This window comes from Physcomitrium patens, chromosome 14 (assembly GCF_059467195.1).
Source record: "Physcomitrium patens ecotype Gransden chromosome 14, ASM5946719v1, whole genome shotgun sequence".
NCBI classification, from domain to species: Eukaryota; Viridiplantae; Streptophyta; class Bryopsida; order Funariales; family Funariaceae; genus Physcomitrium; species Physcomitrium patens.
The window spans coordinates 11165103-11236210 of record NC_143423.1 but is presented as its reverse complement, the minus strand read 5'-3'; the positions used below and the strand labels follow the sequence as shown (position 1 = coordinate 11236210).

The following is a 71108-nucleotide window of genomic DNA, read 5'->3' as shown; positions in this document are numbered from 1 at the left end:
ACAGATGCATTGGACTTTGCTCTGAGTGCGGTTTTATCACAAATGGGAACAGATGACAAACTTCATCCAGTAGCCTTTCATTCAAGAAAATTCTCAACAGCAGAAATCAATTATGAGATCCACGACAAAGAACTTCTTGTAATTGTGGATTCTTTTCAAGAATGGCATCATTATCTAGAAGGCGCTTCTAGTCTAGTCACCGTATATATGGATCACAAGAACCTCGAATATTTTATGTCAGCACGCGTATTAAATCGTCGTCAAACTCGTTGGAACATGTCTTTATCAAGATTCGAGTTCATCATCACTTATTGGCCAGGAAAACAACAAGGTTTGTCTCATGCCTTGTCTAGACGTTCTTATCTTGTACTAAAAGAAGGAGATACAGCTTTTGAGCAACAAAGGATAGTTCTCTTGAAGCCGGAGTAATTTCATCTTCGAGCAATAAAATCAACATTGACTGTTGATTTAACTTTTCTTAAGTAAGTCTAGTTAAGTATGTCTTTAGACCTTCTTGTTCATGATATCAAGAATAATTTTTTTAAATCTCATGATCCCTCTAAATTTGAATTCAAGAAAAATCTACTCTATTTCGAAAGACGCTTATATGTTCGAGAAGGAGAAGCACGTTTACGTGTTCTTCAAGCTTGTCACGACTTCCTAGCAGCAGGACATTTTGGATATAATAAGACTTTGGAGCTGATATCTAGGGATTTTTAGTGGCCTCAAATGTGGAAGGCAGTTAAAGACTTTGTACAATCAGGTGATGTTTGCTCAAGATCGAAAACTCCTCGTCATCGACCTTTTGGACTTCTTCAGCCATTACCTATTCCAGAACAACCATGGTCTTCTGTTTCTATGGACTTCATCACGGATCTTCCAATCTCAGGTTCTTATGACTCTATATTCGTGATAGTAGATCGTTTTACCAAGATGGCTCATTTTGTACTATGTACAAAATCTATCACAGGTGAAGAAACAACTAAACTCTTTCTTGACAATATCTATCGCTATCATGGATTACCCAAGGATATTATATCAGATAGGGGGACTCAATTTATATCAAGATTTTGGCGGACTCTTTTCAAGATTCTCAAAGAGGATATAAAACTATTTTCGGCATTCCATCCTCAAACTGATGGATAAACGGAGCGTGTTAATCAAGTTTTGGAGTAATATTTAAGATGTACCATTAATTACTAACAAGGTGATTGGACAACTCTTTTGCCATTGGCAGAGTTTGCTTAGAATAATACGGAACATTCTTCTACAAAACAAACACCTTTCTTTGCTAAATATGGTATCAAGGACAAGAACTCGATGAAAAACAATTCAGACAAGTGAGCCTTCACTCAAAGAGAGGTAACGAAATATATATAAACAAGTATATATATTGAAAGAAGAACTGGAATTGCTATTGCCAAAAGACAAGAAAACTAGAGACCCTTGAAACTAGACTAGAAGCAAGAAAGGAGTTGACAATAGTGAAGAAGCCTTCACTCTTGTTTCTATATATACTATCTAACTAAGAGCTACGTGGCGATATTCTATAGGACCTCCAATATGTGTTGACTTTGTAGGGCACATACTTTGACTTACAAGGCAAGTTTTTCTACGTGTGGGCCACATAGTTAACTTGATCTTTAAGCTAACAACATGTGTGGCACATGGCCAACTTGTTGACCACGTTTCTAATCCAAAAAGTCAATTAAAGACACCTATGAAGTCAAAGCAGCGTCTAGGAAGTTTTTAGGAAGCTTTCATATTAAATATTATAGAATTAACTTACTTTTACCTACTTTTATTTACTTCTACCTATTTCTATATGTAATTATTAGCTTACATGATTATGGCCGTGACATTACCCCCCTTCTAGAGACGAGTTCCACGAGGAGCGGTCATCATATGTTGAGGAAATCTATGATGCGACGAATTGTATTCGCCACATACTCTGATCTCTGTTCTCTTCGAAGATGATTGATAGGGCCTCTCAACCATCGGTAGTGTGCCATACCAGGGCGGGAAGACCACCCAGTTATTTGATCATTGTTGAGGCCTTCGTAACTTCCTTCAAATAGAATATTTGGAACACCATCAAGAGTTGTTGTCAAGGACAAAGACTCGATGAGGAAAAATATACACCAAAAGGCTATCTCGATATAATAAGTCAAAATATAAACAAGTAGGTATATTAAAAGGAAACTGGAATGGCTATTGCCACAAGACAAGAAACTAAAGACTCTTGAACCTGATCTAGAAGCAAGAAAGGAGTTGACAATAGTGAAGAATCCTTCACTCTTGTCTCTATATATACTATCTAACTAGGGGCTACGTGGCGACGTTCTATAGGACCTCCAATATGTGTTGACTTTGTAGGACACATGCCTTGACTTACAAGGCAAGTTTTTCTACGTGTGGGCCACATAGTTAGCTTGATCTTCAAGCTAACAACATGTGTGGCACATGGCCAACTTGTTGACCACGTTTCTAATCCAAAAAGTCAATTAAAGACACCTATGAAGTCAAAGCAGCATCTAGGAAGTTTTTAGGAAGCTTTTATATTAAATATTATAGAATTAACTTACTTTTATCTACTTTTACTTACTTCTACCTATTTCTATATGTAATTATTAGCTTACATGATTATGGCCGTGACATTACCCTCCCTTCTAGAGACGAGTTCTACGAGGAGCGGTCATCATATGTTGAGGAAATCTATGATGCGACGAATTGTATTCACCACATACTCTGATCTCTGTTCTCTTCGAAGATGATTGATAGGGCCTCTCAACCATCGGTAGTGTCCCATACGAGGGCGGGAAGACCACCCAGTTATTTGATCATTGTTGAGGCCTTCGTAACTTCCTTCGAATAGAATATTCGGAACACCATCAAGAGTTGTTCCTACCTCTAGCAAAATCACCAAACATCGAGAGTCCCTTCCCAAATCGTGATACCAAACGCGTTGTATCTCACCATCTGTTCGAGGAAGAACATGTCGTTCTTGAAGATCTTCATCTCGATTGCGTCATCTTGAAGGTTGTGACAATCATAATGTCTCGTCCGGCAGGTCAGCAAACGAAGGTTCTTGAGTTGAATCCGCTGGTTGTTGGCTCTCTATCTAATTAGCGTTACAAATGCAAAGAAGTTACAAACAAGGATAGGAAATTGAATGTTATCTTGCCTCAATCTTGTCTCTTTTATAAGAGAGATTTTCATCTTGGTTTTGATGGATGTCGTTGATGAAAAACTTTGACTTTAGCTGATGCATTTGCTAGATTCCTGGATGGCTCCCATGTGCGTTCACTAATATCATATCCACGCCAATGAACAAGATATTCCAGCTTACTTTGGCGCCACCTTGAGTCTAATATCTCTTCCACCTCAAATTCTTCATTATTATCTACTTCTATAGGAGGCGGTGGCATTTGTCTTCTTCCTTGTATATCCACAGTCTTATATGGTTCAAGAAGAGACACGTGGAATACTGGATGGATCTTCATTGACTCCGGTAGATGTAACCGATATGCAACTGGGTTGATCTGTTCAGAAACAGAAAAGGGGCCAAGCCTACGATAGTCCAACTTGTCACAAGGTCGAGTAGTTTTGATATTGCGACGAAGTAGCCATACCTTATTACCCACGTTGATTTGTGGTTGCTCCATACGATATAGATCTGCATTTATCTTTTGTCATTCTTGAGCTTCTTTCAATTGCGTCTTCATTATTGCATATAACTCTGACAACCGATTTGCCATATCTTCTGCTGCAGGATTATCAACTTTTAAAAAATCAAAAGTATCAAGTTGTGGATGATAGCCATAATTGGCAAAGAAAGGTGTTTGTTGCATGGAAGAATGTATCGTATTATTATAAGCAAACTCTGCCAATGGCAGAAGGGTTGTCCAATCATCTTGTTGGTAGTTGATAGTACACCTTAAATATTGCTCCAAGACTTGGTTTACGCGCTCTGTTTGTCCATCAGTTTGAGGATGGAAAGCCGAAGATAGCTTTATGTCCACTTTTAAAATCTTGAAAAGGGTCCTCCAGAATCTTGACACAAATTGAGTTCCCCTATCTGATATGATATCTTTAGGTAATCCATGATAGCGATAGATATTATCAATGAAAAGCTTAGATGTTTCTTCACCTGTGATAGATTTTATACATGGCACAAAATGTGCCATCTTGGTGAAACGATCTACTATCACAAATATAGAATCATAAGATCTTGAGCTTGGAAGATCTGTGATGAAATCCATAGAAACAGAAGACCATGGTTGTTCTGGTATAGGTAATGGCTGAAGAAGTCCGTAAGGTCGATGACGAGGAATTTTTGATCTTGAACAAATATCACATGATTGTACAAAGTCTTTGACTGACTTCCACATTTGTGGCCACCAAAAATCTCTTGATATGAGTTCCAAAGTCTTATTATATCCAAAGTGCCCTGCTGCTGGAAAGTCATGACGTGCTTGAAGAACACGTAAACGTGCTTCTCCTTCTGGAACATATAGGCGTCCTTCAAAATATAATAGATTATTCTTGAACTCGAACTTAGAAGGATCATGAGACTTGGAAGAATTATTCTCGATATCATAAACAAGAGGGTCTGAGGACATACTGGACTGGATTTGCTTGAGAAAAGTTGAATCAACAGTCAATGTTGATTTCATTGCTCGGAGATGAAATTGCTCCGGTTTCAAGAAGACCGTTCTTTGTTGCTCAAAAGCTGCATCTCCTTCTTTTGGTGCAAAATAAGAACGTCTAGATAGGGCATCAGACAAACCTTGTTGTTTTCCTGGCCGATAAGTGATAATGAACTCGAATCTTGACAAAGACATATTCCAACGAGCTTGACGATGATTCAACACGCGTACTGACATGAAATACTCGAGGTTCTTGTGATCTGTATACACAGTGACTGGACTAGAAGCGCCTTCTAGATAATGATGCCATTCTTGAAAGGAATCCACGATCGCAAGAAGTTCTTTATCGTGGATCTCATAATTGATCTCGGCTGCTGAGAATTTTCTTGAATGAAAAGCTATCGGATGAAGTTTGTCATCTGTTTCCATTTGTGATAGAACTGCACCCATGGCAAAATCTGATGCATTTGTTTCCATAAAAAATGCCTTGGAAAAATCAACACGATATAAGACTGGTGCAGAGACAAACGATGTCTTCAAGGCTTCAAATGCTGCTTCCGCTTCTTGATTCCATTGGAATTTATCTTTACTAGTCAAGCGTGTAAGTGGAGCTGCAACTCGTGAGAAATCTTTGATGAAGATCCGATAGTAATTGGCAAATCCCAAGAAACATTGGACATCTCTTACTGTCCTTGGAATCTTCCAATCCATGATTGTTTGGACTTTCTTAGAATCCATCATGAGACCACCATTTGAAATGATGTATCTTAAAAAGTCAACTTGAGTAGTGTGAAATACACACTTTTCCATCTTGGCGTACAATCCCGCATCTCTAAGTTTTTGTAATACTTGACGAACATGTATTTCATGCTCTTCGACGTTCTTAGAATAGATTAGGATATCGTCTAGGTAATAGACGATAAAATTGTCTAAGAATTCACGAAATACATCATTCATGAGATGTTGAAAAGCAGCTGGTGCATTCGTGAGTCCAAAAGGCATGACATTATATTCAAAATGTCCGTACCTGGTTCAAAACGTAGTCTTCCATTCATCTCCTTCTTTGATTCGTACTAGATTATATGCTCCTCTTAGATCTATTTTTGTATAAATCTTAGCTTGATTCAACTGGTCAAGGAGTCCTCATATCAAAGGTAATGGATATTTGTTCTTGATTGTGATCTTGTTGAGTCCTCGATAGTCAACACACATTCGCAAAGATCCATCTTTTTTCTTTGCGAATAGAATTGGAGCTCCTGCTGGAGATTTTGAATGGCGTATGAAATTCTTTGCTAAATTCTCGTCAATATATGTCTTGAGTTCAGCCATCTCATCTTGCGATAAACTGTAAATTGGTCCAAATGGTGGCTGAGTTCCTTCCTTGAGGTCGATTGAACAATCATATGGGCGATGCTCAAGAAGAATATCTGCATTTTTTTTCTCAAAAACGTCTTGACAATCCTGATATTGACTTGGAATGCCACTTGAAGTTTTTACGTTTTCAGAAATAGGTGCAGCATAAATAGCAAAAGTTGATCCTTCTTTTGCTGCATATATAAATGCTTTTGCACCTATAAGTACGAGTTTTACTATACTAGATTTATAACTTTTTACTTGGTTGGTAGAACTATTAATAATGCTTTGGAAAAAGTCAAGTTTACGAGAATTCCAATCTATTCGAGGGTTATATTTTTCTAGCCAGGATAAACCTAAAATAACTGGATTGGACGGGGATTTAATTATGTTAAAAGCTATGTAGCTAACATGACCGTTTATTGTTACTTTTATAGGGCGAGTTTCATGAGTGACATCTCCAGAAGACAAAGGACGGCCATCAATGACTTCTACATGTACAGGTTTAGTTTTCTGTACAAAAGGTATTTTATGACTTTTAACAAATTGTTCATCTAAAAAATATGCTGAGGCTCCCGAATCTAATAAAGCAAAGGCTTTGTAATTCTTAGCTCCTAAATATAATTCTATTATAAAACAAGAAGAGGGTTCTGAGGAGAGGATAGGACCTTCATTAGGAATTGTATAAGGTTCTAGCTGCACAGTCCCTATTGTAGCTGGACGAATCTGTTTTCCGACATGTTGTCTTCTTTGTCCGCCGTACCCCTCATTTTATAGTTACATTGTTTCTTTGGACAATGTTGAGTAGTGTGCTTAGATTCTCTACACTATAAATATAATCCTTCTTGACGACGACGAATCTTTTCTTGCTCAATTAGGGGTTTAAAATGTACCGCGTCAATTTGCATGTCTTCTACTTCCAAATGTACGTTTGGCGAAGATGCTGATGTTGCCATTGAGTAATAATGTTGAGGTTCCCGTGTACGACTCTCGAATGGAAATTCAAAAAGTCGATTGTCACATTTTACCGCAAAATCGATTGCTTGACTCAAAATTTGAGGATCAGGTAAGTTGAGCATCAATTTCTTTACTTCGTATTGCAATCCATAAAGAAATTGACCGATGAGTGCAGCATCATCCCACTTGATGTCAATTGCAAGTTGTCGAAATTGTGAAGCATACATTGTTACTGAGCGATTTCTTTGTCGCAGAATTCGGATCTTGTTTGTTGCGACACGAGTTGCATCGTGTTCACCATACATAGATCAAAACTCTGCCAAAAAAGCTTCCAAATTATCCAATATTGGATTTCGTTGTTCAAGAAAAGATGAAAACCACGATAATGCAGAACCAGAAAGTAAAGTGCCAATAAACCTGACTTGTGATCCTGGAGTTGGATAGCTTTACGATTGAAGTTCAATTGCCAATTGTACTTGATTGATGAACCCTCGAAACTTTGATCTTGTACCATCAAATTTCTCGGGTAAAGAAATTCTTGGTTCTCTAGTGCTTACAGGGCATTGTACAATTGGAGAAGGAATGTGATTTGGTGCAGATGTTGAAGCAGCTCCGATCATCTCTATATCTCCACTTTCTGCTATTCTTGTTCTTTCTTGTGTTGGTGAATTGAGTTGATGCATCGCAAGCATTAACTCCCTCAATTGTTCTTACATTTGTGCCATTGCACTCTTCATTTCAACAAGCTCTACCATAATGATACTAAGAAGAAAAATTTGTCTGATATTGCTTAAGACAAAAGAAAAAGAAAAGACTTGATAACAAAGAAGATACTAAGAACAATATCAGTTTAGAAGTGGGTAATCTGTAAACTTCTAATATGCTTATGTCTTGTCAAGAGAAAGGGGTAATCCACTCTTACTCAAGAAAAACAAAGCTCTGATATTGTAAGTGCACTCTTGTCAATCTGTCAAGGACAAGAACTCGATGAAAAACAATTCAGACAAGTGAGCCTTCACTCAAAGAGAGGTAACAAAATATATATAAACAAGTATATATATTGAAAGAAGAACTGGAATGGCTATTGCCAAAAGACAAGAAAACTAGAGACCCTTGAAACTAGACTAGAAGCAAGAAAGGAGTTGACAATAGTGAAGAAGCCTTCACTCTTGTCTCTATATATACTATCTAACTAAGAGCTACGTGGCGATATTCTATAGGACCTCTAATATGTGTTGACTTTGTAGGGCACATGCTTTGACTTACAAGGCAAGTTTTTCTACGTGTGGGCCACATAGTTAGCTTGATCTTTAAGCTAACAACATGTGTGGCACATGGCCAACTTGTTGACCACGTTTCTAATCCAAAAAGTCAATTAAAGACACCTATGAAGTCAAAGCAGCATCTAAGAAGTTTTTAGGAAGCTTCCATATTAAATATTATAGAATTAACTTACTTTTACCTACTTTTATTTACTTCTACCTATTTCTATATGTAATTATTAGCTTACATGATTATGGCCGTGACATATGGTTATCATCCACGACTTGATACTTTTGACTTTTCAAAAGTTGATAATCCTATTGCAAAAGATTTAGCAATTCATTTATCAGAGCTACATGCAACGATGAAGGCGCAGTTAAAAGAGGCTCAAGAACAACAAAAGGTCAATGTGGATGTCTATCGAAAGGAACAGCCATCATTCGTCTTAGGTGATAAGGTATGGCTACTTCGTCACAATATCAAGACCACTCGTTCTTGTGACAAGTTGGACTATCGAAGGCTAGGACCATTTTCTATTTCTGCACAAATCAATCCAGTTGCATATCGTTTACATCTACCAGAGTCAATATAAATCCATCCAGTATTCCACGTGTCTTTTCTTGAACCATACAAGACAGTGGACATACCAAGAAGACGATAAGCTCCACCTCGTCCTATAGAAGTGGACAATAATGAAGAGTTTGAAGTAGAAGAAGTCTTAGATTCAAGGCGGCGCCAAAATAAATTAGAATATCTTGTCCATTGGCGTGGATATGGTATTAGTGAACGCACATGGGAGCCAATAAAGAATCTTGCAAATGCAACAAAGACGGTGGAGGCTTTTCATCGACGACATCCATCAAAATCAAGATGAAAACCTTCTTTATAAAAGAAATAATATCTAAGCAAGATAACATTCTACTTTCAATTCTTGTTCGTAGCTTCTTTGTAGTAGTGACACTCAGGAGATGGAGAATCAACAACCGACGGATTCGACTCAAGAGCCTTCATTTGTTGACGTGTCGGATGAGACATTACGATTGTCACAACCTTCAAGTCGATGCAATCGAGATGAAGATCTTCAAGAATGACATGTTCTTCCTCGAATAGATGGCGAGATACAACGCGTTTGGTATCACGATTTGGTAAGGGACTCCCGATATTTGGTGATTGTACTAGAGGTAGGAACAACTCCTGATGGTGTTTCAAATATTCTATTCGAAGGAAGTTACGAAGGCCTCAACAATGATCAAATAACTGGGTGGTCGTCCCGCCCTGGTATGGGACACTACCGATAGTTGAGAGGCCCTATCAATCATCTTCAAAGAGAACAAAGATCAAAGTATGTGGCGAATACAATTCGTCGCATCATAGATTTCTTCAACATATGATGACCGCTCCTCGTGAAATTCGTTTCTAGAAAAGGGGATAATGTCACGGACATAATCATGTAAGCTAGTAATTACATATACAAATAGGTAGAAGTAAATAAAAGTAGGTAAAAATAAGTTAATTCTATAGTATTTAATATGGAAGCTTTTTAGAAGCTTCATAGACATTGCTTTGACTTCATAGGTGTCTTTAATTGACTTTTTGGATTAGAAACGTGGTCAACAAGTTGGCCATGTGCCACACATATTGTTAGCTTGAAGATCAAGCTAACTATGTGGCCCACACGTAGAAAAACTTGCCTTGTAAGTCAAGGCATGTATTCTACAAAGTCAACACATATTGGAGGTCCTATAGAACGTCACCATGTAGCCCTTAGTTAGATAGTATATATAGAGACAAGAGTAAAGGCTTCTTCACTCTTGTCAACTCCTTTTTTGCTTCCAGTCTAGTTTCAAGGGTCTCTAGTTTCTTTGTCTTTTGGCAATAGCCACTCCAGTTTCTCTTTCAATATACATACTTGTTTATTTATATTTTGTTACCTTTCTTTGAGTGAAGGCTCACTTGTCTGAATTTTTTTTTCATCGAGTTCTTGTCCTTGACACATAGATGTACACTACTACTTCATTTAAAGAAATAATAAGAATAAAGTCGCATATATAAGATATTATGCAACAAAAATTATTGTAGATGATATATTTAAAAAAATAGATTTAAAAATAATGACATTAAGTGCTAAAGATGACATTAAAATTTAAAAATTATGATTAAGTTGTGAAGTATAAGTATTGATGATTTAAAAAGAGAAAAACTTAAAACCTTTTCAATGTTAGGTTGTTTATAATGAAAGAATTTAAAAATGTGAGTTTATTTGGTTTCAAATAAACTATGGCTTTTTTTTTCTGATTTAAGTTAATAGAAATTAATATATTAAAATTTAATTTATTTTACTCATGAATCTTTAGCTGCCAATAAATTTGTAATAACTAATACATATATTTTTTAAAAATGAATTCTTCATACAAAATTTAATTTAATTAATTATTATTATTATTATTATTATTTATGTAAGGTATTTGAAAGGTCTTTATACCTACAAGCCTATTTTAAGAGGCTATGGTCTCATGCCCTTCATTAGCATAAAAAATTGTTTTTTTAGATTTGGCATTTGAACATAGTGTAAAGTATAAAGGATTTTCGAAATGGGTCAAGTAAGCTTTTTATTATAATTATAAGTAAAAAAAATAAAATAAAATAAATATTAAATAATAATGATTTTAATTTAAACAAGAAAATTAATTGAATAATTTTTGTTAATTTGCAAATTTTTACCCAACTTAACAGATTTTTGTGAAATCACCTTGTAAAGAATTAACACAAATGCTTGAAGGTGGTGATATTTATCAAAAGTTCATGCACCCATTTGTCTTGATGTCATACCCTCTATTGAAAAGTATAGAAGTCATTTTTGTTGCATGTGAAGGATTGTGACCACCATGATATACATTTGTCACAAATATAATTTTTATTCATTGTACACAATGCAGTATTTAAAAAAATCATGTTTTCATAAAATCCAACATACTGCAGAGGACTGCTTGTAACCTACATGTCACATCAAGAGAGCTTGGAAGACTAGGTGACAAGCTAACTATTTGTAAATACTCAATTTGTTTCAAAAAGAGAATGAAATTCCTTCACAATTGGTTTGATGTGTTCCGAAATCAACTATTCTAGAACACAGCGTGATGCGAGTGCATTATTAAAATCAACGTTTCAAGCATTATCCATGATCTCATAACCTCAGAATAAATATTTGCAATGATAAGAGAAAAGGTACCAAAGAAAGCAACCCTCCATATAGATTGACCTAAATATAACGTTACATTTACATTCGAGAAATCTTTACCTACTTTCGGGGTGTAATGAACCAGATATGGTAGTGATGGTCTCAGCTGCTGAGACTCAAAAGAAAAGAATAACCATAATTTAGGAACTCTTACTAGGATTCAGATTGAGCTCTTTTTCAATTGCACTCATTGTGAATACAGCCCTGAGAATTTCATAGGTATTATTTGCATGGTGCATCATCATGTTACGATCGTAATATAACGGTGCTCCGGACATCAAGAACCAAATCATGAAGCTCCGGGAACGTTGCGAGCAATGCCGTTTCCAAAAGGTTGTAAGCCAGTTGCTTCATGCACACACTAGCCTGCAAAAGCCACGGCCTTCAGTAATACAATAAATGAGGCGAAGAGCGAACCTTTCCTCCATAATCAACTTTATATAAAAAATCAAGCCAGCATAGCCTATATTAGATGATCAGGGCTTCCAACTACTTCCTCCACATTCAAAGTCAGGAATAAGAACATCTGAAGTTCAACAATTCTTTTTTTTACTTGAAATTAAACTTAACCTCTTAACTGATTGAGACTTGGACTCGATCAGGTCTCACCTGAGAGAAGTAATATATGTCATTCGCACAGCTTGTATACTGTTTCTTGCCGATAATACTGACTAATGTAGCAGGTGCTTTGTCTAAAGCAAGAAATGCAGTGTGAGAATATTAAACGAATTATTACATCACTCGTTGATGGTTATTCAGAGTAATACACATACAATCTACATGAGTAAAAGAGACTCACAATATCAAAATTACCAGAAAGGACAAAGGAAAGGAAATAGGAAAAGGAACATCTTGTCCATGAAGGAGCTCAGTAGAAAGGTGAACTCTCACGCCCTCTGAAGAACTAGACTTCACACACGATATAATACATACCAAGGATGATCTCTCGCACAACTTCAGCTCGTCGCGCAGCCTCCTGCCTTTGCTCAAATGAATTAAGTGGCGGATGCTGCTGCCCTTCTCTACTATCATCAGAAAATCCTCTTGCGGAATCCTCAACGATCGTTGAATTTTTGGGATGTTTGGTAATAAATATACCATCTGGCCAGAGCACCTGCCACACAACCGAGGTTTATCATTTCTCTTCACATGGAGTTGCACTTATTCATCATTTGCAGCGGGTTGCTGTACGCGAACTTGCACCATTTGAGAAGTACAAATGACTCACCCCCTTCAACCAGTGTATGCCCGATGCTACGACTTCTTCTTTTCTTAGCCATTGCAATCTCGCAATTAACCAGTCGTCAAAAGCATCACCCATACCAATCTGAAGAATTTGTTTCGCTATCCAGAGAACTTGACGTCTGTAAAACATTCAAACCCAACTTATTCATGCATATGAACATACTGCTTAGAGAACCGGTAGATACTGATAGAAGTACTACAGCTTAAAAAGCTACGTCTGATAGAGGACTAAACCCATATATGCCTTTCGTGACAAACAAGGGTGATTCTAATCATATGATACTGGCGAGCAGATTGACAGAAAACTCAATGTAACTGAAAATGTTAATTTCAGCCAACATACCTGATCCAGCCACGACCTTGAAGTTGAAAAATCTGGTCAACCAAATTAAGAATCGGCACAGTAACTTTTGGCGGCGACCACTGCATCAAGCCAAACATAATCAGCAATGACCCTGTTCACATTTAAGTGCACTCCATTAACAAGACCATCGGTTATGGTAACTACCAGACAGCACAAAAGATTTTAAATTGTGTACCTCGTTGGGAATCTCAAATTCATCTCCAATCACATCAGAAGCAATTGAATCGACTGGTGAATGTCCATCCGAAGGAGCACTTTCTAATCGCCTTCCGATCCACCGATTATACCTCAAATCCAATTGGCTACCAAATGCATGGGCTGCAGTCTTAGAAATATTGGCCTCGAAAAAATCTCCAGAAACCTCACTTTCTGAGTGCCATTCAACTGATGCCACTCCCTCCGCAGAATTCTTTGGATTTGTCCCATAATTTCGTTCATACTCCTCGCCTAAGGCTGAATTACTAAGCATTTTACCACCAAAGTCTATGCCGGGGACGAAAAGAGTTTCCATCGACTCAGAGGACAAGGTTGTCTTGAGGTGTGTGCTATTTGTAGTTACGTTTTGACAAAGATCTCCGCTGCCCAACGGTAACCTTTGCCGGATTCCACTTGTTGCTAGTTTCAGCGCTTCAGAGATATCATCTGAAATACCTCGAATCTGGCGAAACAAGTCGTCCTTGACACCATCTATATTCACTGGTACACATGGATGTATGAGCAGGAGCAACGTACAGGCAGAATAATATCCATATAATCTTCATCTGCATAATTCTAAAGAACACTCCAGTCAACATTTATTGGCTGACCAAGCAGACGAGATTACCAAAAGACAGCATACCCGCCAATGTCTTCATCATAGATGGTGAAACGCCAGGCGCGTAGTGCTGTACGTAAGAATCCCACAATTTAGAAATTGATTGAAGACAAAATAAATAAACAAATAAATAAATAAAAGCACAGTTCTTTTTAATTTCTGAAAGTGGTCCAAACAAAATATTTACTCATTACGACTAACACTTCTGCAGTGCATACAAACCAAAAATTATGATCTATCTAGTGGCCAGATAGAACACATCAACTACTTGTAATTAACTGTACAATATACTCGAACTCCAAACATCTCAAGTAAATTGAATAACACATAAAGCTCATCCGTGAGAATAATCAATCAAATTCTCTCGAACCCATTAGCCAAAATCCATTCCCATCATCGTAAGAGGTTAGCAGAATGAATCACCTGAGAGTTGATGCTAAAGAAATCCCACACATCACGCAGTCCTGCTACGCTGGGCATCGCTAGCAAATCCTGTCAACCCGAGAAAAAGTAACTGAGAATCAAATACGTACAAAGATTTTATGTCCACGTTTTGTCATGTATGACTATATGGGTAAGTTTCCCGTTCGTGGAGAAAATGAGTGTAAATTTGTTGACGAGCTGTGACGGCCTAAATGCATGTTAAAACATGAACCAAAACGATGGAAATCAAATTGTAAGTTCAGTTGCTTCAAAACTAATCCATCATCTCAAATGATCCCCACAATAAGGTTCATAAACGGATAAAAAGGCACGTCACATTCATAATAATGAGAAATCAATCGACTAGCTGCACTTACTTTCAAGTACTTGTCAAGAAGTAAACAACGCTCCCGTACAAAAATAGTGTCAAGGTTGGACGAGAGAAATCTCTTTGGAGGTAGACGAAGAGAGTACGATGACACATACTTCAAGCGCTTATGAAGCTGTTCAAAGTTGCGATACCTACACCAGAGAAAAAAAAAACAATAATATCAACAACAAAATTCTTTTCAATAATCCAAAAGTACAGATAGGATGCATATCTGAGTGACATGTCCATCAGCCCTAGTCTGACCTTCTTTGAACACGCCAGCTTCGATTGTAAGCATCTGCCACCTCTATAGTGTACACCGCAAATGCCTTAGATCCACTTTTCTGAAAATGTGCTCCCAAGGCCTGGCTCACAGAAAATATAATGTGAACATTTTTCCTTGCGCAGAGAGACGTGAGCAGTGGTTGACCAAGACATGATAACAAAATCGGGGAAGAAACCCCAAATTGAAATCTAGAACCCGTGACTACTGATTCACAGACTTAAGGGTATGTGCCAAACTATTATTGATTTCAACTTACCCGACACTTCAGAAACATCTGAGAAGTAGATTCTGTAGCCAAGGACGGAGTCTGAGGTCTAGGACACTGGTGAAGAAATTCCTCCACGCTGCTCTCCTGTATACGGTCTGTTATGATCGTACCTCTACTTAAGGGTCCTCCTTCAGCGTCCAGCGGAGTTAAAAGTTCATCCTTCGGCCCTCCTTCCGTCTCCTCCCACCCATGTCGTTCACCATCCATGCTTTTGGACTTCCGAAATGACAAATGTCGTGGAGACCACTGTAAATTTAGTGGCCCAGAAGCTGACTTTGCCAGTTTCTTGCGAGCATTGGGTTCGTGCCTGTTATTTTCAGACATGGGTTCATCGTTTCGACTGAAAAGCAGTGAGCCCTCATCACTGCAACACTTCGCGAAATCTAGACCTTTCCTACTGACTCTCAACTTGGCAGCACTAGAGCCATCTGGTACTTCTGAACTGCGACATGCTGTTTTAGCCGGCGAGAATCCTATACCAGGTATACCCTTGTCCCCATCCTTTGAATCTCCAAATAATAGCTCCCTGTACTGCTCGATTGCGCTGCTGCGTTCTTTCTTACTTGGCAGCGATTTACTGAGGAGAGAGAAGGAAGTCGCCACCATATCTTCACGGCCTGAATTTTCAGGGCTACCTTTACAAGCAGTTGATGGTGTTGGCACTTTGGTGCTTGGGGCAGTTAGTGTACATATTCCAGCATTGTCTTTCTTGTTTTGGGTGGTGCTAGCAAGAGCTGCAACCTTTTCACTTTCTCGCTGCTTGTAATTTCTCCCCTTAGTCCATAAATTATCCAAATGCTCTGGAGTAAGTGCTTGTGCTCGGCGTTGAGTTACAGCATCCAGAACTTGAGCCCAATCTCTACGAGGAATGGGACCCCACTCTCCTACATCATCAGGTAGAGTCTCTTCGAATGATTCTGACTCCACTGATTGTTGCGCCGTGAAAGACGTCCCAATGCTATCAACGGAAACTGGAAAACTCTCATTACTCTTCTGATACGGGACGATTTCTAATCCTCTTCCTGTGGACTCAGACTTTCCTAAGGAAGTCATCTCTAGACCCGAAACAGAAGGCTTCCTCTGCAATATCCGATCCGGAAGTCGCTGCTTGGCTGCTTCGGCTGCCTCTTCAGCAGCCCGGCGTGCCCTCTCCGTCGAAGCTAATGCCTGATTTTCAATAATTTCATTGATGAACTCAGGACTCGCCAAGTTGAGAATAGGACGCAGCACTACACAAACCAGCAATTCCCTTGCCATAATTCTAAGCAGCCGGCACTGTGCATCTTGTCGTTTGAGCACTAAAGCGACTATACCTCCCGTTAGCCTCTTCAAAACTTTGTACTCAGCTTCTGTGGAAACAAGTGCTGGATGCAGCTCACGGGAGGACAGCATCGCATGTTTCAACTTCTCGTCTCGCTCTTCTGTAGAAAGTGAGCAAATTATGTCGGGTCCAATCTTCGCCTTCATCCGCCGATAGAGCTCTAACTGAGACCCCACAAGATCCACCAAGTTCTGTGAGAGAAGAGTGATCAGATTCACACGCTTCACACGCTGGGCTACCTCGCCTATCATGCCATTCATGAAAATGCGGAGTTCCTCCGGCGCCTCTTCGTCGGGGGTGACGGAAGAATACCAAAGGTTAGTCACCCATTCATCAACTAAGCTCCTTGTGAGCTCATTCACAGCAGCCTCCACACTGGCAGAATCAAATTTGTTAACAGTCGCATGGAATGCTTCGGAGAGAAGAGGATTATGGCAGCTCAGCTGGCGTCGATGCAGCTGCGGTGGTGCTACAGAAAACTGCGTTGGGGGAGGCTTCCAACGAATCTCAATATCAAACGAAATGTGATGCAAAGCAGCTAAGAAAAGGGTCGTCATGGGTAAATTGATCCATACTGAGTTGCTCGTCAAGGACATCATGTAGACAAGGCTGATGGCTACAACTGCAACCACAATTATCCGACGTCTGGCTTCCACCATTAAAGCCGTCCAAATCTCCATAGCTGCTCCGATGCACCTGGCGCGCCGACAACTTAAGAATGTACACAACTAAATTCAACTGACGAGTACATTTCGCTGCATTTGTATAACCAATCGGGAGGTCGTGCCTTCGCATGGAACACGGTGAAATGCATCACGGCACTGGTTGGTGTGGCTTGCAAAAATGCAGAGCTGCGACCAAAACATTTCAAAAATGTCACTGATCCCGCTATCACTACTTCCTGTTATCCGATGTACACTTACGGTATGGCTAATCACGCGTAGATTATTTGCACTATTCACCAGTCTACCCTTCAAATACTCTTTTCTAACGAGTCTGATTCCTTGCTTCACAACGTCCTCCTCATTTTATTATTTTTTTTATTTTTTATTTTTTTTCTAGAACTTGCATTTCTTGTCATTCAACCCCCGGTGGCACGCTCCGAGGACACACGCCTACTTCAAAATATGAAGCCCAGAAGACTCCCGACCATTTTCCAAGATCATGGTGTTTTCTGCCTGGACGAAAATGCAGCACCCACCCCGACGAACTAGAGACGCATCTGTCAAGAACGTGAACCGTCAGTCTCAACATCCTACACAAAACAAAGTCCACAACAAAACTTAATTATTTTCCTCGAACCCCTTAACCCTGCAATACCACTACTTTCGTAAATGCCAAAACTGGTAAGCCTACAACATGGCCGTAGTACCGGACCTCGCTTTACACTCATGTACGGCCAGTTCTCTCCACGCTCATACTGCGTGTTGCCAAAAGGGAAACAACACAACCGAATTCAGGTGAATAATGTCCATTGTTCGATTCCACTAGACTTCTAGAACCAAACCCTAGAAGCACCAGCTGAAGCAGAATACTTCTAGGTGAACCCAACAAAATTCGAAAGTCCATGATATGAGATTTAAGGGAAAAGAAAAAAGAAAAACTCTTTACAAAACATAAAATTTCCAGGCGCAATCAGTGCCTAGTGTGTGTAGTATCCACGGCACTCTTCGCTCAAACCAACATCGAGGAAGAAGCTAGAGGACAGGTACTCCATGGGGACAACACCTATGAAGAGAACCATGAAGCAGAATAAGAGCTCTAGAACTACGAAAAGAGGAGCGTGTGTGTAGACTAGAAGATTCAGAGACAGCTGATGATGAACCTTCTTCACATGAACGCTGCGTAGACTTCGAGGCATATTTACAAGAAGCACGACTCAGACACAAAAAAGAAATTCTCGCACTGAGGAATTTAGGAATCAGTGTAACGTGCAGAGAATTTAGCAAAAAAATCATGTGACATGCTAAAATTGGCGATATCGCTAGAGATTCCGACAAAATTACACTGTACTAGACCCTGCGATTCCCTCATGATCCAAATCCCTGCGCGAGCTATCATCCTGCTTGGTGCACCAGCTGCAATAGTGAGATGCTATTTGCATCTAAATCTTCTCTTTCTTATATAAGGTGGCGGAGACGGCGAACAGTACCTGGCCGTATGCCGATGCAGGAGGCGATCGCAACGTCGAAGCTGGTAGCGCCATCGACTCGTCGCCGACATGCATCTCTCGTCGTGATTAAACGATAAGAACGATGAAGTCTTAAAAGTCGGTGTCCACCCTTCTCGTCGCCTCCAATGACGAAACTCTACAATGTCAAGGTTTCGGAGAGAGTGTCAGCCATGACGCGCGCCAATTAAGGTGGCGCAATTTACCACAATTAACGTCGACATTCGAGGGTCACACACACATTTCACGAACCATTATCCACTAACCACACAGATGGATTCGTCCCCGCTTCGCAGGCACTCCCCTCAGGCTGTGCTGTTCTTAAATGCCGACTTTTCAGTCTTCCAAGGTGGAGCTAGACCGTCGACTCAAAAAGACGGGATGAGCGTTCAAAAGGATGGCCATCAAGCAAGCTCAAGAAAGGATGCCAACTGTCTACGACTTCGAAATTTGAATGCAGTGCCAGAATGTCCAAGCATCGTCGTCGCCATCGTACCTGACAAAAAAGGCCCGCCCAGCATGTCCTTCATCATGAAGAAGAAGGGTGTCTGTCTGTCTGTCTGTCTATCGGGGGAGCCTACGACGGAACAACCAATGCCAGGTTCGAATTCCAAATTTGAATTCAAACAGAACCTTGGTTCCTCCGTCACGGCTTGAGGGCGGGGAACATCGAGCCCTCCTCACCTTATCTCTTGAACCCACTTCTGCGAACGGGGGAGCTCTATTTCACCATTATCTGTCAAAGATTGTCAAATGATGTTGATTATCTTCCACTTTTGTTGCTATTTAGAATTGGGAGCTATTTTTTTTTTAAATTAATATTTTTAGATCAATGTGTTTTAAATGTACTCTTCATTTTTTTGTACTAATCAAATTTTGTATCTAATTTGCTTAAAAAAAAACTTCGACCATTTCTATTTCTAAAGGATGATTTTATTAGACCTCTTTCAATTTTTAATCATTCAAATTTGTGTAGATTGGTTCAATGTCTTCTTATTTAAAAATCAATTTTAAAATTTATGAAAAAAAAATATTTTTTTGTAAATAAATCAACAAATAAATATACAATTTTAAAATTTTCTAAAAATACTCTTATGCATTGTTTGTTTATAGCTACTATTTTAATATAAAACTAACTATATGTAAATGGATTTTTTATGAATATTAATAATGTCTTACAAATTTGTCAAATTTGTCAAATTAACTTATTTAATCAATTATATTTAATATAATTTTAAACAAGTATATGTCTTTGACAGATAATGGTGAAATGGAGCTCCCCCGTAATATATATATATATATATATATTTGACAGATAATGGTGAAATATATAATGTATATATATATATATGTATATTAAGAATATTAAATCAACCAATGGAAATCTTAAATTGACCCACCTTTGCTCTTAGTGCCCTACACTACGTCTTAATCACCTTGCTCATCTATTCCACTCCAACTTTTTATTTTTCTTGATCAAGTTATAAAAAAGAAATAAAAAAAGAAATAAAAAATAAAAAAATCATTTGATTTGTCCACTCATTGTGCACACATCAGATACATACAATACAATTTTGAATGAGAATATATATATATATATATATGTAAATACACAAAATTTAGAGATTGATAAGGGAGGATGACTTTATATAACAATGGGAACAAAAATAGATTGATATATGATTCACTTGGATCAATTTACTATTCTTCAATACATATATATATATATATATATATATATATAGTTGAACTTAGACAACTCACTAAATAATTTATACAATTTTTAAAATTATATATATTTTTATTAAAATATACCTTCAAAAAGACACATATTAAATTTTTTTGTCAATGCCTTTAGTTTTATTTGAATTTTTCTTCATTTATTTATAAAAAATTTAGTTGTTTTTTAGAATACATATTCTAATACTAATACAATATCATTTAAATATTTACTGATGAAGTAGTATATAGGTCTTCAAAAAACTGAAACCATTTTAGTTCTATTTGTATATAAATTCTTTTTAAATAATAATAGACTCTCATGCAACAGAATGGAAAAAAATTTAAAAAATTAAAGACAAAAAAAAATTAAAAAATGCTAGTTTTATTGAAATTCCTAGATGCATGGACATAATCTTTAAAAGTAGTGTGTTTTTAGTCTAATTAGATATTATCTTTATTCCGATCTTGGACTGAAATCTCTACATAATCTTGCTCATCTCGTAGATTTTACAGTTCAACAAAAATACTCCGAATCTAGGAATTGCATCGCATACTAGCAAGTTACTACCACGGTAGGCATTGCGGAGGAGGTGTGCTGCAGGGAAGGGCAAGGGAAAGGTGCGAGATGGCGATGGCACTTGTGCTCTGCAGCAGGGTCATGGCGGTTACCTGTCGCGGAGCTGGGACATAATAAAATTGGATGTATGAATCGCAAAGCGAAGCGAGACCAGCAGCGTTCATCAGCTTGTAGACCATGGCCATGTCGCTGACGCATATCCTCATCGTCGCCTGTAGAGGAGGAGGTTGCTGGAAGACGAGTTGGTTTGCGTGCATCAGGGCTTTTGTTTCATCCACGTCCATCCTGGTGCAAAAAACTTCCTGCCCTGCCTGGGGTGAGGATGATGAGGGCAACCGCACTGGACTGATGCTTTCTGCGGCGCCGTTGGTCTCAATTCCTTGGCTCTTGCGTTTCTAGATTCCGGATTCGCCTCAATCCGCACCTGCTTGGCCCAGGTTAGTCCCCTCAGCTTGTCAGGGATTTGAACTTGTTGTTCTGTGTTCTGTGGACAAGGTGCAGGAGTGAGATTTTTTTCCCTGTTTGCCTATGTTTTGTGTTTGGGCTCCCCTACCTGGAGACAGCTTTGTATTATTCCGTGGGTGGAAGTGATAAGTAAATGTTTTTGGAGGGTTTTCGACTTGGCTTGATACATCCAGTGAGGCAAATCAATAAAGTTCAATGCAGTGTTTGTGATTGTGAGATTGAGTTATTGCTACGTGAAGACCCTCTTCCGTTGCGAGCCCTAATTTGAGAGCCGCTATATTTCTGCGAGATGAGTGATATTTCAGATGTTGCTAAATAGTGTGATTGTTTGTTTTTTGTTTTTTGTTTTTTTTTTTTTTTACTTTTTTGGAAGTAACGTGATGGTAGCAACGCATTTGCATTGCAGGTGCAACGATAATTTGGTGATCGATTTCTGGAACAAGAAACCCAGGAATTTGACTGGGAAGATGATTGCCACAGATTGGGATAAAGCAGAATGAGATCAGGCAGTTTATGGAGACATTTGCAGCAGCTTGGCGGGGCTTTCACGGCGAGTCACTCTGCTCCTGCAAGCAATGAAGCAATCCTGATTAAAACCACTTTTGTTTCAGGAGGCAAGCCCGTTGAACAATTATGGAAACTATGTGAAAGGTTAGCGCAGGGTTTGGGCCTCAAAAAGAAATTTATTGGTGTATACTTACATTTGAACTTCAGAGTAGGCCATCATAGGCATTTTTCTTCCATACCTGATCATGTATTTGAAGGTCAGTCAACTGTCTCCACGTCGAATTCCAATTACCCTGGTCCCGTCGGCCGAAAGCTATGCTCTCTCAGCTCCAACCTAGACTTGAAGCTGAAGTTTAAGCTGACGCCGGGTCGAACACATGTCTCACATGCTATCAGCCGTGAACCTGAGTATTGGGACACCCCTGAACAAACGACTCCATCGCAGCTCAGTCAAGAAGTTCCGTCAGTAGATCAGAACAGGACACTACGAGAAAGGGAATGGGACCATGACGAGGACAAAGTATTCACAAGAGATCGAAAGTTTAAGAAAGGTACTGAGGATTTGAAGATGTCAAGGGATGACGAGGGCATCCAATGGGGCCAACAGCATGTGCGTGTGCGGGATCATGAGACCCGTCAGCGGACGAGCCTTTCCCCTAACCCACCTCCTAAATTTCAGCAGGACGATGTCTATATACCTGTGAAGGCTTGTTACATCTCCCGAAGGTGAGTTTCCTTCGCTTTTCCTTTACATGCTACATTGTTGCGTGGTTTCTGTTGTTGATGATGTTTAGTTGTTGTTTGCGGTCTTGCTTAAGCAGTTAGAGCCTGAATGGTAGCTAATTTAAATCTCCTTCTGTGTTTCTTTGTGATAAACGTCTTCACAATCATGTGAGATATCGTGAAGTGATGACTGCCTTTGCTGATGGTTGGCGTTGGGATGCAGTGTGGATTTGAAGCGGCTGTCAGAGGAACCCTTCTTGGAGATAACCCCTTCGCGCAACAATCTTATCATTCGATTTACCAACCGGCCTGCTAATGCGAAACCTACGTCAAACAGACCTGTACAGTTCTCCATCTTGTATCTCCCCGCATCCCTCTCCTTGTTTTGATAGCGCACCTTGGAGTGAACAGTGTATTGGGTTTTGAGGAGGTATGCTGAGTCGTGTTAACGACCTCCCAATGATTGAAAAGAATTGTTAAATATGCGTACTATTTGATGGCAGGGTTTTGCAGAAATAAGTCGCTCCCAAGATAGATACATGGTCGCCTTTCAGTATGGATCCATTGTGTTTTTCAACTTTTGTGATGACGAAGAGGAAGAAGCTCTGTCTGCCTTGAGCAAATTCTGCACAGACAAGTTCCGGGAGACAAGAAAAGATGGTGATTGCCATCGCTTTTATTTCATTATGTCATGTTCTGTAATGCGGATGGTTATTAAGGATTAACCACCTGTAGTGAGTAAAATGAGGAGAAACGAAGCCTTTGTTGGCTTTTGATGTGAGGCTTTGTTAGCATGAAGGTAACACAATTCCCTAATGTGATGGTACTAGTCGTCAGATTATTTTTGTTTTCTGAGACATGACTCGTGTCAATTCAGAAAGAGATGACGATATTTGGTGAAACGCTGCTTTATCTTCTCAGATTATGGGGTGCTGGTTAGGCCAACCCTACGTCAGTGGAGTGAGGGAGGACAGGACCGAATCATGTTGAGGATGCTTGACACCGACAACATCAGAGTTATTTCTAGCATTCTTGGCCAAAGTATTGCCCTTGATCACTACGCCAAGAAGGTTCTTTGCCACCCTTTACTCTTTTTTTTTCTTACTGTTTTTAAAAAATCTCTGGTTCATTCAGTGGTAGCACTGGTTGTTCAATATTAGTGTGAGCTGTTTCTGGAAAGCAAGTTCAATAAATCAAACCTTGATTCGTACTGGGTCCATTCAGATACCGTAATCATGTTAAGGATTTCATTTGTTGGATAAGTGGATGACATCTATAAATGATGCAGGTGGATGAGATGGTTAATACGTTCAGTGAGCTAAACCGAGGAATGGAGAACACTGGTACTTTCACGATGACTCGGAAGAGCTTGTTTCAGCTGGTAGCGGCTGCCAACACCACTCTTGCAGATGTTATCCTCCGCTTGGGCCTCCTGGAGAGGTCGGCATTCTCTGCCCAGGTTTCTAGTGATACTTTTTACGGAAACAGTATTTTTCTTATCTACTTTGACAGTTTTAGTGGATTCTCTAGGGAGATAAAGATTTTTATACAATTAATTTCTTAACGCTTTAGGATTTTCTGGTGTTTATTGATCATGGTTTGCTTCACAATTTGATTCAACAGGTCCGATGCTGCTTGGAAGGACGCCAATTATGCTCAGATTTGGGAGTACTTGCGCGATGACTTTGAACTTGATGAACGGTTTGAGAGTTTGGACTTTAAGCTTAATATCATACAGGTATTTTGAGTGACTGCGCGCTCTGGATTATCTTGTAATTGTTCCATGTTGTACTGTGGCTTTCTGAGGTTTTGATGGTTTCTTTGGCCTTCCATGGGTGTGACATCCCCATTTTAGTCTACTGTTGTGTAAAGCAAGTCTATTGTGCGGTAGGACAGCCTACTGATTGTAGCATTCGTCTGTGGTTTGCAGCACAATGTGCGATTCTTTCTGGAGATTCTACAAAATAGAAAGTCGGATACACTCGAGTGGATCATTATTCTTCTCATCACAGGAGAGATATGTGTTGGTGTTTACCAGATCCTTTTGGAGACCAACGTCGTTTAGAACTCATACGCGTAGCTTGGCCTATGGGTTTTCTCTTCATAAATGGTCAAGATTTCATAATTTTATAGTTTTTTAGAAGCTTCAGGGAGTCCGTCAGGAGTCTGATTTGGAGCAATTCATTTTTTCACTTTTTAACACCCTTTTTTGCAAGGTTTATCGTCATGTAGACGCTCATTGAAATCCTTCACATTTGAGTCTCATCTCCCTCATTGCTTGCTGGAAGTCTCCTTTCAATGATAAAGTGTTCTGAATCAAGCCGAGATTATTGTGATCTACAACCTAATTTACAGCACAATGCCGGCATAATCCACAGTTGTGTTCAATTTCTATACGGTATAAACCTCCATACGATAAAAAAAAGAAAAATAGAGGAAAAAACGAAATCTCAATTATCATGTTTCTCCTTTACCCTAAATAAACATGACTGATACCTTCTCCCATGTGAAAGATTAAATATAAACCTGCCCTGCCTTCCATGGCATTGAAGACGGAGGGAAATGCCACAATGGAGCCTTTACCAAAGTCCTGAGGATTCTCCAGCTTCAACAGCCCCCCCCCCCCCCCCCCCCCATCCCAATAGCCCTAAACCCAGAATTATGAACTCTGGCTTCTGTGTTCGCTTCCACTGGATCAACCGTAATCAGCCCAAAGACTGCGAAACAGCGATCATCGCAATCGCCACCAAGGAGCAAGATAACGTGATTGCGGAAGTCGGAGCTGCCGCAGTGGCTTTTACAGCTGACGAGGGTGCTCCGTCGTATGAAGTCGAGAGCCTGTGCGAGCATTTTGGGGAGAATGTAGGCTACTGATATTTGAGATTTCTCTGTGTTCGTCTGTCTCGTGTGAGTTATGATTTTCAGGTAAGACATGAATTTGCTTTTGGTGGATGTGTTTGTTGGATTGCTAGCTTAAATCAAGTCGGAACTAATGGTTCCATTTGGAGAGACATTGGAATAATTTCGGACTTCATCCGTAGTATTGTCTTGAGGGGAAATAATTTGGGTCCCTGAAACCTGATTGATGTAGCTGTGTGCATTGACCTCGTTAGAAACTTGGTGGACTGCGAGTAATGTTTCTTCGGCTTGTACATATATTGCGAGGTGGAGTTCTCTATTAACCTTCTGAGCTGTATTTTGGGCGAAGTAAAGATGTTCTAGTAACACGGACAGTGGGTCATTTTGACATGGCATTAGTACTGTATGGGCCTATAGTTGTGAAACATTGTATTTGATGAGTATCTTGTGAAGCTGCACTAATTCGAGCAATCAAACCGTCTGGACCTCATTGTGATTGGCACTCTTGAAAATTTTCAAATCACCTTCTCGTCTTAAATTTGAACCATGTAGGAAACAATTTTTTCGTAAGTTTACCAGGTTTACATTGGTTCCTATCCGACGATTTGGCAGGTCGTCAAACGGTTAATACTTACTCGCACCCTGCATTTCCGAGAGATAAGGTACTCAAACTCAGCACCAGATTTAAGTTGCTTGTAAGTTTGACGTGTAATGTTGTTTCTTGTAAATAGGGATGTTTGTATGGCTCGATTGGGATATGAATAATAATGTTGGTAATGTACGTTTTAGTCCGTAGATAACTGGTTCAAGAAATGGCAAATTGTTTTATACTTCAAGTTGTAGATTTGGGTTTACTTGATGTGCAGCATACCAAGTCTAATAGACTTGGTGAGCACATCAGGCTTCACAATATGACAGCAGATTTGCAGTTTCCTGAACAGTTGCTCATATTTTGCAAGCTCCTTACGTTTTTTTCATGAAGTAGGAACAACGAGGTTCAGTTTACTGGTCAATTACAGCCTCATGGGTGTGTGTTTACCCTGAAGATTCCAGCAGGAGACTCACAAGCAAACATGTCTCTGGTTTAGACACCAGAATTATTTGCAGAGAGCGTCCTATGCGTAACATCGTCAAGATTTGGTGATGCATTTAATCTCAGAACATAAATATCGTATTATGTGGCCTAGTTCGATTTACGTGCGCATGTATTAAAATGTCGTGGATAATGTTGCATTCTTGTGCAGGTCCTGAATAGGCAAGTCGTTAACTCTGATGCTGCTACAATTAAGGTGCACTTTCTTCCTACCTTGAGAGCTAGTTGACGCATGTGGTTCTTGGTTGTGTAAGGCAACTCCAAATGTTATTGTTGTTTGTTTTAATAACCTATTAATACAAAAAGTGGTATGGAAGTATTAATGTGAAGATCGTCATCGTGCGTTTGCTGCTAAATAACCTTCATTTCGACAGTTTTTTTTTTTTTTTTTTTTTTCTTACACGAATTATGTGATTTTTTCCGTAAATGTTTTGGCTCTGTTTTAATCGGTTGAATGAGGATATTTCTGAAAATAATGGGTTTATTTTTTTCTGGTATGCAGGTGTCGGAACTTAAGTTTGAAGTTCCTCCACAATCACAACGTGGGACACTCTACGGTTAGTTATTCTTAGTTCCTCCACCAAGTTTTTATTTTAACTAGTGAACTTTCTTAATTTTCTGAAAACTGCTTCATAAGTTTCATGTGGTTGCGGAGCAAGCAAAATGCAACACGGTCATTGGTTGCCTAATGTGTAAAGTGAGCAAGATTTTAAGAAACAACTTTTATTGCTGATTCACATTCTAGGCATTTGGTATATATCGTATAATCTATGGTGTTGATTAGAACCTTGTGCTTGACGTTTTACTCTCAAGCCTGTGTATGCACTTGTTTGTGCAAATGAGGAAGTTAGTATTGTACGTCATGTTCTGCTCTTTCTCAACCTCTTTGGCCAACCCTCGTTGCAACTTTTGAATTTTTATCCGTATACAGCTTGTAAAATCTAGTTCTCCCGAATAGGTTTTAGACACTGGATTCATATATATATATATATATATATCGTACTCTTGAATGCCTGTTTGAGTCTGTTTGATATAGGACTGTGCGTTTTCATAACTTTGGCTCCAAGTTTCTGCCTCGATGCTATTAGATAATGGTGTTTCCATCTACCTGTGACGCATGTGGAGTTTAAACGGAGACCCACATGTTTGTTACCAGTATCCACACTCCATTCCTGTATTTGGCTTTTGTCTAGAATGTATCTTAGGCCAAATTCTTGCAATGTACCTTTAGGATCATCTTTCGATTTGGAACTTTAGATCCACAATAGATAGCACTTATTTGCTTATGGTTCTGCCTGCATCATTTCTCTGATTTAGCACAGGCTCAACTCCGTTCTAAATGTGTGCTGAAGGTTTTGAACGACTTGCTGTATTGTAGATATGTACTCCTCATTTTGCGAATGAAGTCGGACATGAATGTTAGCCCCGAGTCTAAAGAAGCGGGGTGTTGTAAAGCCACTTCCTCATCACAAGATCTACACTAGGTGGGAACTTTTTCCATCTAGCACTAATTCCATTTGCCTCCAAAATGGTATGGGTGTGTGGCAGAGTATATCAAAATCGAGTTGTTAAGCCTTCATTTTTCCATTTGGTTGCAGTTAGTAGAAGAAAGTGAACATTAGTCTTGGATGATGTTCTTGCAAACTCCTTCATATCACCAGGAACATATGACTTTGAAAATGACAGACAATTAACATGTACGCTCTTCCTTCATCATTACTCTGCCCATGTATTCATTGACATGTGAATTGACACTGGTCTCTTTAAGTGGATGTCTGCAATTATAACCATATTATTATCTGTAGAAACCTCCAAAGGTGTCTTCTTGGTTTTGAACCCAGCTGTCGTGGACTAGTAACAGCTGGTATTTTAAACACTGAAGCTATTCGAAGTTAAGCTGCTACTCGTGAACTCATAAGGAGTACTGATTGATCTATTAACGTGATTTCGCAGAGGAAGAACATGAGCGAACTCTTGAACAGAACTTGGTCCTTGGCCTGAATGACATGAATAACTCTACTGCAGATGCAGCTTATCCCTCAAAGCAGAAATTCTATCCACACATTATACTTAAGAGGTTGATAGAGAACGTATTGAGCTGGAGACTCTTCTCACTATCTCTCTTTTTTTTGTCATTGGACTTTCCTAATATTCTACCCATCTAGCTGGGTTGATTTTTCCGAGCTTTGGTGCCTTAAGTTTGCTAATAGGTGCAGACTTAAGCAGAAACATTGACCTTGGTGGTACATTAAAGATGTAATATTCCGCATTCATAAAATGGAGATTACAGGATGAATAACTTGGCCTATGAGGCCAATTGTCCTAGAGGAGTGTGGAGTTCGCAATTACCCGTTTGTGCTTCAAATTGACCCCTCGTGGATCCTTTTTGTTGCCAAGTATGAGTTGCACGAGCAACATGGTATAAATTGCAAAGCTTATGACTTTGTTTGTAGACGTATGGCAGGAACTTTGAGGAACAGGATTGGTGCCAATAACAACCTCCAGTGTAGGGCCCAATTTGGGGAACACATTTCATAGTAGATTTGATCAGATTTTTTTGTATTAAAAATTATTTAATGACCACTTCTCGATACAACACAGTACACAAGAGTTAACTTCCTTATTTCTCCAAAAATACATTTACTATGATCAGGGGAAAATTGGAGTTATCATGAAACTATGGCCAACGAACCAATAAACAAGCGGATGAAGAGGTGGATGAGAAAAGTGACATGGGGGCTCTAAATAAAAACAAATAAAAACATTCACAGTTCAACTTTTCTTATTTTGATCAGTCAGCATCCTCACAACATCACAACCTGAGAAGTGTTTTTTAAAAGGCAAGCTCCAGTCGATCAAAATGCATTCATGTTGAAACTAGTCCTGGACATCAGCTGAAAGTCACCATAGTAGCATGACGGCTCAGCTGGCAACACTGCAACAATGGGAGCAGGGCAATCCAAGAAGGAGCTACCGAAAGCAGTAATACCTGCAAAGCATAAAGGCTCCCGGCCTGAGACTGAAATGACGACAACAGAGGAGAACACAAACGAAAGCAACAACAGCAGAAGGCATGCAATGGGTTCCTGAATGCATGGGACGGGAGTAAAAAGGCGCTCTGGTAGAAGAACCTGCAGCAGCAGATTAAGAAACTCTCGAGGTCAACGTGACATGAATAAAAGCTTCGGCACAAGAGACCTTGTACAACAATCAAAGGTCTTGTGCTCAGGAAAATCATGGTGGGGCTGGCTGCAAGTGACCCAACAGAGGGAAATGGCGGTTAGTCGGGTTAGAATCAAGCAGGCAGAAAACATGTACTGGGCACCAACATGCAGCAGCAGGACTGTGAGTGAGTGAGAATTAGTTGCCGCGTTAGCGTCACTGTAACGGCAGCACAACACGAAGAAAAAGTTGAAGTAGAAGGACGGAACTGTCACCTGTCTCTTCCGGAAGAGGAAGAAAAACATGATGAGGAGGCCCTCCCTATGACCGCGGATATGGGGACCCAATAGAAGCTCAAGTGAGTCACGGTGGATCACAAAATTATTCTTACAATGGAATGCAAGGAAGGAGTGTGGTTGGAATTATATCCATTACAAAATGGCCCTTCTCTATTGCCTCCTGAAGTGATGCACATGTAATTGGAAGGAATGTTTGGCATGTTTTTTGTATTTCAACAACTTTGTACTAATGTTGCACATGAGTAAAGATGATTTAGTGCAAAGATGACAAGTAAACTTCAATCATCTCTAATCCTTGAAGATTTATGAAAGGTTGGACTATTTCTTGCTCAGGCAAGAAGACACTGTCACCATAGGTGAGATTAGATGAGATTATACTTAGACAACAAGTTCAATTCTTTGCACCTTCTTGACGAAATGAAATAAAAATATATCTTTTTATATTGCCAATTCCTTGAGTTAATTTCAAAAATAATTACATTGCATAGTTATCTTAATAGTATAAAATTAATGAGTAACATACTAATGCTGCAAGAGTACAAGCTTTGCAGTGAAAGAAACCAAAAATCAAGTAAAAAGTTGTAATTAGGTGCATATTGTTCCATATAGGGTACAATAATATGATATGTTAAAACTCTAGATGAAATAGATGCTGGTGATTTTTTTTAAAATTTATTTCTTCTTATATTAAATATGTAGTTGATAATGGGATTTCATTAATAAATTAATTATTTTATTATATTTATACATACATATATATATATATATATATATATATAATTTTTTTATTGATGAAATAAAAGACACAATTATTTAACAATAATTATAAGTGTGGATAACTTTAGATAGACTTTAAAAATAATTTATTTGTATATGTCTCTTAAATCACTAAAAAAAGATAGACAATGTAGATAATATATATATATATATATGTGTGTGTGTGTGTGTGTGTAATCATATAAATTAAGAAAAAAATATAATTGACGTAAAATTATAAAAAAAGGTGATTCTTTTAAGTTTAATAGGATATTTATGTTAAAAAAAATTACACTCACAAATATTTTCTAAAACATATTCTAAATGTCTATTGAATAAGATGCACACCAAGCTATTGGAAGTAGCACTTTTCGCTCTTCTCTACCAATAAAGGATAAAATAATATCCATGCTCTTCTTTGGAACTTCTAAAGGGGGCAATTCTAATTACATGGCCAGTAAATCTACCATATTATGTATATATATATATATATATACATACATACTTAGAAAAAATATAAGACGTTTCTATAAAAATAGGCATATAAATAAAAATAATACATATTAAATTTATTAGAATTAAAAGTTTAGCTTTAAAAATATCCAAGATGTTTATAGGATAATGTAAATGATAATATAAGAGTGTTAACTAGTTTTGGTTGTTTTTAAATAAGTAACAACACTATTGCCAAAAAAATAAATTTCTACGAAAAATTCTAAGTAAAGTATCATAAAATCATATTCTAATTATCTAAAAAATCCCTTGGTGTAGATGAAGTTAAAGTAGAATTATATAAGCTTCTCAAAACATCGTAAAAAAAATTACTTTAGGATACTGAATTAAGTACTAATATAAAGAGTCTTTTTAATAAATACTTTAAGATGCAAAGTTCAACTATTTTACAATTTTTTCACAGTACAAGTTAACTTTTCAAAAATCAGGAAGAATTTTTGATAACATTGTTGAAATGTTTTAGTCTTTAGTCTTTATGAGTTTAGTCTTTTGATTGGAGATACTTTAAAAAAACTTAATAGTGTATTATAAACTTGGAAAAATCCTAAACCACCTTGGGCGGATTAAATTTTTAGATAATTTATTAGAATCTATATCAAAAAATTCATATATATATATATATATATATATATATATATATTATCATTATTGTTGAAAATAAAAAAATAACACTTTAATTTAACTCCAACTTGCAAGATCTTTTATTTAGGATTGATAAAATAAATAAATAAATAATAAGTATGCACTCATTCAACGAGATAAACATTTTCTAGATTAGTTTCTAATCTTCTACTGTAGTTTGGGATTATAAAGCAGCATTTAAATAATAAAAAATAAAAAATAAAAAAGAATATTATACATGCTCCATAAAATTTTAAAATCAATTTTTGGTATAATAATAATCACCACAATCATTAAGAATCTTCATACAAACCTTAAACCTTTCTATGGTTATGCAGCAAATTCCTTCTGTACTGTTTTACATTATTTGTGGAATTTGAAAGCTGAATCTATTAATTTTTTTTTATCAAGATTACAAGATTGATTATTTAAGATACATTTCAATCTTGAAACCTTGCCTTAATCAAGTGGCACAAAACACTAGTCACTAGTTATAAATCTAGGTAATAAGAAATAGTCTTAGATTTTTGTGCGACAAAAAAAATTAAATATATTTGATTAATATGGTACCAAAAAAATAGCCATGAGTACTCAAAGTGTATACATGAATGATAAAAAAAAAAAAAAAAAAAAAAAAAAAAGATTTTTTGTATGCTTCTTTTATACTGCAAAGTATGTGTTTTATAAATTTTAAGAGCATATGCAAGTATATCAAATTTGAAATTAGGTCTCATCTTTTGTCAATAAAATGGTTGCAAGTTTACAATAGGAACTTAGCAGAGTATTCTGTTAACAACAAAGTTTTTTTTTTTTTTTTTTTTTTTTTTTTTTAAATGTGTTATCTAAAAGATTCAAAAAAAAGTAAAGAATAAATTGAACCTTTCTCTAGACAAATGCATGTATATATTATTTTAAAAAAGGAAGAAAGGTACTCATAATAAAAGCAGAACCTCAAAGCAAAACAAAAACAAAAATCTCACTCATCTAGTCAAAAATCACAAACTACGGTCACATTATGTAGGGCGAAATCCAAAAAGCTGTTAGAAAATAAAATAAAAGAAAAATATTTTAATTAGATGATCAAATTCTCTTGGTTCTAAAGAGAAAGAGATATTTTTTTGTTTGGAATACTACAATTTCTCTTAGAAACTTAATTGTGCATGTACTAACTGTGGAATAGAAGCATAAACCCAATGTAAATTACTCAACAATTTGTTACTCCTAAATTTGTCCTCACAGCAAAGTGTTAGGGCCAAGGATACCTAGTATTTGCTCAATGGATCTTTATTTAAATGTACAACAATTATAACAAAACAACAAAAGAAACAAAACAAAAATGTCCTATAAACGTCCATATTATCAAATGTCCACAATGCAAAAAAATAGTGTGGAATGGTTTTCATGTCATATTGAAGTGTGTATCTTCAAACAAGTGATCAGGGACATACAGAGCAGCCATGTAAGAAATCAGATATGTAGAAGCTTCTAGACATGAATGCTGTGTAAGATTCCTATCTGGAGTAAAGCCGATACAATACTTATTCACTTGTCCCAACAGACAATGCTGCTTTCTCTTTCTTGGGATGGAAAGGCCCTGGACAGCCAAGCTCATGCCCTGGTGCTCTTGTTGCTGTTGCTGCAGGTCATTCTGTCCCCTGTAAACTACCTGTTCAATGAATTTATGTAACATACAGAGCTATTACTACTACTATTACTACTATTACTTCTACTACTAGTATTGCCATTCCAATCCCCACCAGGGAGGGCACTCACTCACACTGTTTAACAGCAGTCAGCCATCACTGACATAGCCCCACTGTCATGTTACCTGTGGGACAAAATTTGTGTTGTAAGACAGGTTTAGCTCACACTTGATGATGAGAGGATACTGAATTTCTTGTGGGAACTGGAGCCCTACTTTGCCATGTGGGGATTGTAGAATACACAAGGCTTTTGCTTTGGGAGATTAGTTGGACTGGAGTTGAAGGGGAAATAATGGTTTAGTAGCCAATTCAAAACTCACTTCATGAAGCAGTAGTAACTGGCCATACCAATGTGATTATTGAATGAATGAGTGAATGAATATGAGATGATGGATGCATATTAATGGGAGTCATGGAATTATGGATGATGGAGTGAGTTCATGCAGTGGTCCAGTTCCAAGCCCCAAGTGCTGCTGCTGGGAAGTGCTATTTTGTGAAATTGTTTTTTTTCTCACTCCCCTCCCCCATGTTAACATAAATGGGCATGAATATGAGTTCCTGTCTTCTTTGATTTATGGGGTTCTGACTCTGTCAGATGGTTCTGTGCTCCTTGAAATGGTAACCCTTAAATGTGTGTGTGTGGATAAAAATAATAACACAGATTGCCACTTTTGGACAGCAAACAGTGCAGGCAGCTGGGATTTGATTTCATCTTCAGTGTATTTGCAACTAGTGACAACAACCCACTATGTCACATACTTTGCTGCATGTATGACATAGCTACAATAGCAACACCTGATTTTGAACTTTGAGCAGGTACCTCTTAAAGAGTTGCCTTCTGTTGAAACCAAGGTTTTTAAAGTTTTGTGTCTGTCTATGAATACCTAAAAACAAACATAAACAAACAAACAGTAACCTTGGTGCACATTTCAAAGGACTATACATTCAGGGCATTATCCAAAGTGTAAGGGATTCTTTTTTTTTTTCTCATGCAAGAAGAGAATCAGGTTGAACTGAAGTGTAGGGCCACCAGCTATTGACAATGTGAGTTATCTGAAAACCTCAATGGAAATCTCCATGACAAATGCCTGGTGAAAGGTTTCTTCTTCCTCTTCTTCATAAGAAACCTTCATTTCAATCAATCATTATATATATATATATATATATATAGTATAAAACCAGCAGAGAGAGGCAGAGCTTGTGCTTCTTCCACTACAGCAGGTGACAAGGGTACAGGAGGGGTGAAGGTGAGAGGTAGGTACCAGGACCATGACAGCAACCAATGCTGGTACCCAGGCAAAAGAAATGATGTAAAGCATGAGCCAAGGGTGACAACCACGAAGTCAACCTCACCACCATTAATACCCACCCCCCCTTCACCCAGTTGTCTCTCAATACCTATACCAATGCTCACTAGCTAGCTAGCTAGCTTTCAATAACAACACCAATAACAACTTCAACAATGATCTTCTTCTCCTTCTTTATATTCATCATTGCCATCTTCTTCTCCTCCCTCTCCTTCCTCTCTTGTTGTGCAATCAAACCCTGAAATCAGTACAAAAGGAAATGCAATGGTTGTTGTTTTCAGGTGTAAGTAACTATATGTTGTATTGGCTGTATGGTGGGTTGGGTGGTATTTCATTCTTTTCTTTTTGGTTTGTGCTCTTGGTGTGGTGTCCTTGAGGGTGAGCAACTTTCATGTGGGAGTATTGTCTCAAAGATGCAGCCAGCTTTATTGGGGTGCCTTGACCCTTTCTTGTGTAGTTTGTGGGTCTGTTTCAATAAGTTACCTGGTGGTGGGCAAAGGGGGGGTTGCTGTGCATTGTGGAATGTGACACCAACTTTGTCCTCAGCCATTGATCAATGCATCTCTCTCCCTCCCCTGCCAGCTTCCTTCCAAGGCAGTGTGGCAAAGGTCACCTTCAAAGCCTGATCCCTGTTCCTGCTCCTGAGATTTTGACCCACAATTAAATGAGCAACTGGGGGGGTAAACAATTGGTTTTTGATCCAATTTCCAACACAGTCAATAATTCCCTTAGGAATTATATGTTTTCTTTCAGTTCAAAAAGAGGACTAAGAAGTCATGATACATGTGGACTCACTCTCTCACTCACTCACTGGACTTTAGCCCACCCTGGTTTCATGTGGCTGAACCAAATTTACTGCAGCTCAGGGGCAGGCAACACAGACAAAGAACCAGAATTTAAGGCTCCAGTGTAGAGAGCTATGCAGCCAGTGGGGGGTGGGGGCTTTGGGTTGTATCCATTGGAGGTGGCACAATCACCCACATTATTGTCCAGATTATTTGATTTCAACCCAACAAGGTTACTCAACTCAACTCCACCCCCAACTGCATTCCTCTGTCCTTTAATACCTGTAGCTCTGAGCCTGAGCCCCCCCCATCCCCAATGAAGTTTGATAGCGCCTGGCACGTTCTACTGGGGCAGAGGCACAGGCAGAAGCAGAGGCAGAGAGGGAGAGAAGGAGCACATCACTGGATTGATCCACATTTCTTACAAAGATGGAACGTTGCTGAAGAAGAGCACATGAAAGTAGTCAGACTTAAACACACACTCTCTCTCTCTCTCTCTCTCTCTCTCTCTCTGTTGTCATCCAGGCTACACAGGCAGCCTGGGCTCTGGAACTGAGCTTTTGAAGGTTTTATTTTATTTTATTTTCTTTTATTTTATTCCCCTTTTCACTTTTCCTTTGGGGTTTATGCCAATTGTGGCTCCCCATCTTTTCTGCCCTGGCCTATACTAGTTGGAAAAGGCATGTACAACATTCACACATGAGCATCACAAAACATTTGCCTTTTGCAGCCTCATTTTGGACACTATGGACTTTGCTCTTTGGTTTCTGACTCCCCCCATTTCCATCAGAATGAGTTTATGAGTGATTTCAATGTAGCTAGTCAAGTTAGCAAGTAATCAGTTAAATGTAAACTAAAAAACTTCAAGTCATCATGTGTAGAGTTGAGACAAACTTAATTGAAAGACATTAGATTAGATTCTGATTTGTTTTGATTAGGCACTGACCCTAAAAAGACCGAGTTCATAACTATTCTTGCAGTCAATGATTAGTTGGAGGTTGTTGTTGTTTTTTGGTAGAAGTACACAAATTAGTTCTTCTCATCATTGTTGCTATGTGGGAATCTTACCAGCTAATGTAATTTATGATCATCTGTGTGCAAAGAGAGTACTTGTTTTGATTATTCTTGACATTTGGTTGACAATATGCTCTCTGAAAAGTTCTGTGTAAATTACGAGTTTTAATACAAACAAAAGTGTGGGCCTGTCATGATTCAGGTTTTTACAATTATTTTAATCTGTAAAGAAATCTCCCTATTGAGATACTTTTGCAATCCAAAGCATTCACCCAATCAGAAATTTGAACTAGAACATATCATTTGTGTTGAGAGTAGATTATTTCAATTATCACACATTATCTTTTATTTCTTATTTCTCATTGCTTAATCAAATAAAAAAGTATTGAATTTGAATTGTGAGTTTTCTTCACTTTCAACAAGAAGGTACATGTATGTATGTATGTATGTATGTATGAAGTTGCTAAACAAAAATCCTTGTTGAGGCTTGTCAAAAAAACATTAATTTCATCAAAATTTACCTCTAATTAATGAATTAAATTCAAAATCAATACATGAAAGAATTTAAGTATCATTGTATAAATTTAATAAAATTTCTTTTATACGGTAATACAACATATTGAAAACAAAGAGAAAGATAAAAGGATGGTCATGTCACACAATCATTATTTTTTTGCACATTAAGAAGCAACATGTTCATTGTTGTGCATGGTCTTTAATGCTTACATATTATATTTGAAACGATTTTTCCTGGAATATTAAAATATCCATTAAAATATCCTCCATTGTAGTTACAAAGAGGATTGTACCCAACTATATATATATATATATATCTACACACACACACACACACACACACATATATATATATATATATATCTGTATGTAATAAAAATCCCAATTGCATGTCACAATTAACTTGAAAACCAAGCAATACTATTTTGCAGAAGCAAGGACTCAGCACCAAAATATGGAGGACATGGTGGATGAAATTGTCAGCATTGGCACCTACTATGAAAGAGAGAGGAAGGGCCAACCAAGCAACAGGAATTGGAGATATTTGAAAGGCTCACAAAGCTTGCACCAAACCCTTCAATTGCTCTCCATCAAGCAAAGTTTTGGTGCATGACCCATAAGTCTAATTTTTTCCAGTACTAAATTTTATAATTAGTTACGTTAAGTAAAATATGTGTACTTAATACTCAACCAGTTTGAGTGGATTGGTGAGTTGGATACAATGGGACTTGTACAGGAGACTACAATGAATGATGAGTTTTTCTCAAAACCTTCAAACCATTACTGTCTCTCTATCTCTCTCTCTCTCTCTCAGTCTTTTTTGGCATTTTGCCATAGAAAGCAAAGCCAGTTCACTATTGCATTGGCCAACTTCACAGGTGTACCACATGACCATGACTATTTCAACATTACTCACATTTTCACATTTTTTAGTGGTAAGGTTTTTGTTTTATTTTGTTTTGTTTAATTCCCACAGCTCAATTTTCAATTTGGATGTTGTAGAAGCAATGGACTTTAACCTATTACGCCCACAATAGGGAGACACAGAGTTGAAGATTTGGGTAAAGAGTGAATTCATACTGAATTTATTTAAATAATTGGTAATGAAATGGATTCAAGGTTCAATGAATGCAACTTAAGAATGTGATCAGAGGAAGAATAATTTGATATTTTTCTAGATTTGAGGGATTAAACCCCCTTCTTATCTTCAGTATTCTAAGTGATTGGATGCCTCCTCAAAATCATAATGAAATAATTCTAAAGACAAAAATAAATAAATAAATAGGTGATGGAAGTATGAAATTGTAGAACTTCTCTACTATGCAATGTGGCTTCAAGAGACATTCTCCAACCTAGTTTATTCTATTTTTCTTTGCTATTGCTTTGATGAATATATTCTTATTGATATCTAGTAATATATAGATTTGAGAAAGTAGAAAATGTATTAGAACCAATGTGGATGTAATTTCTACCAATCATGCTACAAAACATAAATAAAGTCTTGTAAATCACACACCAAATAGGAGATGCTCTATTTTGTATATGGTTTGGCCTCAAGTTTACAAAAATAGTTGGGGTATCCTTGCTTAGTTGGTACACAAATGGTGAAGACACCCAAATGCCACAATAAGTTGCAGTGCTTGAAACAAGACTGAATTGAAGTAAGTAAAAGAAGGAAAAAAAAAAAAAAAAAAAAAAAAACAACAACAACAACAATACAGTTGTGGAGGGGGGTGTTGCACAGTGGCACATGTGAACTGGGTGTGTTTGGTTTAGTGGGTGTAATGGCCACCTCAAGAGAATGAATGAATGGCCATGAGAGGGGCTGCTGCTGCTTTACTTTGCTTTGCTTGCTTCACATTATTTGGAGCAATGGAGCCTCTGAGACAATGACGTGTTTCTATCACGCCAACAGAGGCCCTGCTCTGCTGTGTTGTTGCCTCAACCCATATATATATATATATATATATATATACATATATATATCCCTTTCCCAAGCTGCAGGGAGAATTTAATTCTTATTGCCTTTATTACACAATTATTTGTTTATTTGTTTACTTAGATTTTTCAAGTGTGTAATATATTATTCTGTCACAAGCTAAAATGAATCGTGATATGAAAATAATAGTTTAATTACTCAAATTTACAGAAGTTCTTTATATATATATATATATATATTAGGAATTGCAACTAGGGCTTAAAGCACCCACAATGATAGAGTCCTAGCTAACTGGAGGCCACTTTGTGTTGGAACTGTACTAGTGATTTGGAATGTATGGTGAAGCCATTACACAAAGGTTTTAAACCAAATGATTAAAGTTTTCCAGGTATGAACCATTTATGAAAATACCTAATAGAAATGCATCAAAAAAATACCGGAAAATGTATTACTATATTCATATGAATGTAACTTTGCTTAATCTTTCAACTCAGGTTTCAGAATTTAAGTGATTTGTTGATTCTATAAAATTAAATACAAAAACAAACATTTTGTAACTGACCTTAAGTTGTATTGAAGATAGAACCAATTTAATTTCAAAGAAAATTTTCCAAGATTATTAATGATTTATGATATAATATGTTTACAAAAATCACTAGTCTTTAAAATTTATTTTAATATATATTTTTGGTTTCCAACACTCTATTTATAATATTATATCTAATATGAAAAGGTATATTTTATATTTAATATTTAATTCAAAAAATAATTTAATTTGTGCTCTGTATAAACATTAACATAGAAATATCTAAAATTTCAAGCTTTGTCATTGAAAAATATTATTACTGTATAAATTTTTTATGATACAACTTTATAGGCTCATTAAATTTATATAGTATTTAGTTTTCTACTTAATTAGTTAAGATTTCAATAATATTGTTTTAAAAAATATAAGATAAAATTATAAATATATATAAAAAATTAATAGAAATTAATTTTTTCAACAAAATAAAACATTTAAATAATCACAAGCTAAATACTAGAGGTGCTAAAATCCATGAAGTTTTCCTATAGAATATTTTAAATGCCCACCAAATAAGATGTATATTGTGCAAAGAGGATGTTGCTCCTACTCTTCCTTAGAATTCTTATAGGAATGTTTATTAATGGTAGGTAAGTGTTCCATATTCTACATAAAATAAGTTAAAAAAATACAAGGTATTATAGTAAAATTTTATTATTATTTTTAGAATACATACTTTTTTAAAATTTATATTTAATTAGAGTTTTATTATATATACATATATATTTAATATTTAAAAAATTAAAAAAAATAATGTGATTATTTTTTTTCACAAAGATTAAATATTTTGAAACATACAAAATTTTTTGTATCATTCAAGAATCATAATTTAGCTTTACATTAGATTGTAAATGTATATTAGTAGCAATTATAATTTTTTATATAAAAATTTAATTATTTTGATTATTCTTGCCAAATTTGTAAGATTTAATTCTTTGGTAGAAGAACTACCATTTCAAAATCTTAGAGTTGAACACAAATCAAGTGTTAATCTGGACAACCTAAGTTGGGAAGGTCCCAAAATTCCCTCGTTTGAAATCCCTCAACAATACAAGGATGTGGAAGAATCCAACATAGAAGAGTATAAATTATGGGATGATCTTAGCAAGTTAAAGACAGATTTCTACTAAATATTTAATTAAAAAAAACCATATAAATACATATTATAATTAATTGCAACTCTATATCTATTATATTTTTATCCAAATAAATATATCATAAAGTAATGTATAAATATTTTTAAATATTGAGCTTTTATTACAAATAAATGTGATAGTAGAATTAATGGCTTTTTTTTTGCACTTTTATTGTAATAGTTGGCTGCAACGTCCAAAGTAGAACTATTATATGTATGTGTAGGATTAAAGATGGTAGTAAATACTCATCTATTTCCAATTTTTTATAATTTAATATAAAGGTAGTTTGGTTAAAAGTGTTTTTCTTGATAACATATTTTTTTTATAAAATAATTACTAATAGTAATATCAATTTCTTATTCTATATTTAAAAATAAGTAAAATTTAAAATTAAATTAATTAATTTTTTTCTTCTTATTTTTTCCAACTCTCACTATTAGTTACTTATTAGAGATTTTGATAGTGCTTATTTTTATTTGATAAGGGTTCTATTCTATATTTAAAAATGATATTACATAAGAATTGTTAATAGAATATAAAATCAATGAACTTATTTTTTATAATTAGAATACCAATATATAAATTTTTATATGTTATATCTTAAATCTTGCAAAAATAAGAAAGAATTAATTAGAGTTATTTTTTTGTCTATATAGTTGCTAAAAATATTTTAAGTAATTATCTATTTTATGTAGAGATTAAATCATATAATAAATCAATTCTACTAGTGTGACTAATTAAAGCTTGATTTTTTTGAATCATCTTTAATTTTAATTGTTTTACTAGTTAAGCATACCATCTTTGTTTGTTGTGAAATTTCATCATTTTCTTTTTGTTTGAATAAAGTACTAAGTTCTTTTTAAATTGTATGTAGTTGTCATCCCTCACATCGTCTTTAGCTCCCCTACATATTTCCAACATAATTAAGGTTTCCATATATATATATATATATATATACGTACACACACAATTCTTTTTTCACATTTATTTAAATTTATATTTCTTTTCTGTTGTCATATTGTATGTGCCAACAAAGGGAAGGCAACAACTTCAGTGAAGACAACATCAAACAGCATGGCTCATGGTTTTGCACTCGGGGTGTGGACAGTAGCAAGAAACACCATCCTCTGCCCCCTCCCCCACCACCCAAATGTTTTCCATTAGGGCTGTGATATGGCAGTTCTGGTGCTGCAATTCAGAAGTGGAAGAAAAATGGGCAGGGTCAGGGCAACAAATGCTGCAGAATATTGAAGAAGAAGTTAAGTTAGAAGAAGAATGGGGCTAGAAGGTTCTAATCCCCTTGCTGCTACTGCCCGCAGTTCATTATTGTGTTGCTCTTGCACCCACCGACTCCATTTAATGAGGGGCCATACATTGTGGCTCCCACACCCACACTAGTTTCCTGCCCTTGTCTGTGAGGGCCATGGATAAGATGCTGATCCCTGTGTTTCAGGTGTGTCCAGCTCAGCGTTACGAGTGTCCACCTCAGTATCACATTTTTTTTCACCTTCCTTCCTGCAGAGAAATACTTTGTGGGTTGAGTTTGTATTTATCAAAGAGGAACTTGGGATTTTGATAGAGAGGTGGTCTAGTAATTATATTATGCTTCTTTATGCATGATTTGGACCCATTTCTTTGGTTCGGTTTTTTTGTAGAAAAGTATATTCTGAATCGTTTTCCTAGGCATGATCATAAGCTGCCTATTTTCACTCTTTTACGTGTATCATTGTCCTTTTTTAATTTTTTAATTTTTTTTACTTTAAATGAAGATGATGACTAGTTCATTAATCCATTGACAATGACTTAGCAGCAGTTCACAATATGTATTCGTCTTGAGCAGAAGAAAGTAGGCGTTCCAGTTGTCAATCCACAAAGATATTTCATACCGACTAAGTGACTTATATATGTATTAATGTGTGAGTGTGTGTGTGTGGTTTAATTCACAGGTCCATTCACTGGACAATCTAGTCGTAATCAACTACATCATTACACGCATAATGTTTTGCAGCAAGAACTAGACGTCTGATCTACATCAACAGCTTCAAATTTGTTACAGTAGCGAAGATTAAACAACAGAGTCTGATATTGATCAAGGTTGTCTGCTATCCAAAGTTCCTCATGATATTCAAATATAAGACAGGATAGCTTTGCTTTTGAAATCTAGATCAGGAATGAACTCTAGACACCCTGACCCAACACCTGCACGACGCTGGCTGGAGTGGGTCATCAGAGCACAAGATTTGCAGGTGAATTCGCAGGTCAAATTATTAAAGCAACAAAAAAACTCGAAACAGCCAACGAAGACCTGATGTGCGGCCAAGAAGAAATCCATGTGAGATTCAGCTCATACCGCACAAGATAACAACAGTTCATGTAGAGCTCCAAGAGGATGCCGATCGTGTATCCATCAAGATCTGCTACAATGCGCTACCAAAGTGAGGGGAAGAATGTGGTTGACTTGGTGTGTGTCCAGACTGATGACAAAGATCTGAGACTGTTTACGGCTGTGTTAATTCGGCGATGCGTTTCTGGAACATGGGCTACGATTGTCAGAGTGCCGGGCCCGCGATTCTGACACCGGGATCCGGCAGTCCCAGGCACCGCAGCCATTGCTGCACTAAAGCCCTGGACGGGACGGGGGGGGGAGGGGGGTGTGTGAGGGGATGCGTAGGCAATGAAGGAAACGAACTGCAGGTGGCCCCATACCGATGTTGTACTGGGCGGTTGAAGAAGATAGAATCCCGCATTACCTTGAGACCTCTTGGATGTTGCTGTTTTAATAGAGCTCCCACCGGATTTCACTTGAGTGCCGGTGTTGGATTGTGTGATCGGTTTCATGCGAGTTGAGGGACGCTGGTTGCGTGGACGTGGAACAAGTTTGCAGCACCAGACGCAAACTGTGTTTTGGGATGCGATTTTGGCTGGTTTCTGGGGCACTGCTCTGCGGCTTGCTTTCGGGTCTGTGTGGAGAACTAGGGACATTGTAAGTGAGTGACCTGGAGTACTTGAGCCAGAGGTTTCGTTTCCACCCGCCAGTTTCGAAACCCTGCTGGAAAGCGGCCATTTATTGGAGCTAGGGTAGAATCGGCTTCATCCTTCAACTAGTTTCTTATTTTAAGAGTCCCAACGTGATTCAGAGGAAGCTAGTACATGGGCAGAGCGAGATTGGTTGTCTTGGAATGAGCACTTTCAACTCCACTACAAGCGCGGCCGCCACTGAAAGGTCTTAAATACGACGCTACTAGCAAGGTGAATATATTTTTTTGTTCTGAAATCAGCTGGATTCACTAATATCTGGTCATTGTGATCGTTGTATCCACGTTCCTGTGAATCTAGGGCAGTTTTGTGCAGATCAGTTTTTTTGAAGGTTTGTGGAGTGCAACGTAATTCAACCGTATGCTCACTACTCAATCCCACGAATATTGCCAGGGCATGCAGTGTCCATAGTCTGCCACTTGAGTATCGAGCTATCTTAAATTATTGCAGTTTAATGGGCTGCTGATGATTGATAGAGTCCGTGCTGGAACAGCAATGATCATGGCTCAGCCTTTGTTTGCATTTAAATTTATGTAGAGATGCCCGCTCCTCTGAACACGACAACGTGTGAAAGATACAAATGCTTGCAGGTATGCATTGCAGCCTGCATTGAACTCTTCAGAAACTGTGATTGAGCTTGCGCTTCTGCACAGCTAACTGTGCCGACGTTCGGATGACTCGCTTCTTCCTGTTCTTCATGGACCAGTCTCTGGAGTTCTGAGTTGGGTCCAAGGAGTCGCTAGCGACGCTCACGTTTCTTATTCAATGACAGAATGCGAGGATTATCTCAAGTGACCTCCGATTGATTCCCGAAACCATGTACACTAGATTGAGACAAGCTCGTAGTGACTATCAAGATCATAAAGGTGAACTCTACTCTGAGGCTAGCCAATAGTTCCTGAGATCCTTGAAACGTATTATGTAACCATGCTCGGGTCGCCGCGAAGATTTGGTACAATGGCACCAACAAGGTTGATGGTCATCGCAATGTCGCTGTTATCTCTTGCATGTTTTTATTGTAGTGTCTCAGCTCAGTCGAGCAAGACAGACATCGTAGCGTTGCTGAGTTTTAAAGAAAGCATCACCAACCTCGCTCATGAGAAGCTCCCTGACTGGACATACACGGCTTCCTCTCCGTGCTTGTGGACGGGGATCACTTGCAACTATCTCAACCAGGTCACGAATATTTCACTCTATGAATTCGGATTCACGGGCTCCATCTCCCCCGCCCTCGCATCGTTAAAAAGCCTAGAGTATCTAGACCTGAGCTTGAACTCTTTCTCCGGAGCCATTCCAAGCGAGCTTGCCAACCTTCAGAACTTGCGAGTTCTAGACCTCAACTCAAATAACCTTCTCTCGGGGACCATTCCCGAGAATTTCTGGGACGGTCTCGTGAAGCTGGAGTACTTGGACTTGAGCTACAACATGATCTCGGGGAGTATCCCGGCAAAGATTGGCAATTTGAGGATGCTGAGCACTTTAATCCTCGCGGGGAACTCCTTCACCGACGTAATTCCCCAGCAGCTGGATGGGTTGGTGAACCTGGTGCAGTTGGACTTGAGCATGAATTCCTTTGAGGGCGAGCTTCCGTTGCAGCTGTCTCAATTAGTGAACTTGGAGTACATTTCTTTGAGCTCGAACAGGTTGACGGGTGCGCTGCCCACGTTGAACGAAGGCATGTCGAAGCTCCGGCATATCGATTTCAGCGGCAATTTGTTCTCCGGACCGATATCGCCCTTAGTCTCTGCATTGTCGTCGGTTGTACATTTGGATTTAAGCAATAATCTATTAACGGGGACTGTGCCTGCCAAGATCTGGACCATTACAGGACTGGTGGAGCTTGACATCGGGGGAAACACGGCCTTGACGGGAACCATTCCGCCTGCAATCGGCAACTTGGTCAATCTACGGAGTTTGTACATGGGCAACTCCCGTTTCGAAGGGCCCATTCCGGCGGAGCTTTCGAAATGCACCGCATTGGAGAAGTTAGATTTGGGCGGAAACGAATTCTCGGGCAAGATTCCAGAATCGTTGGGTCAGCTTAGAAACCTCGTCACGTTGAACTTGCCAGCGGTCGGGATTAATGGATCCATACCGGCGTCTCTCGCAAACTGCACGAAGCTCAAGGTTTTGGATATCGCCTTCAATGAGCTTAGTGGAACTCTTCCAGACTCGCTCGCGGCGCTTCAGGACATCATATCATTTTCGGTGGAAGGCAACAAGCTAACAGGGCTGATTCCATCATGGCTCTGCAACTGGAGAAATGTTACCACGATCCTCCTCTCCAACAACCTCTTCACCGGGTCGATCCCCCCGGAGCTCGGCACCTGCCCGAATGTCCGCCACATAGCTATCGATGATAACCTCCTCACGGGTAGTATTCCTCCGGAGCTTTGCAACGCGCCCAACCTTGACAAAATCACGCTGAATGACAACCAACTATCGGGAAGCTTGGACAACACTTTCCTCAACTGTACTCAGACAACTGAAATCGACCTCACCGCCAACAAGCTATCTGGTGAAGTGCCGGCCTATCTCGCAACTCTGCCGAAGCTAATGATTCTATCCCTTGGGGAGAACGACCTAACGGGAGTCCTCCCCGACCTGCTGTGGAGCTCGAAATCTTTGATTCAAATTCTCCTATCGGGAAACCGGCTCGGCGGGAGGTTGTCCCCTGCCGTGGGGAAGATGGTCGCTTTAAAGTATCTTGTGCTCGACAACAACAATTTCGAAGGCAACATCCCTGCTGAGATCGGTCAACTCGTGGATCTCACTGTTTTGTCCATGCAGAGCAACAATATATCCGGGTCCATACCTCCGGAACTCTGCAACTGCCTCCACCTCACGACTCTCAACTTAGGCAACAATTCCCTGTCGGGGGGTATTCCTTCTCAAATTGGGAAGCTTGTGAACCTCGACTACTTGGTTTTGTCGCACAACCAGCTCACAGGACCAATTCCTGTCGAGATCGCATCGAACTTTCGCATCCCCACCTTGCCCGAGTCTAGCTTTGTACAGCATCATGGCGTGTTGGACCTCTCCAACAACAACTTGAATGAGAGCATCCCGGCTACTATTGGTGAATGCGTGGTCTTAGTAGAGCTTAAGCTCTGTAAGAATCAGTTGACGGGTTTGATACCTCCCGAGTTGTCGAAGCTCACTAATTTGACAACGCTAGATTTCTCTAGGAATAAGCTCAGCGGCCACATTCCTGCAGCGCTTGGGGAGCTTCGCAAGCTTCAGGGTATCAACTTAGCCTTCAACCAGTTGACAGGGGAGATTCCAGCTGCGATCGGGGATATTGTGAGCTTGGTGATATTGAACTTGACAGGCAACCATCTCACAGGAGAGCTTCCCTCGACGCTGGGAAATATGACGGGGTTGTCCTTCCTGGATGTGAGTGTGAATGAACTAGTTGGGGTGATCCCCGCAACCTTGTCCAACCTCATCTCTGTCGTGGGACTTGAAGTGCAGGAGAACTATTTCTCGGGAACCATTCATGGTCTCTTCTCGGAAAGCTCCGCGTGGCACCAGATGCAGACACTCAACTTGAGCTACAACCTCCTCAGCGGCGAGATTCCGGCCACCATCGGCAACCTATCAGGGTTATCGTTTCTCGATCTGCGAGGAAATCATTTCACGGGGGAGATACCAGACGAAATTTGCAGTCTTGTACAGTTGGATTACTTAGATTTATCTCACAATCACCTCACGGGAGCATTTCCAGCCAGTTTGTGCAATCTCATCGGTCTGGAATTTGTGAATTTCTCGTACAATGTCTTGTCTGGGGAGATACCCAACAGCGGAAAATGTGCTGCATTTACGGCGAGCCAATTTCTCGGGAACAAGGCGCTGTGTGGCGATGTCGTGAACTCTCTTTGCCTAACTGAGAGTGGATCAAGCTTGGAGATGGGCACGGGGGCCATTCTGGGGATCTCTTTCGGAAGCTTAATTGTAATTTTGGTTGTGGTGCTCGGAGCACTCCGTCTGAGGCAGCTGAAGCAAGAGGTAGAAGCCAAAGACCTTGAGAAAGCAAAACTTAACATGAACATGACCTTAGATCCATGCAGCTTGAGTTTGGACAAGATGAAGGAGCCTCTGAGCATCAATGTCGCAATGTTTGAGCAGCCATTGCTTCGTCTCACACTCGCCGACGTTCTCCGTGCTACCAATGGCTTCAGCAAGACAAACATCATCGGCGACGGCGGATTCGGGACGGTGTACAAAGCGCACCTCCCCGACGGACGCATTGTTGCCATCAAGAAACTGGGTCATGGGCTCTCCCAAGGCAACCGGGAATTTCTCGCGGAGATGGAGACTCTCGGTAAGGTGAAACATAGGCACCTGGTGCCATTGCTGGGATACTGCTCCTTTGGTGAGGAGAAGCTTCTGGTTTACGATTACATGAAAAATGGCAGCCTGGATTTGTGGCTGCGAAACCGAGCAGATGCGCTTGAACACCTAGACTGGCCAAAACGGTTCCGCATCGCGCTTGGATCGGCCCGCGGGCTCTGCTTTCTCCACCACGGATTTATTCCGCACATCATTCACCGCGACATTAAGGCAAGCAACATCCTTCTGGACGCTAACTTCGAGCCCCGAGTGGCAGATTTCGGACTGGCAAGGCTCATCAGCGCATATGATTCCCATGTTAGTACCGACATTGCCGGCACTTTTGGTTACATTCCTCCGGAGTATGGCCAGAGCTGGCGATCCACCACACGTGGCGATGTTTATAGCTACGGTGTGATTCTTTTGGAGATGCTGACAGGGAAAGAGCCGACGCGTGATGACTTCAAAGACATCGAAGGGGGAAACCTGGTCGGCTGGGTGCGGCAGGTGATCCGGAAGGGCGATGCGCCTAAAGCGCTTGATTCTGAAGTCTCGAAAGGGCCGTGGAAGAACACGATGCTCAAGGTGCTACACATTGCCAACCTGTGCACAGCGGAGGATCCCATTCGGCGTCCCACTATGCTTCAAGTGGTGAAGTTTCTCAAGGATATCGAGGACCAGGACCACGTATAGCCTTCGTCCGTCATTTCCACCTTGGCAAGCAATTAATCCTCCCACCTCCCATGCTGTTCACGTCGTGCGACTCCTGCGGTGGAGTCACAGACTACTATTTCAACATTCGAAAGTTTCTTTTGGTTTGCAGGACGGAATTCGTAGACCGCAGATTTCATACGTTCACAATCGTTTCGCTGGCTCTAATTCTTCTCTCAAGGCCATTTAATTTTAAGGTAGGTCTCACACGATCCATCACAACATCTACTCTTGCAACATTTGCAAGTGCCATCTTTCCGTTCAGCTCTACATCGAACATGCTTCTGATTCCTGTATTCCAATCACGTCTGTCTGCGCAGCTCCCTCGATGCTTCCACACATGAAGCGTGGCTTTGTGAACCCGCTCTCGTGTCCTCCTCAGGATGTAGGTGCTACACTTTGGTTGTGTTATGAATGGAACATAATTATTACACAGGTTTGTATCATTTATCAGACTCGCTGTACTGTACAGAGCACGGAGATGAAGAGAAATTACTGTAGCTCCTAGTGGCATTCTCGAAACATTGAGCGTTATGCAACGCTCCTGCACTGAGATCTTTATGTATGAGTTAGATCGTAGAAGATTGATTGATATGATATCAGAGTATCCATCGGGGAATTCATTTGTGTAGCAGCTTGCGGTTACCATTAGGCTCAATAAAAAACTACCCTCATGCATATAATTCAAATTACCACATAGCACCGTTCTCTCTGTCGTCGCCACAAGCTGAAAAGTTACTTCTAGAGCAAATTTTCCCAGTGATAGAACCTCATATCAAACACCGATTGATTAAAGATTCCTATCCATCCATCTGAGATACCTACCACATCATACTGAATTGAACGTCCTGAAGTCTCACGCAGCGAGAAACAGGGAAGTCTCGGGATTGGGGCTGGAAACTTTCGATGTCCACCGAGCACATGAATCTGTGTACCAATCTATCAGTCGCCAGAAAAAGTATTTCGGACGTTCCTTACAGCCTTCCAGAATCATCTGACAAGGCCACTGACCGGCTTCGATTCAGGCTCATCAAACCATTAAAAACTGAAACTCCACATGTATGATCTTCACACAACTTCGTGCAGTTTGTGAAACATAGTCTGTGATTGCAAGCATCCACGTGATCTGATACACGAGATCACGTGGAATTGTCTTACACTTTGTCCCTTGGAATGAAGGATGCATCAGATATTTCTAACGCACCACACTCTCAAATAATATAATAAATAAATAAATAAATAAATATATTGGTGGAAACTTGTGCTGTTACAAAAAAAATATTGTAACCTATGTGTTTTAAATTAACCTTTTGTTTGAAGCTTCATACGAAGTGAAACTCCATGTTGTATGCTATTCTACTATATTCCAGGTTGTTGTGTTTCTGAGCTCCACACCTAGTGATCTCATAGTGCTACTCTCATCAATTTGTGGCAACAACACCCAGATTTTGATCTCTAATTGATCAAAAGTTGATCAAAAGTTGAGTTATTGAAAACAATGAGATATGCAACCAATCGAAGATGGTTTTTGTCTGTGATTTATCCCATTCATTCATCCCTGAACTGTTTTATAAGAAATACATAAATGTGTGTGTTAAGAAAGAGAGAAGGGGGCACCTTTTCTTAGACTTCAAAGCCATCTAAAAATGAACACCTTAAAGCAAGATGAGATATAAGAATAACTAAGTCAAATTACATGAAAGGCCATGAACCCGAACATGATTAAAATTGACAAAAAAAATGGATAAAGTTGAGAATGATTTCACTCTTTCTCTATACTAAGAAGTAACATTGAAGTCATTATTGAAACCTTTTGAGAAGAATTTGATCTTGATGGGGACCTTACAGTTGAAGAAAAACTATTTCAATAAGAAATTGCTATTTAAAAACGATTGAAAGAGGTTTTATAAGATGCTGACAATGTTGCGTTCAAAGACACAACCCTAACAGTTGAATACATCTTCGAACTGTTAGAAACTAAAATAAAATATTAATCACATACACTAATATTCAATAATAAATAATTATTGAAATTCATTGTAATTTATTATAACAAATGAAGAAGCTTAGACTAACTAATACAATGGATATTGGGTTCTATAATGTAAATTAAGCTTGTAGAAATGTTTAGAATACAAGCTTATGTAACACTAAGAAAATGGCACACTAAGAAAGTTCATATTTATTAGATTGACTTTGGTTGATGATGTAAGAAAAAGATTCACAAAATTATTACAATCATCTGACTTAATTGCCATCATCAATCACCTAAATCGTGTTTTGCAGTATAAAAATTGACACAACAATTGCATTGAATTTTCATGCTGGTTTGGTTCCATGATGAAATTATTTTTGTAAATCATAATGTTTTCCTTTAAATAAATGTTTTAAAAAATAATATTTTAATTTTATTGCTTATCTATTTTAAAATCATATATAATCTCTATCTTGTATTACATTATAGTACAAGAGATATCAATTTGAATTAAAAATGATTAAATGTAAGTATTACAATTGTTCCATCTAACAAATTATCTCTGTTGAGTTAATCACATTTGATTGCCATTCCGATATGATAAAAACTCAAAAATTTGCATAATTAGGCTTTGGACTATGCTTTTAATTTTAATCTTAGCTTGATTTGTGAATTTTTGATTCCAGCCATGATTGATTGCCATTTTTTTGCTGTTGATTATACAATTTAATTTTAAAAAAACACATGCTGTTAACAAGAAATATTAAATAATTTAGGAAAACAGAAAAAAACTCCATCTATATTGTGAAGTGCTCGTTTTAAATTTCTGCTTTGTCAAAGACAAGTTTACATAGTTAAGGGGATGGAAAAAATAAAATAGAAACTAAAATAAAATGCAAATATTTTGATAAAGTAGCCACAAAGTGAAAACGCACCTTTGATCTTGAGAATTTGGTAAGCCACGACACATTCAACTCCTGCCACGTCACAATGCCCAGTCAGCATAAGTCCACGCGGGAAACGTCACTTCAAAGCACGCTGTCAGGACGGACGTGGTTTCGTTTTCATCTACTTATTTGGATGATCATTCATCACTTTTGCGGGAAACAGGAGGAGGAGGTTCGAAGGCTTCCACCTCTCGGCGTTCCGAGATCCACACGTCCCCTGCCCATCGATCCACCAGAGCCTCAGCTGCACCGACTCTGAGCACTCAATTCGGTCCTGATTCATGGAAACGCGACGCATCCACAGATTACTTCGAAATCAGAGAAGAATCGAACGAGAATTGTTCCGTGAGGAGGTTTTTCCTGAGGAGCGAGTGACCGCGGAACTGGTGAGTGAAGTTTCTTTGAAGAGGAGGATTTTACTGTTTTCTGTGGACGACTAGTTCGCAGCTATGAAGGACTCAGAAATTTTAAAAGATGGAGCCGACTACACGGTGGATATGGACGACATGTTTGCGAATCCCAGCAAGAAACGGAACCCTCTTGTACTTTGTGGTGAGGTTCATCTACTTTTGTACGTGAAGTATTGTGGGATTTTCTTGTTGGAGAATGAAGCATGAGGTGTCTGAAATCAATGTTCAAGCGAGAGTAGTGGGTTTCCAATTTTCTCTTGCATTTCATGTGTTCCTGCTTCATTGATTCTGATGACTTCCTCGCTAATTGTAATTGTGATTGTAATGCTTTGCCAACCTAATTGTCCGGGCTGTGTGTCATCGTGTTGCTCTTTCGAAATGCATTCTGGTGATAAATCGAAGTCGTGGATATTTACATTTGCTGCTCATATTAGTGCACTTTGTCTTTAATTCACTACACTTGGTGTAGTATTTTCCATTCACACGGTTAACTTAACTCCCTGCTTTGGTACATTGTTTTAGTAACCTATTATCGGTCGCTTCTCGTCTTATAAGTACGATAATTGATTGCTGAATAGCTGATATCAATACAAAACGAAATGCTGTGTTCATGTCTTGGTTCAAGTGGTTTCAGAAGAGAAGTTGGATGTTTGTGTAATATGAGCCTCGGCCACATAAACTTTTCTGGATTTTGCACTTGGAGATTTGGCTAAATGGGTGATAAAACACGAGACTGAGGGGATTTTGTATGCTTTGTAGGTGCACTTGCCACTGCTGGTGTGCTAGTGGGAGGATTAGTATCTTTCCGCCAGGGTAACAGAAACATGAGCCAGATGTTGATGCGCGCTCGAGTTGGATTTCAGGCAGCAACAGTGGCTCTCATGGCTGGGACTGTATATGTCCAAGGTAGAGCTCCCTGAAGGTCGCGATAATGTTGAAGTCAGCACCACACAAGATCTTTTGCATTTGACAAATAGAGGCTCCTGCTTCGGCTCTTCCAATGGACACGGGGTTGTTGATTTCAGGTTACTTAATCAGCTCAAGAAGCTAATCAATTTTCATATTCTCAATTAGTAGTGGGCATAGATATATGCGTTTGATCTTACACTTGGGGAAACTGTGGTAGTATTTATTATTTAGGTGCTTAGAAGCATAGATTATAATCTTCATCTTGTTGACATTTATTTTCCCGTCGTCTGTATCACAAGGGTACCACGAAGGTATACATATATGCAATGCGAATTTGAGTTGGTAGTGTCGTGAATTTGAAGTTCTAGATAATTGCAGGAATCAAGTTTTCCAATACCAAGGAACTGAGGTATGAAATTTAGAAGTTTTTTTTTATATTCCTACTCTTTGGAGTTAATTCTGTAAATCTTGACTTCATTTTCTGCAAGGCAATTTAGGGGTCAAGTTTGTGAAAGAGAGAAACTAAAAAACTGGCTGGGAATGCACGTCATACTGTTGAAGTAAATGGTCACGTTAAATTCTGTTACAAAATTGCGAAATTAGTCATAATTTTTCAAGGAAGTAAGACTGCAAATAGATTGCGAGTACAACACTATATAGAAAATAGCACTTCTATACTGACATCCCACGAACCCTTGGTTACCGACACAGGGGCCACCCTGCTCTCTGGACCAGGATTCTACTTCCTGCAAGCAAAGTTGGATAAGCACGACGAATCACACTCGAGACGTCACAAGTTTAGGGCACAATTCCACCTTCCTATCCGAAATTGACACAAGACGGGAGCTAACTTGTATACGCAACTTTGAATGCCGCATGAAGTCTTAATGGCGAGACCAGCTCTGAGCCTCGTCCATGGGTTTGTTTACATTAACCAAGGGATTGGTTAATAACCTCAATCAAAAGCGGATATGATAGAAAATAGATTGCTAATAGCCAATATGGAGTCTAAAGTAGAATTTATTAAGATACATGTCCATATTTGAGATGTTTTTTTGTATCTAACATTAGACGACGACCAATGGTAGTATCCCTTGTCAAAAAATAAAAAACTTTATTTCATTAATAGTTCTTAAAACATATATATGTATATGTTATTAAAATGAAATAATAATAATAAGATCAAAAGAGTAGAAAGAGAAAAAAAGAAGAAGAAAAAGTGTAGTAGGAAGAAGGAGAAGGGGAAAAAAAGAGATTAGAAAAAAGAAGAAGAAAAAGAAAAAGAAAATGAAGAACAGAAAAAAAAAAGAAAAAAAAAAAGAAAAAAAGAAGAGAAGGTGATAAGGAAGCTAAGAGGCTGTCCAAGAATGGCGGCAACCTCTTCGTTGATAGGAATCCGGTTGCCTAGATCCCTGGGTTTTTTGCCTGGATCAGAGTGCTGTTGGACCTCACTCTCTTTTATTTTATTTTATTTTATTTTTTCTGTTCATGTCGTTACAAGCTCCATGCTATATTTCCTTTGCATCATCGGAGCGCTGCGGTGCAATACTTTTTCTTCCATTGTTGTTTTTTGTGTATGTTGGTGTTTCAAAGGGTAGAGCTCTATAAGGCTCTTCTATTGCCCGTTCTTGCTATGAAGCAGCAAAGGTGTCATTCTTCATTTCGTTGCTGCGGTGTAGTAACCGTGTATTGCGATGTTCCTAATTTCTTCCATGTGGCCATTGTGTGGTGGTCAAGGTAAGCAAATAAGCAGCGAGCTCGTCTACGTTCCTTCTCTGCTGTTATCGAGCATCGAGGGGTTAGCTACTACGTGGAATTGAGTTGATCGGAGGCGACCCAATTTGAAAATTGTCTCCAGAGAGAAGCAAGTTGGTATTCAAGCGCAGCAAGGAAGTATCGTCGACTGAAGTGTGTGAAGCTTGAGCATCGTCTAGTGTCAATGACAACATCAATGTGAGCAATTTGGACCTGCTATAGAGGTATTGCTGAAGTGGGTGGCAAGATTTGTTGGTGATGGTTGATGATGTCTAAGCAAAGGATTTCTTGCACGGTGTGCAGAGAATGACCAGGCAGCGGATTCACTAGTGTCTATTGTATGTTCCACTACTAATGTGGCGAGGTGACTATATTCATTGCAACTAGACTTGTTGCACCACTGCACAAAGACTCAATCCTCACAATTCTTCCTTGACAACAATGTTAACATCTTTTGATTTATCTTACAACAACCTCAATGGTACGATCCCTCCAGAACAATCTCTCCAGAATTCATCTCCCTGACTTAGTTTAGTAGATTAAACTTCTCTTTTAATAATCTGAGTGTGAAAAGCTGTCCACAAACCTATGGGATGCTTGAACCTCCCTTCATTTGGAGAAAATTCTCTGTTTTGTGGAAGTCATCGACATTGCAGTGGAAGCCGCCGTGGCCTTTTGTCCTTGTGTTTTTTTAGCACATTAGGTTCTTCCATGAGCACAAATTTGATAGAAAAGCACATATAATCCACGTCACTTAGTTGGTTCTATGACGTTGAATTGAACCCCAACTCATGGGCTGCTCAAGTGCCGCAAGCAGCATCTATTCCAATGATTATGTTCGAGAAGCCCTTACTCAATCTTACAAGCCACGAATAGCTCATTGCAGATTTACAGGCTTAATCGTAGGAGCACCATTGAGATATATTACACGCAAATAATCAAAGTGTAGCACCTACATCTAATCAAAATAAACTTGTCTAGGGAGATTCAAACATGGAAAAAGACTATCTGCATGAATTTTCACGTTAGGATCACACAATTAAGGATCACACAATTAACTGTCTTCTAATCAACTAAAACAACCAAGAAAGGTGCAATGCCTCCTACATTCTATCAAATAAAATATTACAATTTATAATTCTATATTATTCATTCACTATCTCTTCTCCTCTCCTACCTTATGACGACAATAGATAATACTGCACTTTCTTAAAAGACTGTATAAAACATTTCCTACTCAATCATTAGAATTCTCCAAAACTAACCGTCATTCCTAGTAATTTGCTTCACACAATTGCAGATTCTACAATCTTTTTTTTGGCTCACTCTCAACTCTCAAAAATCAATGCATCATAATTCTTCCAGTTATATCCATACTTCATAAATATCTCCCATCATCAACTTTCCAATCTTCTAGTTATAATTCAGCACATAATAAATTTAATTTTTTATTTAATATCATCTAAATCAAATCTTTCTTTCATTTTAAAATTTCACTTCACATTATTCAAATTCTATCCATTACTCTTCTTCTACAAAGAAAACAAAGAAACAAAGAGATAGCACCAAGCTTACCCTTGCTCATGACTATCACAATTTGGCCTCGTCTATTTCTTCTTCAAACTACTTATGCTTTTTTCAAAATGTCAACAACTACACAATCGATGATAATTATTTTTTTTTGATTACATCATCCCTCTCGTCTTCTAAACTATCCATTCATCAGTTTACTAGCTTTTCTTAATCTTACATATTATGTATTGTAAAACATAAAATATCCTACCTATTCTATATAGCCTCACTCCTAACTGTGCAGCATCCTTGCAAGCACGGAATTGATAAAAACAAACTTCTTCAATAGAATCTTCACAAAGTTTCTAACCCTTTAATTCACTAGATTGATCAATCCCAATATTTTCTGTGGGTGGTTCCATTGATTCTAGTTCTAATGATAAGTCTTCATCCTCTTCCAATACTTCCATTGGCTCTTTTATCAATTGGGTTGATAAGTCTTCATTATATGCTCCCAATTCATGAACTTGACCCTCTAACTACAGGATCTTGACATCTTTTACTTCCAAATAGTGATGTTGTTGCCTCATTTCTCTTTTAATTCATCAATTGTTGAAACGGGTGGAATAGACATCAATGACTGACCAATATTCGCTAAATTATCCTCCAATTTTGTCACTATAGCCTTCAAGGTTTCAATTTCTACTCGTAATGTTGTCGTTTCAATTCGATACTAGTCATCCAATGTCTGCTTTTTCTATTCCAGTAATGCTATCTTTTCTTGTTTCATTTCTAATTGACACTTTATCTTTTCTTGTTCTAACATTGGTGTACTACAAATCTAGATTAGGTCTTGCCTTTGGCCTTCTATGATATATTGAATGTGTGTTTTTTTTTTTTTTTTTTTTTTTTTTTTTTTTTTTGTTTCCAAGCTTCTAGTTTCTTCTCAAATTTACACTTTAATAGCAACTTGGATTTTACATTTTCCTAGATAATTTGATTGTATTCCTTACTTTGGTGGCTTTACTCCAATATTTTTTTCTGCTCGCCTCCAATTGCTACCTTAAATTTCCTTCTCGATCTAGTTTACTCACCGTAAGTTGTAATTGAGAAATCTGAGCCAATATGACATCCTTGAGATTCACTCTTTTTAGTATTCTATCATGTGGAAATACTAATTGATTTATGTCTATTAAAATTAGAACTTTGGTTTTGACCTTGATCGCCAAATAAATTAGAATCTGCTCTGATGTAATCTCTGGTATAGCCTCCTATCTCAACGAGTTACTTGATTCTCCAATTTTGTGTACCACGACCCCTAGACTAGCTGTCAATGCCGTTAAACTCGGAATACTTAATTGAGGCACTGGACAAGGCATATTTTTCTCCCTTACTAATAGTGTTTGAGTCAATATATATACAATCATGGAGTATACATAATTAGAACAAAGCAAAGACGCAAATTTTTCTATCTTCCGCTTGACTCCCATCTCCGCATAGATTCTAGTGGCTACAAAAGCTATCCAATTAAACGCCATACTTTCAAGCATTCCTATCGTAGCAAATAGTATCCATTTGGACATATACGTGGTGTATCAATTAAAGCCTAATTGCTTCTAAATAGAACCCATCTACTCCATAAGCTCTGACGTAAGTACTTTCATCATTTGCCAACCTTGACTCTTCTCAAATGACAATATGCCACCTTTGAAATAAACTTCCTAGTCTGAAATCACTGGACACTTCAACACCTACCACAAGCTCACCAATTGAGAGGTGCAATACCTTTTGTAAGGTAGTTTTATTAATTCTAATAATGCTTCCCTTAACAATACTTGAATCATCCTCCGAATTGTAATTTGTTATATACTCTTCTATCAATTCCACATCAATTAGCGATAAGTTATCTAACCCTTATAGAAATTGATAAAACTGTGTATTTCTAAAAGCTCTTTGCCTTTTTGGGAACCAATAGATTTCCAACTTTATTGATTCCATATTGATAAAAACCACTTGGGACGACAGCCTCAAACTGATCTTAGCTCTCACATTATGGCAGCTTTCTTCTCTGTCCATAGCTCTCTTCATGCTTTCTATTGATATTGTGGAATACTTACTTCTCACTCTTTGCTCACACTAATACTACTTTCTTACTTACTGCAGTAAATCCTATACTCCAATAGTTACATGCCAAACAACAATGTTCAAAATGCTGAAGAAAACTTCTATTGTGTGCCCCGCTCTTAACCTTTCAGTGAGGGTATGGATCAAGAATCTCTAATCTTGTTAACCAAAATCTCGCTTCTGATTTTCCTTACTAATTGGTATTAAGACCTACAACCAACTACCAACCATCTTTAATATCCATCATACACCTATGAGTATAAACAATCTATCATTAATAGGTAAATCTTCTTCCTTCCAATTTTTTTGAAATCCATCTCGAATTTATATATAATAAAGTTGTAATCAATTTTTGTTGATACGTGTAGTAAATTGGATACCCATAAAATCATCCAATTGAACTAAATCATTAAAAAAATCTTCCACTACATGATATAGTCCATGCCAACAGACTTGGAATTTTTCCAAAAAAATGTTAAATTGGATATGATAAAGAAGTACTAGATCATTAGGTAAAAAAGATTTGAGGTGTAATTTACTATCATAATAAAATGTGGCTACTATATTGGCATTATTAGTTTTCATTGCCACTGCAACAACCCATTTTGTTATATAATCAGTTGCTATCAAAATATATCTTTTCTATCCATTATACAAGATTGGAGTAATTGGTCCTACAAAATCAATATCCCATTTCTCAAATGGTGCTTGTGCCAAAATTGGTACCAACGATATGGCAAAAATTCTAGTAGGTCAACCAATTTTTTGTGTCATGGACATAATCATGTAAGCTAGTAATTACATATATAAATAGGTAGAAATAAGTAAAAGTAGGTAAAAGTAAGTAAGTTCTACAGTATTTAATATGGAAGCTTCCTAGAAGCTTCATAGATGCTGCTTCGACTTCATAGGTGTCTTTAATTGACTTTTTGGATTAGAAACTTGGTCAACAAGTTGGTCATGTGCCATACATGTTGTTAGCTTGAAGATCAAGCTAACTATGTGGCCCACACGTAGAAGAACTTGCCTTGTAAGCCAAGGCATGTATCCTACAAAGTCAACACATATTGGAGGTCCTATAGAACGTCGCCACGTAGCCCCTAGTTAGATAGTATATATAGAGACAAGAGTGAAGGCTTCTTCACTCTTGTCAACTCCTTTCTTGCTTCTAGTCTAGTTTTAAGGGTCTCTAGTTTTCTTATCTTTTGGCAATAGCCATTCGAGTTTCTCTTTCAATATATATCCTTGTTTATATATATTTTGTTACCTCTCTTTGAGTGAAGGCTCACTTGTCTGAATTATTTTTTCATCGAGTTCTTGTCCTTGACAGATTGACAAGAGTACACCTACAATATCAGAGCTTTGTCTAATCTTGATTAAGAGTGGATTACCCCTTTTTCTTGATAAGATATAAGCATATTAGAAGTTGCGGATTACCCTCTTCTAAACTGATATTATCCTTAGTATTTTCTTTGTTCTCAAGTCCTCTCTTCTATTTGTCTTGAGCGATATTAGACATCTTCTCTCTTCTAAGTGTTATCATGGCAGAACTTGTTGAAATGAAGAGTGCAATGGCACAAATACAAGAGCAATTGAGGGAGTTAATGCTTGCGATGCATCAACTCAATTTACCACCACAACAAGCAACAAGATTGGCAAGAAGTGAAGATATAGAAATGGTTGGAGCTGCTTCAACATCTGCACCAAACCATGTCCTTTCTCCTATAGTAGAACGCCCTTCAAATATTAGAGAACCAAGAATTGCCCTACCCGAGAAGTTTGATGGCACCAGATCCAAGTTTCGAGGATTTATCAATCAAGTGCAACTTGTGATTGAACTTCAATCCCAAAGCTATCTAACTCCAAGATCGCAAGTTAGATTCATTGGTATGTTTCTTTCAGGTTCAGTACTATCGTGGTTTTCATCTTTTCTTAAATGACGAAATTCAATATTGGATAATCTAGAGGCTTTTTTGGTGGAGTTTTGATCCATGTATGGAGAACATGATGCAATTCGTGTTGCAACTAATAAGATCCGTATTTTACGACAAGACAATCGATCAGTAACGTTATACGCTTCACAATTTTGAAAACTTGCAATTTATATCAATGGGATGATGCTGCACTTATTAGTCAATTTCTCTATGGATTACAATATGAGGTAAAAAAATTAATGCTCAACTTACCTGATCCTCAAATATTGAGTCAAGCAATTGACTTTGCTGTGAAGTGCGACAATCGCCTTTTTGAATTCCGATTTGAGAACCGTACAAGTGGACCTCAACGTTACTATAATTCAATGGCAACACCAACACCTCTTCAAGACATACATTCGAAAGTAGATGATATGTAAATTGATGCAGTACGTTTCAAACCTCTTACTGAGCAAGAAAAGACTCGTCATCGTCAAGAAGGATTATGTTTATATTGTGGAGAACCAAAGCACACTGCTCAACATTATCCAAAGAAATGATGCAATCACAAAATGAAGAGTATGGCTATGAAAGAAGATAATATGTCAGAAAATGAGTTTGTCCAGCTACAATAGGGACCATGCGGTTGAGACCTTGCACAACATCTAGTAAAGGCCCTATTCTCTCCTCAGAGCCCTCTCCTTGTTTTACATTAAATGTTATTTTAGGACCTAAACATTACAAAGTCTCTGCCTTGTTAGATTCAGGAGCCTCAGCGTATTTTTTAGATGAAGAATTTACTAAAAGACATAGCATATCTTTAGTAAAGAAAACTAAACATGTTCATGTAGAAGTCATAGATGGTCGTCCATTGTCTTCTGGAGATATTAGTCACGAAACCCTTCCTATAGAAGTAATAATCAATGGTCATAATAATTTTGTAATATTTAATATCATTAGATCTCCCTCTAATCCAGTCATTTTAGGTTTATCGTGGTTAGAAAAATATAATCCTCAAATAGATTGGATTTTCCGAACTCTTACTTTCTCTAAAAGTATAACTAACAGTGTAGTTAATCAAGTAGAAAGTCATAAGTCCAGTTCAATTAAACCCGTATTTATAAGTGCAAAAGCTTTCTTGCATGCTGCTATGAAAGAATCACCATATATTATTTATGCCACACTCGTTTCTACTGGTGAAAAGACTTCAAGTGGCATTCCAAGCCAACATCAAGAATTTCAAGATGTATTTGAAAAAAAAATATGGATACACTCCCGGAACATCGTCCCTATGATTGCTCAATTGACCTTGAAGAAGGAACACAACCGCCATTCGGACCAATCTACAGTTTATCACAAAATGAGTTGGCTGAACTTAAGGAGTATATTGAAGAAAATCTAGCCAAGAATTTCATACGCCATCCTAAATCTTTGGCAGGAGCTCAAATTCTATTTGTGAAGAAAAAAGATGGATCATTGCGGATGTGTGTTGATTATCAAGGACTCAACAAGATTACCATCAAGAACAGATATCCACTACCTTTAATATCTGGACTTCTTGATCAGCTGAATCAAGCTAAGATCTATACAAAAATAGATCTTTGAGGAGCATACAATCTAGTACGCATCAAAGAAGGAGATGAATGGAAGACTACGTTTCGAACTAGGTATGGACATTTTGAATACAACGTCATGGTTTTTGGACTTACAAATGCACCAGCAGCTTTTCAACATCTAATGAATGATGTTTTTCAAGAGTTTTTAGATGATTTTGTGGTCTGTTATCTAGACGACATCTTGATCTAATCTAAGAATCCAGAAGAACATGAACTTCATGTTCGTCATGTGTTTTAAAAATTAAGAGATGCAGGATTCTATGCCAAGATAGAAAAGTGTGTGTTCCACACTACTCAAGTCGATTTCTTAGGTTACATCATTTCAAATGATGCACTTATGATGGATCCTAAGAAAGTTCAAACTATTATAGACTGGAAGATCCCAAAAATGATAAGAGATGTCCAATGTTTTTTGGGATTTGTCAACTACTATCAGATCTTCATCAAAGACTTCTCTCGAGTTGCAGCTCCCCTTACACGTTTGACTTGTAAAGACAAACTCCAATGGAATCAAGAAGCGGAAGTTGCTTTTGAATCTTTGAAGACAGCGTTTGTTTCTGCACTAATCTTGTATCGTGTTGATTTTTTCAAAGCATTCTTTATGGAAACAGATGCATTGGATTTTGCTCTGGGTGTAGTTTTATCACAAATGGGAACAGATGACAAACTTCATCCAGTAGTCTTTCATTCAAGAAAATTCTCAGCAGTAGAAATCAATTATGAGATCCACGACAAAGAACTTCTTGCAATTGTGGATTCTTTACAAGAATGGCATCATTATCTAGAAGGTGCTTCCAGTCTAGTCACAGTGTCTACGGATCACAAGAACCTCGAATATTTTATGTCAGCATGCGTATTAAATCATCGCCAAGCTCGTTGGAGCATATCTTTATCAAGATTCGAGTTCATCATCACTTATCGGCCAGGAAAACAATAAGGTTTGTCCGATGCCTTGTCTAGACGTTCTTATCTTGTACCAAAAGAAGGAGATGCAGCTTTTGAGTAACAAAGAATGGTTCTCTTAAAGCCGGAGCAATTTCATCTTCGAGCAATAAAATCAACATTGACTGTTGATTTAACTTTTCTTAAGCAAGTCTAGTTAAGTATGTCTTTAGACCTTCTTGTTCATGATATCAAGAATAATTCTTCTAAATCTCATGATCCCTCTAAATTTGAATTGAAGAACAACCTACTCTATTTTGAAGGACGCCTATATGTTCCAGAAGGAGAAGCACGTTTACGTGTTCTTCAAGCTCGTCACGACTTCCTAGCAGCAGGACATTTTGGATATAATAAGACTTTGAAGCTGATATCTAGGGATTTTTAGTGGCCTCAAATGTGGAAGGCAGTTAAAGACTTTGTACAATCATGTGATGTTTGCTCAAGATCGAAAACTCCTCGTCATCGACCTTTTGGACTTCTTCAGCCATTACCCATTCCAAAACAACCATGGTCTTTTATTTCTATGGACTTCATAACGGTGTCGTATTATGTGCTTTCTTGCTCGAGAACGTGTCGGGCATCTGGCTGTAGAAGGTAGTATGGAAATTCGCCAATATTCAAGCAGTCTATCAGTTTTTGACTGTTGGAATATAAACGACTGCAAGAATACACCGTAAATCTATACGGATGCCCTCGCTGAAGTCCTTTTTTGTCCTAGCCGGTAGGTCTCTAGATGTTACAGAGAACCCCGAACAACCCAAACTGCTAATCTTCAACACCGCTTTATACTCACGATCTTGTATCCACTGATTGTCTCGTTAGATTAACCCAATAAATTTCATTCACTCCGCATACTCAATCCTATAGACACCCTTTGAACTCTTCATCACAGACGTAACTCGATTTCACAAAACAGTCAAGAGTAATCAAACCCACTTCATTAAAAATCCCGATTCACCATTACAACACTGACTTCAGCAACGATTGCCTCAGTCTTCCCAAAACCCTATGAAGAAAAAAAAAAAACCCAATTCTTTGTCTTTTTTCCCCGCTTGAAGCATGAAGCTAGCTCTCTCCGATCCTTCAAAAATCCCCCATAAAAAAAAAACCTCTCTCCCCTCCCTCCTTTCTTAACCTTAATTCTGAATTTCTTCAATCTTCCGTCTTGGATCCGAAATTGGCTCCAGCCGTCAGAGCTTAGATCCGAAATTAGCTCTCGCCATCAAGGCTTAGATCCGAAATTGGCTCTCGCCGTCAGAGTTTTTTCCTTGTTTTTACCTTTAAGAAATCCATTTACCGAAAATAACATTCCCTGAAACGGCATAGAGAATAGGACAGCCTGAAATAGAATCAAAACCCCGTACTCGGGTCCACATTGAGTGGCCCGACCAATTCAGGTCTCATATTGGGTAAGATGCCCGTAGTAACCTGGATGTTTGCGTAATTGGGTCAAATTGGTCCTCGTGTCAGATTGGCTAAGAGGCCCGTAGTAAGACCTAGATGTTCCCGTAATTGGATCAAATTGGTCCTTCGCGTTGTCGTATTACGTGCTTTCTTGCTCGAGAACGCGTCGGGCGTCTGGCTGTAGAAGGTAGTATGGAGATCCGCCGATAGTCAAGCAGTCTATCAGTTTTTACTGCTGGAATATAAACGACTGCAAGAATACACCGTAAATCTTTACTGATGCCCTTCGACTGCTTGTCGAAGTCCTTTTTTTGCCCCAATCGGTAGGTCTCTAGATGCTACAGAGAACCCCGAACAACCCAAACTGTTAATCTTCAATACCCCTTTATACTTACGATCTTGTATCCACTGATTGTCTCGTTAGATTAACCCAATAAATTTCATTCACTCCGCATACTCAATCCTATAGACACCCTTTGAACTCTTCATCACAGACGTAACTCGATTTCACAAAACAGTCAAGAGTATTCAAACCCACTTCATTTAAAAATCCCGATTCACCATTACAACACTGACTTCAGCAGCGATTGCCTCAGTCGTCCCAAAACTCTACGAAGAAGAAAAATCCAAATTCTATGTCTTTCCTTCCCCGACCCGAAGCATGAAGCTCTTCTCTAATTCCCCTGATCTTCCAAAAACCTCCAATGAAAACCGAACTAGTAATCTTGCAAAAGCTTGAAAACTCGCTCCCCCCGATTCCCCCCCGAAAAAAAAACCTCCCCCCTCAAAACTATATCCCCCCTAACCTTATCCTCTGAATTTCTTCAATCTTCCGTCTTAGATCCGAAATTGGCTCCCACCTCAAGCTTGGATCCGAAATTAGCTCTCGCCGTTAAGCTTTCTCCTCCGTTTTTACCTTTAAGAAATCCATTTATCAAAAACAACGTTCCCTGAAAAGGCACAGAGAACAAGACAGCCTGAAACAGAATCGAACCACGTAATCGGGACTACATTGAGTCGCCCGACCAATTCAGGTCCTATATTGGGAAAGATGCCCGTAGTAACCTGGATGTTCCCGTAATTGGGTCAAATTGGTCCTCGTGTCAGATTGGCTAAGACCCGTAGTAAGACCTGGATTTTCCGTAATTAGACTGCATTGGGTTGACCGGCCAATTCAAGTCTCATATTGGATAAGAGGACCTGGATTGGATTATCGAAATTGGATCCAATTGGCTCCTCGAACCCGTCATGTGAATTGGTCCTTCTCTTCCTGCTGACTCCCGTTATTGGAATCGAATGGAGCATTTCAGTATGCCCCGGCTGACTGTAACGGAGTGACTGAACCTGACCACTCAGTATTTGTACTGGAGTTGGTTGATGCTCCCAATATTTGAGGTAACTGAATATTAATAAAATTCCCCTTTCTTTTTATTTTCACTGTATACTCGTGTTACAACACGACAGCGTCAGACTGGCTGAGGCCCATAGTAAGACCTGGATTTTCCCGTAATTAGACTGCATTGGGTTGCCCGACCAATGCAGGTCTCATATTGGGTAAGAGGACCCGGATTCGATTCTTGAAATTGGATCCAATTGGCTTTTCGAACCAGGCTCACCCGTCGTGCGGATTGGTCCTTTCTCTTCTTGGTGACTATCGTTATTTGAATCGAACGGAGCATTTCAGTATGTCCCGGCTGACTGTAACGGGGTGACTGAACCTGGCCACTCAGTATTTGCATTGGAGTTGGTCGTTGCTCCCAATATTCGAGGTATTTGAACATTAATAAAAGTCCCCTTTCTTTATATTTTCATGGTATACTCATGTTACAACACGACAATGGATCTTCCAATCTCAGGTTCTTATGACTCTATATTCATGATAGTAGATCGTTTTACCAAGATGGCACATTTTGTACCATATACAAAATCTATCACAGGTGAAGAAATAACTAAGCTCTTTCTTGACAATATCTATCGCTATCATGGATTACCCAAGAATATTATATTAGATAGCAGAACTCAATTTGTATCAAGATTTTGGCGGACTCTTTTCAAGATTCTTAAAGTGGATATAAAACTATTTTCGACATTCCATCCTCAAACTGATGGACAAATGGAGCAGGTTAATCAAGTTTTGGAGCAATATTTAAGATGTACCATTAATTACCAACAAGATGATTGGACAACTCTTTTGCCATTGGCAGAGTTTGCTTACAATAATACGGTACATTGTTCTACAAATTAAACACCTTTCTTTGTTAATTATGGTTATCATCGACGATTTGATACTTTTGACTTTTCAAAAGTTGATAATCCTGCTGCAAAAGATTTGGCGATTCATTTATGAGAGCTACATGCAACGATGAAGGTGCAGTTAAAAGAGGCTCAAGAACAACAAAAAGTCAATGTGGATGTCTATCGAAATGAACAACCATCATTCGTCTTGGGTGATAAGGTATGGCTACTTCGTTGCAATATCAAGACCACTCGTCCTTGTGACAAGTTGGACTATCGAAGGTTGGGACCATTTTCTATTTTTGCACAAATCAATCTAATTGTATATTGTTTACATCTACCGGAGTCAATGAAAATCCATCCAGTATTTGATGGGTCTCTTTTTGAACCAAACAAGACAGTGGACATACCAAGAAGAAGACAAGCTCCACCTCCTCCTATAGAAGTGAACAATAATGAAGAGTTTGAAGTAGAAGAAGTCTTAGATTCAAGGCGACGCCGAAATAAATTAGAATATCTTGTCCATTGGCGTGGATATGATATTAGTGAATGCATATGGGAGCCAATAAAGAATCTTGTAAATGCAGCAAAAGCGATGGAGGCTTTTTATCGACGACATCTATCAAAATCAAGATGAAAACCTTCTTTATAAAAGAAACAACATCTAGGCAAGATAACATTCTACTTTCAATTCTTGTTCATAGCTTCTTTGTAGTAGTGACGCTCAGGAGATGGAGAACCAACAACCAGCAGATTCGACTTAAGAGCCTTCATTTGCTGACCTGTTGGACGAGACATTACGATTGTCACAACCTTCAAGAAAACGTAATCGAGATGAAGATCTTCAAGAACGACATGTTCTTCCTCGAATAGATGGCAAGATACAATGCGTTTAGTATCACAATTTGGGAAGAGACTCCCGATGTTTGGTGATTGTTCTAGAGGTAAGAACAACTCCCGATGGTGTTCCAAATATTTTATTCAAAGGAAGTTACGAAGGCCTCAACAATAATCAAATAACTGGGTGGTCTTCCCACCCTGGTATTGGACACTACTGATGGTTGAAAGGCCCTATCAATCATCTTCGAAGAGAACAAAGATCAGAGTATGTGGCGAATACAATTCGTCGCATCATAGATTTCCTGGACATATGATGACCGCTCCTCGTGGAACTCGTCCCTAGAAGGGGGGGTAATGTCACGGACATAATCATGTAAGCTAGTAATTACATATACAAATAGGTAGAAGTAAGTAAAAGTAGGTAAAAGTAAGTAAATTCTATAGTATTTAATATGAAAGCTTCCTAGAAGCTTCATAGATGCTGCTTCGACTTTATAGGTATCTTTAATTGACTTTTTGGATTAGAAATGTGGTCAACAAGTTGGCCATGTGCCACACATGTTGTTAGCTTGGAGATCAAGCTAACTATGTGGCCCACACGTAGAAGAACTTGCCTTGTAAGCCAAGGCATGTATCCTACAAAGTCAATACATATTGGAGGTCCTATAGAACGTTTCCACGTAGCTCCTAGTTAGATAGTATATGTAGAGACAAGAGTGAAGGCTTCTTCACTCTTGTCAACTCTTTTCTTGCTTCTAGTCTAGTTTCAAGGGTCTCTAGTTTTCTTGTCTTTTGGCAATAGCCATTCCAGTTTCTCTTTCAATATATATCCTTGTTTATATATATACTTTGTTATCTCTCTTTGAGTGAAGGCTCACTTGTCTGAATTGTTTTTTCATCGAGTTCTTGTCCTTGACACGTTGACAAGGATCACAACGTCAAACATATTGATGTACATCCAAAAATATTGTTGGCGATTAATATCTAGCCATTAAAGCTTTATGAGTAATACTATCATTGGCAAAATATCCACCACAACTATCCAAATAGTAGCCTTCTAATATGATACGTACTTCACTTTGAAAGATACAACGTTGTTGTATTACGTGCTTTTTTGCTCGAGAACGCGTCGGCAGTCTGGCTGTAGAAGGTAGTATGGAGATTCGCTAATATTCAAGCAGTCTATCAATTTTTGACTATTGAAATACAAACGATTGTAAGAATATATCATAAATCTATATGGATGTCCTTCGACTGCTCGTTGAAATCTTTTTTTGTCCCAGCCGGTACGTCTCTAGACGTTACAGAGAACCCCGAACAACCCAATCTGTTAATCTCCGATACCACTTTATACTCACGACCTTGTATCCACTGACTGTCTTGTTAGATTAACCCAATAATTTTCATTCACTCTGCATACTCAATCCTATATACACCCTTTTAATTCTTCAATCACAGACGTAACTTCGATTTCACAAAATAGTCAAGAGTAATCACACCTACTTCATTAAAACCCTGATTCACCAGTACAACACTGACTTTAGCAACGATTGCCTCAATCTTTCCAAAATCCTATGAAGAAAAAAACCCCAATTCTTTGTCTTTTTTTTCCCTCTTGAAGCATGAAGCTAGCTCTCCGACCCTTCAAAAATCTTATTCTCTCTCCATTTCTTAACCTATCCTCTGAATTTCTTCAATCTTCTATCTTAGATCCAGAATTGGCTCCGCCGTCAGAGCTTTCTCCTTCGTTTTCACCTTTAACAGATCCTTTTATCGAAAGGATGTTTCCGGAAAGCCACAAAGGACAGAATAGCCTAAAACAGAATCGGAGCCCCGTAATCAGGACCACATTGAGTCGCCCGACCAATTCAGGTCTCATATTGGCTAAGAGACCCGTAGTAAGTCCTGGATGTTCCCATAATTGGACCGCATTGGATTGCCCGACCAAGTCAGGTCTCAGATTGGGTACGAGGCCTAAAATAGGATCTGGATTGGATGTCTTGAAATTGGATCCAATTGGCTCTTCGAACCAGGCTCACCCGTCGTTGAATTGGTCCTTTCTTTTTCTGCTGACTCCCGTTATTGGAATCGAATGGAGCATTTCAGTATGCCTCGGCTGACTGTAACGGGGTGACTGAACCTAGCCTCTGAGTATTTGCACTGGAATTGGTCGTTGCTCCCAATATTCGAGGTAACTGAACATTAATAAAAGTCCCCTTTCTTTATATTTTTAGAGTATACTCGTGTTACAACACGACATCAACTCCCTCTGAACCTGTGCATATTCTGGTATGCACCAATTTATCCAATTGCTGTTTGATTTAGAATATATTCTCTACGTCTTTGTCCAATTCGTCTTCGTCACCTTCATTATCCAAATCACTTTCAATCTCTTGCTGCGGAATCTCTATACCTTCATTAAGGTCTTCCATATTCATCTCCATGTGTCTTCGTTAAAATATTTTTACTCGCTTCCCTGCAATTGGTATTTTCAATTTTGTACCGTCTAACTTCCGTAATGAGTAAGTCGCATTATCATGAACAGTTGTTACTACATATGGTCCAAACCAACGCTTTAAAAATTTTCGCAAAGTACTATGTTGATTATCCAGACTATTGTCATAAACAAGTACCCAGTCACCTTCCTCGATTGCTTTAGATCTCAATTGATGTTGCTTATCGAATCGCGCCTTGTTTTGTAACCTTGCTCTTTTTAACCTTTCCAATGCTATTTGCACATCTTTCGATCTTAGCTCCAATTGTCGAATCCTAACAGCCAGAAGTTCTTCTCTTGTCAATCCATCTTCCCATGCTAGCATACTCCAAGTAAGTACCTTTTCTTCAATCGGCATAATTGGTTTTAGACCTGTCATAAGTTCTACTAGCATATATCCTGTCACCAAACTATGTGTTGTTCGATCAGCCCATAATGCAAATGACCAAAGTCGTGGCCACTCTTTAACTTTCCCATTACAAGCTTTAACTAATGCTTTTACAATCTGTGGGTGACCACGTTCGCTTTTTGCATTCCCTTCTGGATTATAAGTAGTAGTCAGTGATAGTTTAACTCCACATCTTTCAAAGAACTTACGAGCTTCTTGTGCATTTAATTCTCCACGATCTGCAGTGATTTTTCCTACGCATCCGTAGCGGCAAATGACATCTTCAAGCAAAAACCTACAAATCTCCTTTGTAGATTTTGTCCTCAATGCTCTTCCTTCTACTTGATTTGATAAATCTTCACAAGCTAAAACCAAATATCTCATCTGCCATAACCCAATTGACATAATAATCAAATCAACAATCCATTTAAAATGAATAGCCAGAGGATACGTAGGATGAAGACCATCTCGATGTCGGATATTAGAATACGATTGACAGATTTCACATGACTCTACAAATGAGAGCACATCTCGATACATATTTTTCCACCAATATCGTTTCTT

At 38.3% G+C, this 71108-nt stretch overlaps 4 protein-coding genes and 2 long non-coding RNA genes across 19 annotated transcripts; 4 read left to right on the top strand and 2 right to left on the bottom strand.

Annotated features, from left to right (window-relative positions):
* Nucleotides 1–11448: 11448 nt before the first annotated feature.
* Nucleotides 11449–19125, bottom strand: LOC112291449 (uncharacterized). 3 transcript variants are annotated; one of them, XM_090255862.1, is made up of 13 exons: nucleotides 18988–19125; nucleotides 18704–18860; nucleotides 15219–17773; nucleotides 14941–15041; nucleotides 14684–14828; nucleotides 14307–14375; nucleotides 13908–13953; nucleotides 13245–13765; nucleotides 13049–13128; nucleotides 12689–12824; nucleotides 12394–12574; nucleotides 12070–12152; nucleotides 11449–11826 (listed from the first exon to the last, which is right to left on the bottom strand). In XM_090255862.1, exons 3-13 carry the CDS (start codon nucleotides 17229–17231, stop codon nucleotides 11707–11709), a joined length of 3495 nt encoding a protein of 1164 aa, XP_090111988.1. In that variant the 5' UTR covers nucleotides 17232–17773; nucleotides 18704–18860; nucleotides 18988–19125; the 3' UTR covers nucleotides 11449–11706. The 3 variants fall into 3 exon arrangements, with proteins under 3 accessions (XP_090111988.1, XP_024394619.1, XP_090111989.1); XM_024538851.3 differs by having other exon boundaries at nucleotides 15219–17402; nucleotides 18704–19005; XM_090255863.1 differs by having other exon boundaries at nucleotides 15219–17806; nucleotides 18704–19003.
* A 2062-nt stretch (nucleotides 19126–21187) lies between these two features.
* LOC112291011 (protein RETARDED ROOT GROWTH, mitochondrial) lies at nucleotides 21188–24985 on the top strand. Of its 3 annotated transcripts, XM_073538425.1 has the most exons (9): nucleotides 21318–21457; nucleotides 21892–22136; nucleotides 22389–22718; nucleotides 22939–23056; nucleotides 23219–23375; nucleotides 23637–23785; nucleotides 24004–24155; nucleotides 24339–24453; nucleotides 24646–24985. In XM_073538425.1, exons 2-9 carry the CDS (start codon nucleotides 21982–21984, stop codon nucleotides 24778–24780), a joined length of 1311 nt encoding a protein of 436 aa, XP_073394526.1. In that variant the 5' UTR covers nucleotides 21318–21457; nucleotides 21892–21981; the 3' UTR covers nucleotides 24781–24985. The 3 variants fall into 3 exon arrangements, 2 of the variants coding, with proteins under 2 accessions (XP_024393700.1, XP_073394526.1); XM_024537932.3 differs by having other exon boundaries at nucleotides 21188–21457; nucleotides 21892–22718; XR_012218842.2 differs by having other exon boundaries at nucleotides 21892–22718; nucleotides 24004–24174; nucleotides 24646–24942.
* Nucleotides 24986–25466: 481 nt separating this feature from the next.
* Nucleotides 25467–30483, top strand: LOC149987851 (uncharacterized). 5 transcript variants are annotated; one of them, XR_016506360.1, is made up of 8 exons: nucleotides 25467–25640; nucleotides 25829–25880; nucleotides 26187–26236; nucleotides 26819–26863; nucleotides 27170–27224; nucleotides 28046–28151; nucleotides 28266–28364; nucleotides 28621–30483. It is a non-coding gene; the product is annotated as an uncharacterized LOC149987851 (long non-coding RNA). The 5 variants fall into 5 exon arrangements; XR_016506362.1 differs by lacking the exon at nucleotides 28266–28364 and having other exon boundaries at nucleotides 25500–25640; nucleotides 28621–28752; XR_016506358.1 differs by lacking the exons at nucleotides 28266–28364; nucleotides 28621–30483 and adding an exon at nucleotides 26560–26714 and having other exon boundaries at nucleotides 25500–25640; nucleotides 28046–28079.
* A 13165-nt stretch (nucleotides 30484–43648) lies between these two features.
* Nucleotides 43649–49772, top strand: LOC112291055 (uncharacterized). 5 transcript variants are annotated; one of them, XR_016506363.1, is made up of 2 exons: nucleotides 43649–49277; nucleotides 49401–49772. XR_016506363.1 is itself a non-coding variant. In XM_090255866.1 (2 exons), the coding sequence occupies exon 2, from the start codon at nucleotides 44965–44967 to the stop codon at nucleotides 49060–49062; it is 4098 nt and encodes a 1365-aa protein (XP_090111992.1). In that variant the 5' UTR covers nucleotides 43649–44250; nucleotides 44628–44964; the 3' UTR covers nucleotides 49063–49772. The 5 variants fall into 5 exon arrangements, 4 of the variants coding, with proteins under 4 accessions (XP_090111992.1, XP_090111991.1, XP_090111990.1 ...); XM_090255866.1 differs by having other exon boundaries at nucleotides 43649–44250; nucleotides 44628–49772; XM_090255865.1 differs by having other exon boundaries at nucleotides 43649–44250; nucleotides 44612–49772.
* A 1770-nt stretch (nucleotides 49773–51542) lies between these two features.
* Nucleotides 51543–52060, bottom strand: LOC149987850 (uncharacterized). Its single transcript, XR_016506364.1, has 2 exons — nucleotides 51991–52060; nucleotides 51543–51765 (listed from the first exon to the last, which is right to left on the bottom strand). It is a non-coding gene; the product is annotated as an uncharacterized LOC149987850 (long non-coding RNA).
* A 142-nt stretch (nucleotides 52061–52202) lies between these two features.
* LOC112291033 (RING-H2 finger protein ATL48) lies at nucleotides 52203–54459 on the top strand. Of its 2 annotated transcripts, XR_012218969.2 has the most exons (3): nucleotides 52203–52554; nucleotides 53172–53437; nucleotides 54033–54459. XR_012218969.2 is itself a non-coding variant. In XM_024537967.3 (2 exons), exons 1-2 carry the CDS (start codon nucleotides 52452–52454, stop codon nucleotides 53330–53332), a joined length of 264 nt encoding a protein of 87 aa, XP_024393735.1. In that variant the 5' UTR covers nucleotides 52203–52451; the 3' UTR covers nucleotides 53333–53764. The 2 variants fall into 2 exon arrangements, 1 of the variants encoding a protein (XP_024393735.1); XM_024537967.3 differs by lacking the exon at nucleotides 54033–54459 and having other exon boundaries at nucleotides 53172–53764.
* The last annotated feature ends 16649 nt before the right edge of the window (nucleotides 54460–71108 follow it).

What these genes read in the sequence shown, in the direction of transcription:
- LOC112291055 (XM_090255866.1), top strand. Translation starts at nt 44,965, where the DNA reads ATGCTCGGGTCGCCGCGAAGATTTGGTACAATGGCACCAACAAGGTTG.
- LOC112291449 (XM_090255862.1), bottom strand. Translation starts at nt 17,231, where the DNA reads ATGGAGATTTGGACGGCTTTAATGGTGGAAGCCAGACGTCGGATAATT. An exon ending in AGCTGGCGTGTTCAAAGAAG is followed by an intron (nt 14,829 to 14,940) that starts GTCAGACTAGGG and finishes TCTCTGGTGTAG; the next exon opens with GTATCGCAACTTTGAACAGC. An exon ending in ACATATATTACTTCTCTCAG is followed by an intron (nt 11,827 to 12,069) that starts GTGAGACCTGAT and finishes TGGCTTTTGCAG; the next exon opens with GCTAGTGTGTGCATGAAGCA.
- LOC112291033 (XM_024537967.3), top strand. Translation starts at nt 52,452, where the DNA reads ATGAAGGACTCAGAAATTTTAAAAGATGGAGCCGACTACACGGTGGAT. An exon ending in GAACCCTCTTGTACTTTGTG is followed by an intron (nt 52,555 to 53,171) that starts GTGAGGTTCATC and finishes TATGCTTTGTAG; the next exon opens with GTGCACTTGCCACTGCTGGT.
- LOC112291011 (XM_024537932.3), top strand. Translation starts at nt 21,982, where the DNA reads ATGAGATCAGGCAGTTTATGGAGACATTTGCAGCAGCTTGGCGGGGCT. An exon ending in CGCTTGGGCCTCCTGGAGAG is followed by an intron (nt 24,156 to 24,338) that starts GTCGGCATTCTC and finishes TTGATTCAACAG; the next exon opens with GTCCGATGCTGCTTGGAAGG. An exon ending in TTAAGCTTAATATCATACAG is followed by an intron (nt 24,454 to 24,645) that starts GTATTTTGAGTG and finishes TGTGGTTTGCAG; the next exon opens with CACAATGTGCGATTCTTTCT.